Below are 72,089 nucleotides of genomic sequence, written 5' to 3'. Positions count from 1 at the left end.
AATATTGTTATCAAAAAATTCCATACCAAAAAAAAAAAAGTAATGGAAAGTTACTGTGCTAAATCTGAAGATTAAATCCAATAGCAATTAGCATATAAACCAGATATGAGTCTTCCTGTAAATGGAAAGCACAATGTCTCTAATTATAGGTCACGAATACAACTGGCTAAGGAATAAACATCTCACAATCATAAATTGAGGTTTCATAGAATCATAGAATCATAGAATATCCCGAGTTGGAAGGGACCCATAAGGATCATCAAGTCCAACTCCAGGCACCGCACAGGTCTGCCCAAAAGTTTAGACCATGTGACTAAGTGCACAGTCCAATCACTTCTTAAATTCAGACAGGCTCGGTGCAGTGACTACTTCACTGGGGAGCCTGTTCTAGTGCGCGACCACCCTTTCGGTGAAGAACCTCTTCCTGATGTCCAGCCTAAACTTCCCCTGCTTCAGCTTAACATAGTTCCCGTGGGTCCTGTCACTGGTGATAACGGGGAATAGGTCACCTGCCTCTCTACTCCCCCTCGCAAGGAAGTTGTAGACTACGAAGAGGTCCCCCCTCAGCCTCCTCTTCTCCAGGCTGAACAGGCCCAGTGACCTCAGCCGCTCCTCATATGTCTTCCCCTCCAGGCCCTTCACCATCTTCGTCACCCTCCTCTGGACACTCTCCAACAGTTTCACGTCCTTTTTGTACTGTGGTGCCCAGAAGGTTTCAATCTTTGCCTTAATTTTGATGAGTCTTGAAAATATATGCTATTATTTGTCTTTTTTTTTTTTTTTTCTAATAGAACGTGGCAGAAGAGAACTTCACCTACAGTAGTGATTAGGACAGGTAAGTGAGATATGAGATAAATCTTTGACCTAAAATAGGCAGAAAAGAAGTTTAAATCTTTTTCATCCCACCTGACATTTCAGTCCCAGCAGAGCTGAAACGGGTGAAATTTCTACCTAGAAAAGCTGAAAATAGAAAATTTTGATGACCTCCTTGCTAGAAAATCTTATCAAAACAGACACAATCCTGCAAACAAATTTGATTTAGTGAGTTGATTCTTTCTAATTGTCATAGAATCACAGTATGATTTGGATTGGAAAGGACTGCTAGAGGCCATCTGGTCCAACCCTTCTGCTCAAGCAGGACCACCTAGAACAGGTTGTCCCAGACCATGTCTTTTGAAGATCTCCTAGGAGATTGTGGCCCTTCATTAGAGTCTCTCCAGTAGTTCCATATCTATCTTGGGCTAGGGAGCCCCAAACTGGACACTGTTCCATGCTTGGCCTCACCAGTCCTGAGCAGAGGGGAGGGATCACTTCTGACCTGCTGGCAATGCTTTGTCTGATGCAGCCCAGGATACCATCAGCATTCTTTGCAGCAAAGGCACAATTCAGGTTTGTGTTCAAGTTGGCGCCCACCAGGAACCCCAGGTCTCCAATCACCACTAGTGTCTCCACAATATTTTCTTTGCTAACCAAAATAGAGTGGAACAGGGAGTTTTCTCTCATTTGTGTCAAAATCTTTCTGCTGCTGTTGGAAGATGAAGAGGTGTAAAATTATTACTTGAACCTCTAATTTAAAACCTACCCTCTTTTTGCTGCCAGAATAGTGCAAAGGGAACTTGGTGAAGATATGAGTACCATCCAATACATGAACTGCATGGTGATGATAAACCATTGCATGGACTTATTTATAGTAATTTTAAGAGACAGAGTGGTTTAAAAAGTTACCCTTGCTGAACTCTTTTCTTTTTGATCCCTTCCTGCAAGAACAGCAGCTGTTCTCAGTTGAATAGTTGTATTCTGCCACAACTCTGACCTTAGTTGTATTCTTTTCTGAGGGGGAATATTTCAATATTTTACCCTGTTCTAACTCATGCTGTTCAAAATTGCCTGTGCAGCCTATCACCTAGTGACACAGCAGTCCTGGAGGACCACTGAACATTTTGCTTTGTGTTCCCTGCAGGGAGTACTGAAGTTATGGCAGTCTTCACAGGTACTACTAATGAGACAAATGTACTTTTGATAGCATTTTTTCCCAAAACACTGACCCTACTAATTATTATGTGTTTTCACAACAGGTGAAAATTTCCATTGAAATGATTACAAGATGTCCCTGATAGTCCATATTCTCTTTATAGCATAGGTTTGAAGTCATTTAATAGGTAAAGTTTAGGGAGGTTAACCGTTGCTTTGCAGATGTTTGTTTTTTTTTTGGGCGGGGGGTGCAAGAATTATTCTTTCAAAGTCACAACAGGACACCAATGGAAACTGGGTCCCTAAATGTCTTTGTATTAAAGTGAAACTTCAAGTGAAAGGTAATGGGTTCCGTGCTTAAATATGAATGTCTTTGAAAATTTCCCTCACCACACATTTAATATAAATGTGTGAAGTGAATATTGAGGATGGTACATATTTAGAGTTCAGTAAAGCACTTGGCACTGTGTTTCATGAAGTCTTACTGCTAAATTAATTCAGATTGGCTTGGATAGCAGCATGCTCACGTGGGCTGAAAACTGCCTGACAAATTGTAAACATGTGGCAGCGATAAAGAGCCCTCCTTCTCCAGTGATAAAGGTGTGTGCCTAATGATATATACTTTAGTGATTGTGACTAATCAAATCTCATTATATTATATCATGCATATAAGCATATTCAATATTAGCTGAAAAGAGAGACTCAAATCTGCAAAGACTGAAGTATATGTAACTTTGCAGAAGTTTGTTTGTCTTTTTGAGAGATTAAAAATCCTAGAAATGGTAGAAACACAGGGTTGAGAGATTAAAAATAAAATTAATTAAAATAAATATAAACAAATTAATAATAAAAATGCATCAGGAAGCAAAAGATTGGAAAACTATTTACAATTATTCAGAAGTGTATTAGACAAAATTTTGCGATATGATAGAGGAACAAAATAATCTAGTGATTTCAGTATATATACAAAGCTGTGATGTAATGGAATAATTATGTTGTGATGTTAGCTATTAATCTTTCTGATCAGAATATTTTTTGCTACTTCCTTCTGCTTTTCTCATCTGTTGCTTGAAATCATCTTCTTTCTCCTATGGAACATAAAAAAATCAAATGACTCTTCTTTTTGTGTATTGGAACAGTCATTTGTATAGTGAAACTCTGAGCCATCTCTTGGCATTGCAGAAATACAATGAATAATATAAGCGCTTTTTGTCTATGACTCCAAGATGACTATTTCTTAAAGACTGTATACTTCATATTACCTGAAACACATCCAAGGGAATACAAAAAAATAAAACAAATGAACAAGCTGAATTGTGTTTGACTGTAAGGAAAAATTGAAACAGCCAAACCTACAGAAGTTGCTAAAAAATGAAAAGGTACTAGATGTTTTTCTCTTTGAAAATATTGAGAACTATTTTATTCCACAACCAGCTAACTGAAATAAATTGGAATACGTACAAGTAAAAATAAATTCTTAGGTAGGGCTCTATCATACTACTGAGATTTCCTTAGTATTCAAAATGTGTGCATACTTTGAAAGTACAAATATAATCCCTGATTTGAGGAGCATACAAATTAATAACATATTTCCATGTGTAGTTTTACCCTTATGATATTTTTTTTCATAGGACCTTCCCAAATACCAAATCTTCAGCCTGTAGAGTTCCTCTACTATGAAAGAGGATTTTTTTACTAATATACACATATATATAAACATGTAAAACTGATTATTAGTAACTCCATAGTGTGACAACATAATAAATTACACTTTGTATATTTGCCCTCCTGTTATCCGTATTTCAACATGTATAAAAACTTGCTGTTACACCCATATCTCAGGAATTTTGTAGTAGCTCCAAAAGATGCAGCCTATTGCTATCAAAAATGGGTTAAAAACTGTGCATGTACTTATAGGTGTTGTAACATAAGCTTTTACTAATAGATATGAGGGATGTTTCTGCTTCACGTTTTAAAAGAAGCTAGAAAATGTAAGTTTGATCTGTCAAAAGGTGAAGCCTTTCTGGTGAATGTTTTAATACACTCTACTTCCATTGACACAAAAAAAATGGACCAAAGTAATGAGAAACACCATAACTAATTGAATGTCTTGATTTATTATGGCCTTATTTGTTATCTTCTGACTGCTGCCCTATCCTGCACCCAGCTCTCCACCAGCTGGTTAAGAGAGAATAGCACTTACCACTCTGTATTTGGGTACAGTTTCATAACAAAAAGTCTCCAGTGTATTACTCTTGACAAAATGATAGTAAACCAGTTTTGAAACTGAAATTTAAATGAAGCAAAAAAAATTGTCTAGTTTTGTCCATTAATAATGGACATACATATATATAGCTACAGTGCTACTGCTACTCATTTTTGCAAGTATGTGGATGTTAAACATATACATTGGCCAAATAACCAATTTGCTTTTAGCCTGGACTGGCAAGGCAGAGTGGTTTTCTTGTTAATTATCATCCATTAATGCTTAGGCAGCTGAAAAGAACCTTGAATATGACACCCCTTGCTTTCCAGCACTAACGCTATAAATTGAGAATAATTAAATGCAATCAGTGAAGAGATAACTAGATGCTGGGATGTTGCAGTTTATTCTCAGTGTGGCCAAATATATACACTCCCAGAGGGGAAAAAAGACTTAAAATTCTTTCTTTATTTTCTTTGTTTCTTTGTTACTTATACCGTCCCAGGTGAGAGGACAAATCTGCAAAAAAAAAAAAAAAGTTTTAACCAGGTTGTAAAAAGATAAAATGTAAATAAGCAACTAAACAAACAAAAAAATAAATAAACAACAACAACAACAAAACAAATAACATTTACCTGGATCTCTTAGACATTATTTTTCTGAATGAACACATACTCCTCTTCCACAACAAGCACTTTGACTATAAATATACATTTTAAAATTTTATTTTCATGTTTTGTTACTGTTTTTATTTTTTTTTGGGGGGGGGGGGTGTTTTGTTTTGTTTTGTCTTTTGGTATGAGTTTTGCTACTTAAACCAAAGAAAAGCACTTTAAACTTTCAGTTTAACCAGAAATGATGGATTTTCCTTGTCTGTAGACCTGTTTGGATAAGTAGGGTACGTGCTTAGTCACTCTGTTTTAATCTTATTGAGTGCCTTTGGGAACCAGGAAACTGAGGCTTCAGCAGAGCTGCTGGCCTGAGCACTGCTGGAAAGCAGCACAGCCAGCTGCGACTGAGAGGAGAAAAGAGTATTGATATGAGCTGATCACATGCCTATTGGAGAGGAGAAAACACTACTCTCGGATCTGTATATTGTTTTGCTGTTAACTGAAATCATCAAGAATTTCATCAGATTAAAATATACAAAACATTTCTGTACCAAATTCAGGAAGAAATTGGAATAAAGCTTACATTTCAGGAGGCCTTCAGGGACCACTGACACTGTTTAAACAATGTTAGTCTCCTACAGCAGTACACATTGTTTTATGGGATTGCAACTTTTGTTTCTGTCGTAAGATTGCTCCCCATAGCCTGCAGAATCATCTTGCATGTTACTCATATTCCAGCACATCAGTTGGAGATTCTGAATCTCCAATTGGTCAGATTTCAATCTTTATTTCATAAAAATACGTACTTTTTTTTTCTTTTTTCTCAAGTAGTGAAGTAAGGCTGTCAGTTTTTATTTGTGAGCTAGTTACTATTATAAAAATCAATTTACATAAAAGGCAACCTTAAATTGAGAAAAAAACTCAAATGATTATATTTCTTAAGGAATACAACAGGGAATTGGTTCAGTCTCTGATATTTAATATTTTGGTCAGAGACTTAAGAGATAAGAAAAAATCACTGATAAAAGCTTCAGCTTAAAAAAAATGGAGAAAAATAAATGATAAAGAGGAGAGGTCTATAAACTGGAGGAGTTTGGATAACTCAGTTAAATAAAAAGTGATATACAGCATATGCTTTAAAGCAGCCACAGTAAAATCATAAATGTAGGGCCAGTTAAATTACGTAACCTATATTTATAAGAAGGAGTGCACTGAAATTGGAAAGAAAGTACTGTAACAAGGATTTTCAGGCAACTATTTGAAATCAGCTGTTTCTGATGCCAGTGTGATGATGCTTCATTTAAGCTCTCAGTATATAACAAGGTATTCTCCAGAGTCATCATGATAGGTATGAGTTGTTGAGAGAACATCTGGAAAGCTGTGCTTAAATGTGATTTCCACTCTTAAAGACACATGCTGAACTGGAAAACGCTCAGATTAAGCACTGGAAAATGGTGAACTTAATCTTTTAGTTTACAGTAGCAGAATTTAGTAACTGGTGAAGAAAAGTATTAGCAATGCACCAGCTGAAGCTCAGGCTGAATGCATTCATTTCAGAAATGAGCCATACCTTTCTCAACAATGAAAGCAGTCAGACCAGATAAATTTGGTAGAACCCCACCAATAGATTTCCTGCATAGGACTTTTTTGTCATCAAATTTTTATTTATGCTGCAGTCCAAACAAGATAATAGCATAGCCATTTTTGACAGAATGTCATAAGATATCCTCTGGACTCTCTCTAACAGGTCCACATCCTTCTCGTGCTGGGGGCCCAAACCTGGACACAGTACTCCAGGTGGGGCCTCACGAGGACAGAGCAGAAGGGGACAATCACCTCCATCAACCTGCTGCCCAGAATGCAGCTGGCCTAAAGAGCTGTACCTGGTGCATTTTTAATAGATACATCCTTTCATAAACAATGAGGAATGCATTAGTGTTCAGGTTACTGAGGCCAGCAATTGGTTAAAGCAATATATTGTCAGTCAGTGATTACTCTTCAGTGATTACCCCATATCCACCATGGCTCCTGGTTGAGGTCCATTCCTACCATCCATCCCATGCAGCACTCAGAGGCTGTACTCTGAGGTGCTGCAAGCCAGGTGCTACCTACTTGGCTCCCAGCAAAACCTTTCCCCACTGACCTGGCACGTAAGTTTCCTTCTTCACGTCACTGACCTTGAATGATCAGGCACGTGAGAAAAGACAATGTCTCATGCTCACAGAAAAATATTTTTAAGGAATTTACACATTTCAGATGTTGCTTGAATAGTAATAGCACTGTCACATCATAAGAAAGACATGGACCAGTTAGAGAGGGTTCAGTGGAGGGCCGCAAAGATGGTCAGAGGGCTGGAACATGTCTCCTACAAAGAAAGGCTGATGGAGTTGGGGTTGTTCAGCCTGGAAAAGAGAAGGCGTCAGGGAGACCTTATAGTGGCTTTCCAGTTCCTAAAGGGGGCCCACAGGAAAGCTGGAGAGGGACTCTTTATCAGGGAGTGTTGTGATAGGACAAGGTGGAATGGCTTTAAGCTAAAAAAAGGTAGATTTCGGTTGCATATTAAGAAGAAATTCTGTACTATGAGGGTGGTGAGGCACTGGCACAAGCTGCCCAGAGAAACTGTGGATGCCCCATCCCTAGAAGTGTTTAAGGCCAGGTTGGATGGGGTTTGGGCAACCTGGTCTGGTGGGAGGTTTCCCTGCCCATGGCATGGGGGATGGAATTAGATGATCTTTAAGGTCCCTTCCAACCCAAACCATTCCATGGTTCTATGACAAGTATCATTATCTGCTGTTTATATATCTGCTGATTATATAAGGACAATATATGGGGATTCTCCTTACAGGCAGAGACTGCCAGAAAGAGATTAAAAACCTACTGCTGCATATAGATTTGAAGATGCAAATATGAGATGGGGAGCAGCACATTGTGCAAGTAAGTGAGGAGTTCAAGTAAGGATGGATAACAAAATGCAGACTAAAAGGATACAGGCTGATGGTTGTTGATCAGGAATAGACAGAAAGCAATTTTGTGAGACAATTCAAGATGTTAAATTTGTTTCTCTTCAACATCAGAACAAAATGAAAGCTTTCTAAATGTTTCACTAAACAATAGAGAAGAAATAGCTTCCTTCTGCTACCCAGAAATTTAGTTACTGTCCTCTGTAGTTTGAATCCCCTGTTTGGGTTAAAACAGGGCAGAATTTTTACCCCAGATTAGTCAAGTAATCCAAGGTAATCCAAGATGCCAGAAACTTTTTTTTTTTTTTGAGAGGGGTGGGGGAGTGGGGGAGGATAAATGCATTATTATATCCTTTATTATATAATTTTTGTATTTATTTTTTTTTTAGTTGCTGTGTCAAATGTACCAACAGCTAGGCCTGTTTTGAAGTGGCAGAGAGAGCTCAAGGCAACTCTAGACACCAGTTGTCCAGAATGGCTTTGTTTATGACAACAGAACAGTGTATTTTTACTTGCTCAACTCATTTTATGAAGCTAGATGATGGGTACAAGCTCTGCTATCTGTTTCCAAGACTACTGATATGTTGATGGAAACAATTATCCAGGAAAGAGACAAAATCCTAAATGACCTTAAGAGGCACAAGAATGAACATAATTACCAGAAATAATAATTCAGAATTCAGAATAAATTCATAATTTATAATCTACCTCCAAAGAAATTGCAGAAGCTTCTTAGCTACAAAACTCAAGGGATCTCATCATCATAAGGTGGAAAAGAGTCATACTGAGAAGAGTTGCTTTGTACTGGACTTTAAAGTGAAGGTCACCTAGAACACAAGGATACTTCTGGTACTTCTGAGTACCAGAAGGCAGGCACAATGGAGAGTTTCAGCTGTACACAACCTCCCAGAGCCCTCCCAGAGAGAAGTAGCATGTGGCGTTTCTTCTTCTTCTACCCGTGAAAGACATACATGCCCATCATCCTCCCTGAGGAACAAGGTTTGAGGATGCAACATGAAAAAGCAATATCTGGCAAACAAGCAAGAGTCCAGTCCAGGGGTCACTCAACCTCTACTGCCATAGACATGGGATGGGTCAGGGCAAGGTTATACCAGTGTAATGTTTTGGGGCAGGGAGCCCTACTACGTAGGTGGGTGTAGAGCTGGATGAGGGCCACTGTTTCCAAGATGTACTTCGGTTCCCCTTTCCTGCGTAGTTATTAAGATATTTTGGACTTTGGCAACATTTCGCTTCTTCTGTGTTCTCCAGGTGAAACCCCATCAGAGGTAAGGCTGAGATTAAGACCCAGGGAAGGGACTGATATTCTTTACTTCTGTTCTTTTGATGGGAGACTGAGTCTCTCTTCCTGAATAACTGGAGGGGATGAATGATTTGGGGCTACATGTTATTATTGTTCCTAAGCAACATCACTTACTGTGGGAACCCCTGCTATGCCAGTGCACAGAGTTTGCATTACAGTGTCAATTTTGTCCTGGCAGTTCCTTGATTTTCTTTCTTTACCCTAATGAAAGGGGGTTTTTTAGTTGCATTTTTTTAATACAGTCAGTGAAACGTACAGTGTTAGGTGCATGATAATAGAGACTCTGAGATAGCTGTGCATGCACAATAACCTGTGTTCACATTTAAATGTCTTAGCCCCGGTGAGTGTTGTATTTATTTATTTATTTATTTTTTAATGAAAGCAGCATAGCACAGGCCTATTTATTACCTGCCAATTCCGTTTATTTGAGTGAAGTTGCTTCTGAGCCTTTTTTTTTTTTTTTTTCTGCAAGAACATGTTCCTGCGTATGGTTGTGGGGGTGGCTGGATGGGTGGGTAGGCAGGGGAAAGGGATGGGTGTGATGGGAGGACAGTACCTAGATATTACAGAATTTCTGTAAAAAAAATACCTTGCTATTTATTCCTCGAAGCAGATGGTGCCAGTTGATTACCTTCACCAATAGAAGCTGTACCTGTTAGCGGGGGTGTGAAGAAACTTCTCTGCAGTGATAGCTTAGGGGAAGGCAAATTACTGCTTAAGGCATTCAAGCAAGAAACTGCCACAGAAAGATTAGTGTGAAGGTTGAAGGGCAGGGGCAGGGGCACTTCTGTACAACACAGAGCGATGCTAGTATTGCACTGAGTGATGGGGACCGGTCTGCTGCATGTCCATGAGGGGATGGGTTACATGACACACCTGTCCTATAGGAGGGGCTTTGCAGAGCCAAGGGGCCCTGTGCCATAATACAGGAGTAATTTCCCCTGCTGTGCCTGCTTCGGGTACATTTTGGTTCAACCCAAGGTGTCTTGCCCATCCCGCATAACTCTCTCTGCTCCTTTGATTCAGAGTGCCTGTTTAAACTGTTCCTGAGCAAACAGCTTAGCAAACAGCTCTAGGTTGTGAGCATGCAATCCTTCCCGTTCAGCCATCCACAAAGCAGGTGTGCTTGGCGCATCCCTGTCCCTGTGCAGCTCAGCGGTGATCCCCATCAGACCAGCCCTTTGACTGCAGAAGGTAGGGTTAATGTTTTCTTGTTGTGTTTGCTGAGAGCACTCTGTACATTAAATAACTATTACCAAAATGGCATCTGTTGTAGAAGCTTCATACTCTTTCTACAATCTTAAATTTGTTTTCTTTCACTTACTCTGCCTTGGTTTTCCCATTGCCTTTAAGAGACTTGCCTTGGGTTTGCATTGACTCAAGGAAAGCAGATACAGACTTTCTCTGTGAGAAGAGTGGGGGATTTTGAGCACATAAGGCAGGAAAACGAGAATTTCTAGAGTACAGCAGAAGAACACATGCTGTATTTTTTCATATGTTGGCTCCTGGAACTTCACTCCAACAGTAAATAAATTGCCTCAGCAGTTTCTGAAAAATGCCATTTAATGTTTGCTGGCCCCTGGGAGTGCTAAACATTGTCACATTTGTGAAAATGCCAGCAAAAGACTCCTGGGAATTTCATCCACATGCCTGCAGCTTTGATAAGTTTTATAACAAGCTGGTATACTGTAGCACTACTAGTATGAAACACTGCTTTTGTGATGTACGGTGGAAAAATAGCAGGAAAAATGTGCTTTAATTTTAATTTCTATCAGATTAAAACTTATCTGTAAGCTAGATCCTTAGAAAATGTACAAAATAGATGAAAACAGGAGGTTAGTTCTCTCACTTTGGGATTCAATAGAAATTCATTGATAATTTTATGTTTTCTAAAAACCGCAGAATAAATGTACCTTTATAGAAATAAAAATTCTGATTAGGGCTCAAGTCATGAATATTCCATTAAATTGGGAGTGACCTTGTTTTAGAACTAGTCTGATGAGAGAATGGGCATAGCCTGGGTATTTTTGAAGAATTTGACACTGAGTTATGGAAGACAAAATTCAAGTTCCTGTGCAATTTTCTTGAGAGAACAGTATTCCTCCAACAGTGTTTCAGACCTGCATTATAGCCAAGAAGCTGTTGGGTATAAAAGCCAGTTAGTGTTTATTTACGCCCTGACCAGAACTTCACTGAAATCAATATATTTTTCTGCTCAGTCGAACAGCATATTTTTTTGTGTTCACATTTTTTCATTGTACTCTAGGAAAAAAAAAAAAATCAAGCCAGTTTTATTACAAAACTGAATATTGCAATCCAGAATTCTCATTTTACCTGCTGCCTTATATCGTGGAACAGAAAGACAAAACAAATTGGTGGGAGAAAGAGGAAATGTGGACACATACCCGCACATATCCATTTTTAGATTTATATCTCATCTGAAATTGATTTGAATTCCATGAATATTTTGCTGTTTTTCTTTCATCCTTCAGGGCCTGTGTACTTCCATTTCCATTATGAAACATCAAGAACTGGTTATTCTTGTGGTATTTTTATGTTTTTCTTCAAACCTTGACACCATCCTCAAAAATCAAATATTTTCTGCTTGAAGTGTTTTGAGATCAGTTTTTGTAGACTTTAGGAATATGTCTGGAAGGTTTCTGCAAGCATGTAGCTTTAATACAGCTGCAAGATTATCTGTTGAAGTGTGAGATTCCTCACTGTAATATTTAAGCAATTTTCAAGTAATTTCAGTCTGCAAAACTGCTTCATGGTTGAACCTCATATTTCTTTTGTTCTTCTCCCTTCCAAGGTAGTTATGATAAAAAAAGAAAACAAAAATATCATGCCTTTTTTTTTTTTTTTTCCTTTCTGAAATGTAGGTGTCTATAGGAGGAATGTGCAGATCTTTCAGTTTGCTTTTATTCCATATTAGGAAGATCCTTATGACAAAGTTATTCCACAGGTAGTAAATGTGCCTACTGGAATTCTGCCATGGGAACAGAGTAACAGAATTGTATTAGAATGATGAGTCAGGCTTTGCATCTTTTCTGAAGAGACTAACAGCATGTCAGTTATTATATTACTACTATCTGCTTTCTTGTTTGCCTTATTGTTCCATCGAAAATGAAAGCTGCGTTACTCTAGCAGATAATGATGCCCTCCCTGCTTGCTCAAAGACCCAATAGTTCAAATTGTAATAATGCAAGACTCTGAAAAGAAAGGAGGAATAAAAAAAAAAAAATGAAAAATAGAATAAGAAAGTAGAATATTAGTTTGCTGCTGAGTCTTGATAGACCAAAGGACGTTAGCTTCACTAAAACTTCACTAACTAAAATTAATGTGGCAACAATACCACAACTGCTACTATTGTGGTGATGAGAAGGTATTTCCCTGTGCTTATTGGGAGCTATGAATACCAAAACTGTTTACGGAACATACTGAAAAATCTCCTGGCTATTAACCAGTTTTGCTCACTTTTGAAATGGATCACTTTTTAGTGAGTGTCCTACAAGTGAAAAACCTTGATCTTCACATCAGTTCTGTGAGTCATTCCATTTCCCCTATATTCGTTAATATAATTTAATTTCCCTCTCTTCACCTGTCATAAGACAAGCTGGGGGAAAGAGTTGCTCTTCTCCGTACTTGCAAATTATTCAATGTAATTTTTTGAGATCTTCTTCTATCATGGTGTTTTCTTAAAATTAGAACCAAATTAAATGTGTTCCTAGCCATTGCAGAATACATTGATTAGAACTGAATTATGCTCAGTTGTGATCTGCATTGGAATTTGCATGACACATCTCTCCTGTAGTGAAACTGAAAGGGAATTTGAATCATCCCCCAACCCTTTCCAATGAATACAGTCCATTAACCATTAAATCCAATAAGTTGTGGTCGATATTTAGAACAGATAAATGTGTAGATTTAGTGAATGATGCAGCTATTAGAGTAAAAGTCTCAAGTACTCTACCTAATCTGTGCTAACTGAATAGACCATGTCTATTAAAGAATAATTAACTGCATACACTTTTTTTTTTCTTTTCTTATTTATATTATAGCAGTCTCCAGAGTCCTCAGTTTCAATCAAGACAGCTTCCTTGATTATGCAAGTAAATACTGTAAGATCGTGGCTGGGAGAATATGTGTGTTCACTTTGATCTACATGAGCATTTCCAGTGATTTAGGTTTACATATATCTGTTTATATGCATAGAGGTAGCATGGATATATGTGTTTTCAGGGGCTAAGGTGGCAGATACTTACTTTTGCAAACCCACAGTGGGTTTGCAAACCTTCTGGACTCACATGGCTGGCTATTTTCAGACTGAACATTAGACTGAAAGGAAGCTCATGTGGAGTGTTTTTGGTTACTTCCCCTAAATGCAAACACAGGCCCCACATCCCACAGGAAGTCATGCATGTTTAACTTTGCAGGTTGACAAAGGACCACTGGTAACAAAGGGGGAAATCTAACAATGTCATCTCCACTGGGTTATTTGAGCCCAGGATATTGTTAGAGGGGATTATACTACATGCTGCTTCACTGTACATACAATTTTATTTATTTATTTATTTGTTTTCCTGGTTTTCTGCTTCTTGGCACCATTTTTTTCATATTTTTGATGTATTCTTTTTTCCATTTGTTTTCAGAAACAATTAACTCTTTAACTGAACAGGATGCATTAGAGAAATTTTATGTGTTTGTATGTGTAGAAGGGAGAGAAAAAAAAAAAAAGAGAGAGAGAAGTTGCATTCTGTCTGGATCCAACAGGAAATAACTTCTCAAGTAGCTATCACAGTAAGAGAACAACACATCTAGGTTGGCTCTGTGATGATATAAAATAGCATCTACCCCACCTGACATCACTGCACAGGCAGCCTCTATTCCCGTATGGCTAACATAAAAGCTCCATAACCTTATGATAGTATTAAATGAAAGGGAGGTCAGAGATGGGTTCTTACTAGTGGGACCCTTAAGAATTGCTGATATGGGAGAGGGATCAATTGCAAAACCTCTGCATGGATATAGACAGCTTCTGCCATGATGGTTCAGTCCTTTCTGATCTTTTGTGTAGTGTTTGGCTCTGCAGTGTTGTTTCCCTGATGATAGAAATGAAACAGATGAACTCTGAGAGAACTATCATACTTTTATAGATTTTTTTCTGAAATGCTCACACAGATATATATTGGATTTTTGTTTGTCAAGCATAAGCACTCTCAATGTATCTGCTCTTTTGTAACTTTGGAAATGATGGCTTTCTGATCAGAGAAAACGTTCATTTTCTTTCCATCCCGAGGAATAATACAGTACTGGGTCTCTTCCAAATAACACATCTCATGTCTTGATGCTATGCTCTTTCATTAAGACATATAACTTACCATAGCAACCTTTTCAATTAGGGCCAGATCCAAAACTTATAACTGCTGTTGGAAAAAACATACTGCCTGCAGGCTTTTTCAAGCAGTTCTGTGTACAGTTATTCACACAGTGGTCACACTTGCGTGACAAGATTACATTGTAGGGACAATATACACAATACAGCATTTCCTTAGGATATTAACAGTCATTTTGGATAGTGAATGTGCTACCTTTTTCACGCCAGTTCTGGCAATCAACTGTAAAATATGACAGTGATTGGACATGGCAGCTTATTTCTGTACCGGTGTTTTGATGCAACAAAACATTTTTTTTTGCTTTCATTTGTAAGACAAAGACTTACAGTATCTGGGCATTAGCTATGATGCACCTTCCTGGCAGGTACAGAGGAAAAATTTCTAGAATCCTTCATGCCTCTCTTTTCAGCTTTTCCACAATCTGATAAAGCAGGTTTCTTACCATCTCACTGCCCTGCTAACATGTCGTTGTAAATGGAAAACGGTAAGAGAAACACGTTAGTTTTCCACAGGATGTGCCAGCACCACTCTAATGTGGGCACTTGTTCAGTCATTTGGGGCTTTAAGAGTGTGAGTCCGAGCTGCCAAAGCGAAGTCTTTAGCCAAGCAACTTCTTTCCCGGTGTTGCTGGCTGATGGGGAAAACGTGAATACCCGGAGGGTGATTGTGAATCCTTCAGGATCTATGAAATAAAGGGAAAAAGGGACAGGACAAGTAATCGGGTGGAAGGGGGATGTTCCAAGGGGCACAGACCCTAGCTTTTTTGCAGGTTCCCGAACTGCCGGATCCAGCCGGTGCATCAGGGTGTGCTCGGCACAGCGCAGCGCTTCAACTCCCACCAACCCCTCTCCAGTTCCGACCCTTCCTGAGCTGCGCACTAGCGGAAAGTTGGGCTTCCTACTGCTTTCTCCTGCGGCCCGCGAGTGGCTCAGCCCGACTCCGCGATCCCTGGCTGAGCGCTCCTCCTCTGCGCATGAGTCGCGGCGGGAGGCTCCGCGCCTGGGCTATTTCAGGGGCTGGGCACCGGGGGAAGATGCTCAGTGCCTGAAGGGGGCCGTGCCGTGCCCAGGGGGGCTGCGGCGGCGGCTGGAAGCCAGGAGCCGTCGGGGCAGAGGCGGCTGCAGCACCGCGGACAGCGCACAGCGAGCTCCGCTCCGAGCCTCCGACTCCGCCGCCCCGCCGCGCCCCGGCCCCGCTGCCCCGGCTCCGGCTCGACGCCGCCCCGGACCCCGGTGCCTCCGCTCCGGACCCCGGTGCCGCTGCCCCCGTGCCCCGGCCCCTTGCTAGCAGGGTCCCCCCGGTGCTCTCCCCCTCTCCTCCGTCCCCGCTCGCTCCCCGTTCCCCCCCGGCACCATGCGCGGACGGCTGCGGGCGGCGGCTTGCGAGGCTGCGGTGCCGGCTCGGATGCCCCCTTCCTCCTGCCCTCGCCCGCTCCAGGCGACCCGCTGAGAGATGGACTTGGCAGGCGTGCTGCTGGCGTTGCTCCTCGTGCTGGTGCTGGTCGTCTCCCTGCTCTCCAACCTCCTGGTGCTGCTATGCTTCGTCTACAGTACGGAGATCCGCAAGCAGGTCGCCGGGGTTTTCCTCGTGAACTTATCCTTTTGCAACCTGCTCCTCACCGTCCTGAACATGCCTTTCACCCTGCTGGGGATCCTGAGGAACCAGCAGCCCCTCGGGGGCTGCGTCTGCAAAGCGGTGGGTTTCCTGGAAACTTTCCTCACTTCCAACACGATGCTGAGCATGGCAGCGCTCAGCATCGACAAGTGGATTGCCGTGGTGTTCCCCTTGAGCTACACCAGCAAGATGCGGTATAAGGACGCTGTGATACTGATGGGCTACTCGTGGCTCCACTCCCTCACCTTCCCCTTGGTATCCTTATTTTACTCGTGGGTAGATTACAGCAGCGTTTATGCCTCTTGCACCTTGCACCTGAAGGAAGAGACGGAGCGGAGACGCTTTACGGTGTTCACCATCGTCTTTCACTCCACCAGCTTCATGCTGTCGCTGGTGATCTTGTGTTTCACCTATTTAAAGGTGTTGAAAGTTGCTCGGTTCCACTGCAAGCGGATAGACATTATTACCATGCAGACTCTGGTTTTGCTGGTGGACATCCATCCCAGGTAAGGGGCGCGTGTTCGCATTCACAGCCGCGGGGCTCTTGCGGTGGGTACCCCAGGGCAGAGGGGATGCTCTGCCTCCCCGGCACCCCTTCGTGCTCTCCTGCCTGCCCCGGCTGCCCGGCGAGCCCTCCCGCCTCTAGCTCCAGGCGCTGCTTACAGCGCCAGAAGTCGGTGCTTTGTGCCTTTGTAGCCTGCTTCCTTTAAATCCTAGTCCCAGCCTGCGGGTGGGCTCTCAGTGGCCCGCGGTCCCTGCACCAGGGATCCGCTTTTGGAGTGAGGGCTGCGCTCCTGTTCCCCGGGGGCTGCCCTCCTCCGGGGCTGGGGCCGGGGCTGCCCTGCCCTGCCCTGCCCTGCCCTGCCCGGGACAGCAGCTCCCGGCCGGGGGCGATTCCCTTCCCATCTCCGCTGGCTCCGGAGATCTCCACTCCTCGCCCCTTGCCTTAACCCATCGACCCTCTTTTTTCCCTTTGCAGTGTGAAGCAGCGCTGTCTCAACGAGCAGAAACGGAGGAGGCAGCGGGCTACCAAGAAAATCAGTATTTTTATAGGGTCGTTCGTGATCTGTTTTGGTCCTTACATTATCACCAGGTTAGTATCTCCTGCCTGCTGGGGTGGGCTGGGGGACATCCCGAGACACCCATGTGCCCTCTGATGTGAGGATGGTGGTGCCGCGGGAGGGGGGGAAGGGTACGACTAATTTGGGGCTTTCAGAGCCCGACGGAGACCTGGGGCCGGTAGTGAGAGCACACACTCGCACGCTCTCACATGCACGCGCACACAGGCGCGCGCACACGCACACACAGGCGCGCACACGCGCGCACGCCCAGCCCGCTGCGCTGGGAGCCCCGGCGGGCTCTGGTTCTCCTCTCCTCCTTGCTGCCAGCTCTGGAAGCCTCTGCCAAGAGCAAGAGGCTTTTAGGACAAGTACCAGGAATTAATTACACGCCAGTGGGAGATGAAAGCAGTTTAAAACACTCGCCACCCCTCCTTATTAGCACAACCCAAGCAACAGAGGGGAAAGCAGACCGCTTTTTCTGATTAGCTCCTTTTTTTTTTTTTTTTTTTTTTTTTTTTTTTTAAGGCATAAGGCCAAGCTTGCTGCTGTTGGAAGCTGAGGTGACATAATTTAAATTTATCCAGGCTGATAATTTGGCAGATAAGCTTTGTGTCTGGAAACATTAATGTCTGTGAATATATTGCTAATGGTGCAGCATGGACTTGTGATGAGGTGTGAGAGTTAGCTCCCAGCAAAACCAATAATTAGACTTTAAGAATGTATAACCACGCTTCTAAACTGTTCAGAATCATTTGCATCCACTCTGGTGGTCTGCACCTTTTAAAAGAGTCATATATCATTCTTATTCTGTACTTGTATAGTCCTTATACAATACATGGTTATCATTTTTAAAGCTTGAATAAATCATTGAGCTGGAAGCCAACATAACTATTGCGAATTGCAGCACTTCAGCCTTTTGTCTCTAAATTAAAATGGGCTACAACTTTCACAAGTGATTTTTTTATTTATTTTTTAATGGTCACCATTCAACAGTGCTTTCAAATGCCTTTGGAGAGAACCAGCTTCTGCTCAGGAAGGTGTACTAGTCTTTGCAAAACCACCCTGGTGAAGGCTTTCCCATTGGCTTCCAAGTTTGCCATGGTCTGCAGCCACACCAGCTTATCAAAACTGGCCAGCTTTAGCTCAATGAACTTACACAGTCATATACACATAGGTCATTTACAATCATCATTATTACCCTTTTCTTACATGGGTAGTGGGACAGATTGAGGACAGAGCACAAACATGACAGTGTTTTTTAACCTTTAGGATGACATTTCTTTCAGTTCCCATTTAGATGTTAAACGGGATTCCTGTCTGATTACCTGTATAACTGCACTTTTTTTTCTGCAGTTAAAAGGATTATTACAAATATTAACATTACAGCACAGAGTTAAAAGGTTAATTGATCAGTGTTCAGTACATTCTGAGTCATTTTCTATTCACTTTGGCCATAATCAGGGTATAATTGTATTGAACAAAGTGGATTTTGCCATCTTCTTTCCATTTGAATATTACCAGGCTCAGCAAATTCCAGCATCACTTTTTTTTTTTTTTTTTTTTTCAGTGTGGAGATATTTCTTACACACTTCTAAAATAATTCTTTATAAAGTTCTAAAATAAAAGTGACTTCCTTCTTCAGACCTTGCGTTTGGCAAAAGTGAGATGGTACATTTTCTATGTGTTACAAACGGGTACTGCATATGTCAACAGGGAGAAGGCAGCGGCTTGGTTTACATAAATGTGTATGGCAAGGTACAGCTTCTGCCTCAGTCACGAGGACCAAGAGGGTTCGGTGACTGCAAAATGAGAAGCATTTGGGGAGGACATCCTGGAGGCCCTTTGACTCAAAGGCAAGACAGTGTCCAGGCAGCACTAAATAGAAGGTGGTAGAAGCAGTAAGGTTGGAGGATTTGCTGTCTTTCCACTTCTCCATTCTTATTCCATTTTTAGTGCGGTTGTGTTGAACCAATCTCTACGGAGGCACTGGGAGAGATCTCATCCCCTGTTTTCTTGCTCTTTGGCCCGGTGACTCAGGTTGTATTGTGAGCTCAGTGTTTGCTCCTCATTTCAGAAATGTGAATGAGATTATGATCATTAACAATATATTCATCTGTTCACTAAAAGCCAACAGATGAATTTCATCTTTTCTGTAACATCACTGAAATCAAGAAAATTATACTAAGATGCATCCAGGTGGATATTTATAAGGCTGAACCCTTTTGTCCAGGCCTTTTATCTTGTTAAAATCTGAGTGACTTATTTTTTTCCCCCTGTTGGCTTCAATGCAATTACATTTGGACCCATAATACATTAAAGCGGACACATAGTAATACATCTATTTTCATAACTGAAAGATATCTTACTCTGCTTATTTGGTGTGTTTATAAAAATGTCAGTCATGTAAATATCAAGTGTATATTTCCTGTATTATGATGATCTGCAGGAACGGATAAACTAAGAAACCATGTAACAAATGTCATTTATTATACATTTATTTATTTCTTACGTTCTGTGTCTGAAATATTCATTTATTCCTCATGTTTCCTTCATGTGCTCTCTGTTTTGAAATCACTGGAATTTTCCAAGCAGCTTCCAGCAGGAGTCATCTGATTCTTAAATGTGCTTGCCATGGGAATTATTTTATTTTTATTAATTCAAATGAGAAATTTTCCTTATAAAGTTCAACATCTTGTTGCAAAGTTCAGTTCTAGCATTGGTAAGTCAGCTTTTCTATGCAGAGAGATTGGAACATCTTCAAAATTCAACACCCTGCAAGTTGGGAGCTCTGCACATTGGAAAGAGGCCAAAAGTTTCTTCAAGCCTTGAGAAAGCTTCAGAGCTCACATTTTCAAACTGTGATGTTTTAGGGTACAGAAAAGGGATATTTTATCTCATGGTGACTTTTTTTCCCCCTTCTGGAATTAATATAGCAAAATAGCATATTCTTGCATTTGCAAAAGGTTTCACGAAAGACGTAAAGACAACGAAAACTTCTTGCCCTGTTCCTTCCACCTTCCTGGAGAGTTTGTCCAATCTAGATAAGCTGTATGCCAGACACTTGCTGGAATAGTCTCAAGGTTTGCTCTCACTTCTGTGGAAAAAAAACGTTTAACCTAGTTGCAGTTTCTCCGCCCATGATTAATGGACCAATCTCAACTGAGGTGCTGAGACCACTAATCATCCGTGAAGCACAGGCCAGGAGACACAGGTCTGGAGACAGCTGGCTGGTCATATAATGATGACAAAAGTGTTGTCTCCTTGTTTTCTTTGGCCAAAATATCAGCCAGACAAATACACACAGAAACTTCCACAGGTAAGTCAATGCTGTAGTAGATGCTACTTATCCAAAACCTCTACACAGGCTGGCAGATACGACAGTATGTAAGGGAGACCCACAGCTTCCAGAAGCAGCAAACTTGTTCCACGGGTGTTATGCCCAAATGTTTCAAATGTCATTAGGCAGCTGCATTTAGGCAACAGAGATGAGTGAGTCCAGATCCCCCAAGCTGCCTCAAGCTTGCTGAGGGAGAGGGGTAATGGATTATTTTGACCACTGTCACTTACCAGCACAACTCTATATATTCAGAAAATGTGGCAATAAACTGCAGTACTTTCTTTTCTCTAATGTATGGGAGCATTAACGTTGAAAACACACTTTTTCCTTCTTTCTATAGAGGTATTTATTATTGTTTCCCAGTGGCCTTGTTACAACAGTTCCCTTTATTGAACTCAAGGTGGGCCCTTCTTCTGCAGGGACCGTGTACTATACGAAAATAAGTGTTACTTTAATGTTTCATGAAGCAAGAGTTGAGCACTGGACTCAGTGTGAATATGACACTCAAGTGTTTCCATCTCTCTTTAATGTTTAACAGGTTGATAGAGCTCCTTCCTTTTGTTACCATAAACTACTACTGGGGAATTATAAGCAAGTGCCTCACCTACAGTAAGGCTGCATCAGATCCATTTGTTTACTCACTTTTACGTCAACAGTATAAAAAAGTTCTGATCAACATCGTCAATAGGATACTTAAGAGGGATCTGTATCCATCATCAGGGTACAACAGCTCTCTCGACACTGAAAATGATTACTGCTTGCACAGAACAAACTAACAACATGGTAAGCGTTCCCCTTCGAATGAGACAGGCCTTTGACACGGCTGGAAAGCTGCCTTTTCCCTCTCATGCTGACAGTGATGACAGTGTCTGCAGGGTGTGGAAGCTGCATTAAAAAATGCAACGTCTTTGTGGACTTTCCTGAAAGGCTCTTCCCTCATCTGCAGCTAGTGCGATGTAAGGCAAGGCCTTGCCCCTGAGTGAATGGAGTAAGCTTGAGGGGTTTAAAAGAGCTTTTGAAGGCTTTAGAGAAGCTTCGAGGGAGCTTTTAATATTTCGAGTCTGAAGACTTGGTATTTCTCGGAGCATCCTGCATCAGATGTAATAACCTACCGTCTTCTGGGACCACAGGAATCCCCAGCTTGGGAGAAGAGGTCCAGAGTCCTCCGTGCTGTGCATGTCCCTTGGCAGCCATGGATCTGTCCTGTTAGTTTTGAACATTAAAATTAAATCTTTTAATTGATTGATTAATTGTATTGGTGCCTCAAGTGAGTGATATGGGTCAGCACTTTGAATCTGAGATTGTTATTATTATTATTCTTTATTACTAGGCATTATGATTGTAACATAGCCTTTAGGAAGTGGTACATATATTTGATATGCCAGTATTCTATCAAGCATAACCAAAGTCCACATATCTGAGTTACTACTATTTAGCACTTCAGTGGTATGTGATTACAATAATTGCAGCAACAGTAACAAAGGCATATATGGAGTTTAGTTAAATAGTATTGTAGTTCCATCACTGAGCTAGTCCTATTCAAACAAGCTTTTACTGAGGGAAAAAAAAAAAAAAAAAGACCAGTTAGACAGTAGAAGTGACAGACAGATACCACTGTGTTTAAGATATATTACTTCAGAAGCTATCTGGTTTCAAAACAGGCTAAAATATATTAATTCTTTTTAAGGAATATACAATGTGCAAAATATTTCATGCATTGGCTATATTTGGTGGATTGTAATAATATTGTGTTCTTTTATATTGATCAATTAATCTGATGATTTTAACAGATACCAAGATTTGTCTGAGAGATATTATAATAAACCTGCTGCCAAATGCCCAGAAACACAAAGCTGCTTTATTATTATATGTATTTTTCTCTTTTATTTATTTTTAAATTTAAACAGGCTTTGGGGGAAAAAAAAAAAAAAAGTAGGAATTATTTTTGAACAATGTTCTTTTGATTATATAAAACATGATTCAAAATATTCTATGGCATTCAATAAGCTACTATTTTCTAATCTAGTACATAAAGGGAAAATTAAAGTAATTCTAAGATATATTTAAGAAAAGAGAAGACATTAAAGAACATTTATTTTTTATGTAACAATGAATTTGACCCTATTAAGCACTGAGAAGACTCTTTCTGGTCAAACTAAGTATATAAGCATGTGATTAGGTACAAATATAATTTCCTTTGAAGTTAATTGTTCTGTTCCCATGCTGGAAATTAAGTAGATGCTTAACTGTTTTGTAAAATCAGTGTTTCAGTAGTCAGCACATGGAGAGAGGGTTGTTCCCACTATCCTCAACATGGAAAAAAGAGAGCACCTTATTTCATTCCCATTGAAGTCAAGGAAAGGTGACGACGTGTAACAAATACAATGTTCTCTTATCTCCTGCTTTTAATCTCCGAGGCCTTTCTGAAGCTATTTATTTTTTATTTATTATTTTGCCATGTGAGTACCTTAGGCCTCTGTGCTTTGCATCTATAATTCTGCCTGTGTTTAAACTGAATGTATTATAATGGTTTTGTCTTCTTAGTAAAGTATTTGTACTCTCTCCAATTTTGTGTAAATACAGTATTTCAGAAAAAAAAAAAATTGTATATGGAATCTTTCCAGTTCTACTATCTTCCTGTCTGCCTCCACATGCCTCCCCATTCTGTCTTGCTGCAAGAAGAGCCTCATGCTCCTGTCTTTCACGTTAGCTTCAGCATAAGGACCAAACATCTCTGCAGGGGGCAAGGGGAATGCTAATTTTTCAGTGAGAGTCAACTTTGATAGTCTACAGCACAGTGTGGAAGCATGAGTTTGATGATACCCACAATTTTTATCTGATCTTTAGTTTCCTAAAGAAAATGTTGCTCACTTTAAGAAAAGAATGTTACATATAGTTAAATATATTAAACTATCACTTCCAACACACACAAATGAAACAAAAAAAAATCTTTTTCAGTATCAACAAAATAGTAGATGAGAGAAAATATAATGATAATCTTCTAAATCTATTACATCAATAAACCTCTAAAGCATAAACCAAAGCCACATTTTAAAGGTATAAACCAGAACATAGTTAAACTGTAACATCTGCTGTTAAGTTAATTAATGAAGCTGATTCATGCCAGTTGAGGGTGTTGCCATGCACACACTTCACAATACAACTCAATCTTGCATTGAACATTTCTGGAGGTGCTTAGGTCTAGACGAAAAAAAAATCTCGAGCTTGCTGCATGTTACAGAACGTCTTTTAGATTTAATTTCCATGAAAAATTAGGAAGCTGAAGTCTACAGTATGCTTCAAAAGAAGAGTAAAGACACCAGAAACTGAGGGAGGGTGAGGAGAGCTGTAATTCTTCTTTTTCTAATTTCCCCTCTCAATCTTGATTTGCAATGAAGTTTAAGCGCATTGTTTAGCCGTAACAGAACGTATCTTCCTCTGCTAAAATGCAGAGCTAGCTCTGTAGATAAATTTTTCTTTCTCCCTTGCTCTCACCATCCCCTCCTCACCCCATACCAGAGAAGTGCTTGTTTTACATTTCTTACTGAGTAGGAAGTGTTCAGTCATGGTTTCATTAGCCCAGTTTTCCGATGAAGGAAAAAATCCTATTAGCTTGGTTCCTCATTCATTATGTCCTGAGTTATTCTGGGGTAGAAGGCAGTAGAGGGAAAATACACTCTGCCATCATCTTTTGAAATGCTGCAAAAAAAGATCAGAGGATTTACTGCTCTACCAGAGCTGAGAACATGCATCTTATGCTGTGGGAGCATTTACCAGAGGGGTCAGTATTGTGGATTCTCTTACCAATATTTGAGCTAAAATAATCATTGGATACACAATCCTGACAGTTGGATTTAGTATGGATCAGAGGATTTTCCAGAAAACCTGAACTGTGATATCTAAAATGGCATCTTGCCACTGACACACTAGCTAACATGAAGGTAATGCTCCAGGAAAGTGCATCTGGATTTCTCACCCAACAGCCTGGAGTGGGTTTTGCTATAGAAGACAGGAGACTGGCAAATACCTGGCAGGTCTGCTGTTGAGTTGAGATCATGATACTCGGTTCTGTAGTAGAGCTGTCATGCTGGCACTGACATCCTTGGTGTGAAGGAGCTGTGACCCAACAATGGTTTATTGTTAAAGAGTATGCAAGAGAAATATTGTTTCCTCACAGTAAGAGTAGGGCCCAAATAGTAGGGCCCAAAAAGTTTCTAGGCTGTGATTATTCAGCTTCTGATTGCAATCTATGTCAGCAAAAAAAAAGTCCTCTTCCTTACTTCAAACTTTCATTTTGGCTGTAGAGACTGGAATTCAGAACTGTACCCCTGAGTGACATCCTCATCCTAATGCAGTCAGAATAAAAACTCTACAGAACAATTTAATTAGTCTATGTAACTGAAGAGGCATTCAACTTCAATTTGCTTTACTTAACACACCTTCACCAAAATATTTCCAAACCTGATGATTTGGAATTTTTCTGACAAGATTCAGGATGGAGTTTTGAATCTGCCATTATAGAAGAAGGAAGCCTTTTTACCTCATTTTCTAAGTGAGTGCTCCAACATTTATCAAAAAGAGTGGCCTCTCCAAAAGAAAATAGGATTTGTTTTTATTATTATTATCATTGCTTAGCACCTATAACTGCAGGTAAACTCTGAGACTGTCAACCAGGCTGTTTCTGAGGCAAAAAAGGTGAGGCAGTACTTAGACTATGAATCCCAAAAGGTTTAAGTATGACCTGTATCCCAGCCTGCTCAGTCCTTGCAAGATGGAAGTACTTGAGTTCAAGTGCAAAATCAAAACTAGTACTCTTGGTTTGTGTGATACTAAAAACTTACATGTCTCTCAGCTTAGATGGCAATAAAGACCTCAGGTCTTCATTTTCACTCCACAAATTCCTTATCCTCATTGCAGAGCAGACGTGTCCTTCATCTGGATAAATTTACACCTAATAAACATTTGCAAATAATCTACACAGCTCAATAATTACTGAATACATGTTTACCCTATTTTAACACTAGTAACGGTGGTACTGAACTTAAATTTCAGAGCTATTTGCAATGTTAGGCTTATTAGGTCATTAAGCATGTGGGAAGCAGAGCTTTTTAACACAACTCCTAAAGGACCAGCGAGTGATTTCATTTTATTTATTTTTCTTACAAGTTTGGATTAGAATTCAAACTCTGAGAAATTTAGCTCTATTGAAAATTGTTGATGTTCAAACTCATCTAGATAAAGTGCTTAAAAATACTGAAAAGAACAGTTCTACATGAGCTGGAACGCTTGACTAGATCACATGGAAAACGTACTTTATGTTGTATTTTATTTTATTTTATTTTATTTTCATTTAATTTTATTTTATTTTATTTTATTCCCCAGAAGTAATTATGTGCAGTTGTGCATGCAGAATTGAACAAGTAACTGTGTGTCTGTCTCAAAAGCACATAGCATATTTCAGGATTGTGAATTGCAAATGGCTTTTTTGGTCTGGTTCAGGAGGACACCTGGTTCGTAGGCGGTGTTAATTACACAAGTAAATTAGAGATTCTGCTTTTTATTTTTGGAAAGCAGGTCCAATTAATATTTAATGGCTCAGTTGGAGACACAGCAGAGCTGACCTTAAGAAAGGTTGTAAATATATGAATACCTTTTGGTGCCAGAAGCTTTGAAGAGCAAAATGTCACCTGGCACAATGTATGCAAACAGCTCCTGCTTGGAGCTGGAGCTGCTTTTCCCTGTGGTTTACTGATGTCATGCAGGCCAAATAACTGGTCCCATTTCTGTGTATCCTTGTTTCTTTTCCCTCTACAAGCAAGTTTGCCTTGCCAGGACATGTAGGTGCATGAAAGGTCTCTAAGGATGCATTATGGAAACGAGGTGCTTTCTGCTCTTTTCTATGAGTGAGCAATGAATGAAACATGAGTCGCTCCCAGCCAGGTTTCTCGTACACTCTTTATGCAAATGAAACATATTGCAAAGCATGTATGTTAAATGTCACAGGGCCCATATGGTAAAGGGTATTTCTGAGTGATAAGAACTATGGATCATTCCAGTCCATTCACTCAATGACATTTTTTTTTTTTTTTAACCAGGTGCCTTCAGAAATACTATGAAGAATATCTGAAGTATCTTCTTCACCTCTGAGTCCAATCTACTATCACATATTGCAAGCTGCTGAGCAGTCCACTATGGACAGTAAAAACTCTCCAAACAAAAAACAAAGTACCCTTTGGGACATAACCTAAGGTTTTTGTTGTGAACTCTTCATCAGTTTCACTGTATCATGTGACATTTGCATGTAACATAAATAGATTTGTATCGAGCAAGTTTGGAGCAAACTGTTCAGCACGTTTAAGTTTCCAATTTTCCTTCCTAAACCAAATAGATTGAAATCTCGAAGCACTTCCCAAGACCTCTGCTCCTCATGCCTAACCCTTTAGTAGCTTCATTTAACACACCCTCAAATTTCATTTTTTTTCAACTCAAGGCTTAACACTCTAATTGTATTCCAGCAAAGCCTGACCTTAAGTGGCAGATTCATTACTATCTTCTTTTCACTTTCATAATTCCTGTCTTTACATATCCAACCACTCTGTTCTCCTTGCTTGCAGCTGTCAGCCCTGAGGCACATTTTCAGAGTATTTTACAGAAACCCAATAAATTGCTCAGTGCCCTTGCTCCATGGCATGGGACTAGAGATTGGGTTTCTGTGTTATGTTCACAAGAATGTTTGAATGTGTTTTAGGTCTCCTGTTTCATATTTGTCCTTATTCCCAGTAAAGCAAAATATTGATTTACAATACATGACCTTTGTTTTATGAATAGTTGCTGATCCTTCCTTTTAGGTCCATTGCTCAGAAAGACTTTCAGCTCTAAGTCTTGTTTTTCAGGTAATCAAACTTTTTTTGTTGTTGCTGATGAAGCCTGTGTTAGGCATTTAAAATAGCTCTTTGGGCTCCCCACAGTAGTCCAAATACTCCATTGTCTTTTTATTCTTACTACCTTGTTGAAAACCATAGAAGTACTAGAACTATATTTCTTAGGAGATTTGAAGCACAGACAGATGAAAGACCAAGCAGCCAAGAAGTGCCTTGGATTGAAGTGCCTGAGTCACATTTTAGAAGATACCTGTGAATGTAAGACAAACACTTTCATCCTGAATATTTTTGCTGGTATATCAGAGTTGGAATCAGAGTTTCTCAGGCATTTAAAAACATGTTTCTCATTATGGGCAGGGACACCTCAGTGCTGATAATAGAGATGAATTCACAAACACTATTTAGAGTACAGGAAGAAGACGAGCCCCCTCCCTTCCTGAGGAGCTTGATCCACCAACACCATGAAAAAATGGAGTGACAGACAAACCTTTGTTGTAATACACAGCTGTAAGTGTTTAAGCCACCACTACCTTTTCTACTTTTCTAGATGAAGCTTCAAGAGTCTTCTTTAGGTGTGAGGGCTCATGCTGAGATTTCTCATCTCCTTGGAGAACATCCGCTGGGCCAGGACGAAGGACGGTTAGAAAGGGGTTCTGAACTTCCTTTCTTGTGGAAGTGTTTTCAGTGTACAAACAAGAATTTGAGATGATGTCTGTGAGACATAGACTCTGTGTTTGATGCTGAAATTAAGTGGGTGGGGTCTTTGATAGAAAGGGGGTGATGATGTTCCTGCTCCTCTGGGGGCTGCTTAAATCCAATCTGTGTACTACATCCAATGTATTTTCTTGGTGGGCAGGGGCATGATGGAAAACATGTTAAGGGTAAGATCCTGGTTTCACTAACTTCATAGAGATGTAAACCAAAATTTTACTTGAAGTCCAAGTTTGAATTTGCAGAAATCTTTGCAAAAGACCATATAAGACCATGTCAGTAAAGATTAATTCAGTGAATAGACTCCTTAATTTAAAAATAAAAATATACATTAAACAAATCCTTTGATTCTTGCATATCCTAACAAAATACATTAATGGCACTGAATAGAAATACAATCTGTGAGGTATAGGTTTCCTTCAAATGATAAAATATAGATATTAAGCAGGCTGAAAATGCAGATAGTGTCGCTGTAGGGCAAGCAGCACTCCATGACTCTGACAGTTGCATGCACCTCTCTGGCCTTTTTTCTTAAGCTTTCTCATAGCTCCCTGGGTATCCAGTCTGATGGATACCTGGGCTTGTTGAGAAGCCACAGTCACTCCAGCCAACTGAACTTGACTCTCATAAGCTCCTAGTTTTTTCTTTTCTAAGAACCAGAAGAGTACTGTGACAGTGGTGCTAAAAAGGGATTCAAACTCAGAAGCTTCTTTCCTTCCTTCTTAAAAATCTTGTTTATTTCTTGAAAGATATTTATTACAAAGAACAAGGAATAAACACTCTAACTGCACACTTTGCTCATAAGTGTTTGTAAGTATTTATAAATTCCCTTCTGCTTAGTTACTTTCATCTCTGGGTTTAAAGAGATCTGAACAGACACGAGAACAGCAGCATTTTCTCTTTGTATCTCTGCTGGCCTGTGTTCCCTTTGCAAATGCTGAATGCTAGCTCGATCCCCACACTTCCTCCCCCTTTAACACATTTTAAAGCCTCTCTCTTCCCTCTGTTTTCTCATGACACCTGAAATGCAGACCATTTCTTTCCTTGATGCATTCTCATAAACTATTATGTTGTTATTCTCACTTCTTTTTTCTTTCTTTCTTTTTTTTTTTTTTTTTCCTTTTCTTTTCCCTGTGGTTTTAGTTTTCTGTGATCTTTGGTGTTTTTTTAATTAGTTTTCCACTCACAGCTTTTTTTGTTTTAATTTTGTCCGTCTGAGCAGGATTGTAACATGCAAATTGATTAAACTAGAAAGAAAGCTGTGGGGGAAAAAAAAAGGCAATCAAAGAAATCATACCAAGAGTCTTACCAAATCTATTTTGTCCTTTGTGTTTAAAGTCTACAAATTGCTGCAGTCAGTAGCACACAACTGCTGTCATATCTAGCTGCATTTCCATTTTCACATAAAGTTACCAGATATCCATTTATGTCTGATTCAAGAAGGAAAAGGTGTTCAGCATGAATTCCTCAGAGAAATAATTTTATTTTTGGAGCTTCAAGAAAACTTTGAACTTACTGTCCCAATAAACCTTGTGAAGGGAAGGTTGGATTGAAATGCAACCTACCCAATGTGAGGACACACACTGGTTTCCTCTGGGCTTGTTCTGCAATGGCTAACTATCCGTTATTACACTGGCAGATTGATAGCCTCACTTCTAATGCTGATGCTCTCAGGTTCAGCCCTTAGAGTGTCAGTCACCTTTTGGCTTTCAATTGTACAAGATATGAACCTGCAAAAAAACAGAGAAATGGATCCCAGAACCTTTTGCCTTGTAATTTCACATGTTGTTGTTGCATTGTTTTGATGAATCTTGAGGGTAGCTGTTGCTTGGCAACTTGAAACTAAACAGGTCCAACTTAAGTAGAGTATGTAAATGGCTTGCTCTTAGCTAGCAAGGTTTCTTGACATCCTGACATCTTGCTTATAGGGAAAAGCTGGAATTCGGACTTGCCTCCTGGTGCAAAATAGTTTCTTTCAAGGAGGCAGAAGTAGCTACTGAGAGCTGTGCTTAGCACAATAATTTGTAGAAAAATTGAAAAACTTACTTCCTTCAGGTATTTATCTGGATATCTGTACTCCAAAAGTGTCCTGTTTATCAGTGATTTAAAGGAAGGCCCAACTAATCAAAATTTTGATTAGTAAAATTAACTTTTTTGATGAGTCAGTGGATCTCTTTTGTTCCCTTATCACAGTAAAACACTACAGGATAACTTATTGAAATTAAAAATTGAGGTAAATCGGAAAAATATAGATTCTCAGCTGTCATAGGGATCTCACTGTCACAGTAGGTCAGGGAGCTAAGAGTATGTCTAGGACCACTGATGATGGCTTTTGAGCTGATAATGGTCATGTCCTGAATCCTTGTAGGCTGAAAGAAAGGACAATGAACCTCTCCCATGGTGTTTAGTGTTCAGCCTGCAGAAGATAAGGCTCTGGGGAGACTTTATAGTGGCCTTCCAGTACCTAAAGGGAGCCTACAGGAAAGCTGGGGAGGGACTCTGTCAGGGAGTGTAGAGACAGGACAAGGGGGAATGGTTTAAAACTAAAAAAAAGTCAATCTAGATTAAATATAAAGAAGTTTTTTACACTGAGGGTGGTGAGGCCCTGGTACAGGCTGCCCAGAGAGAATCATAGAGTCACAGAATTGTAGGGATTGGAAGGGACCTCGAGAGACCATCGAGTCCAACCCCAACTTGCGAGTGACTTGAGAGCTCGTGGATGCCCCATCCCTGGAGGTGTTCAGTGCCAGGTTGGATGGGGCTTTGGGCAACCTGGTCTAGTGGGAGGTGTCCCTGCCCATGGCAAGGGGGTTGGAACTGGATGGTCTTTAAGGTCCCTTCCAACCCAAACCGTTCTATGATTCTATATGTAGATGAAACAGCATTTCTCATATCTATATAAATCTTAGCAGTTGCAGATCGTGTCTTTAACCAGAGCAGCATCATGATATCAGTATCACTAGGTGAAATTACACTGACAGAGGTTTTAATCCAAAATATTAGCCTTTTTGAAAGGCAGGAAGGAGGATTTCACTAACTGATGGTGCCATTCCCAGAATATAGACTATAACTGGTATTGTTCCCAGAGTGTAGCCCGCTGGCTGGTGCTGCCCACGCTATAGACTTTATTCTACTCTTGACTGTCCTGCTCTTGTTCTCTTGATCCTTCATAACTATGGCTTGGCCTGTCCTATACAACTTATTTTTCAGAAGTGTTTTACATACTTGAAATACTCGTAGATGACTCCTGAATATCCAATTAGTAATTTTTTTTGGCCAAGACAAACCTATGTTCATATTTCTCATGATGAGTCAGTGCTTAAGACCTCATCCTATTTGTTACCTCTCTCCAAATTGCTTCCAATTTGTTAATGTTTTTAATGTCATTGGATGCACAATAATGTGACATAAGGGTGATAGAAAGCAGTGATGTGCTGGAGTCTATCTGAATCCTGGAATGAGTCACATGAGGCAGACCTGAGCCAGTGAACCCCAGAGATACAGTTACAGACTACATCAGAAATAGATATCCATTTCCAGGAACCAAAGAGTTTCTTACAAAAACCTTAGGGAACTAAGTTGCTGCATATAGGTCTGGCTAAAAGCTTGTGGTTTAAGCCCCATAGACATTGATGAACAGATGGGAGAACAGCTTTGAGGTCTGTTTGTTTTCTGTGAGCAGGCAGGCTGTTTGGGATTTATCTGTGGGGCTGAGTGGTGTGATACTGAATGTGTTGGCTGCATGAGGTGCTGCATGATCCCAGGAATGGTCTCCAGCCTGGTTGCTCCACCTATTTTGCTATTTCTATCCAGCACCTTTAGTCTGAAGATGTGCTGAGTCACCCACAAAGGGCTATATGAACATGGCAAGTGGAGGTTAGAGGCAATGTCCTCTAAAGTTTGCCTGGGAAAAGCAGAACTTACAATGGCAACTTGTTTTGTATTTCCCAGCAGCTTTTTGTAGTTTCCACTAATGATTTGTTATTTCTTAAAAGTGGAAAATCAAAACTGGACTAAAGTTGTGTATCTGTTAAAAAGACTCTGTAATTAGGGGAAATTTTTCCTTTTTACTTTGGGGGGGGGGGGGGTTGTTTTTGTTTGTTTGCTTTTTATTTATTTGTTTTTAATTTTTATTTGACTCAGGAGCTTATTTCCAAATGTGAAGTTGAAATCCTCAAAATTTTCAGGCCAGATCTGAAGTGGCTACTGGTCCCTGCTGCTTAACACCCGTTTTCCCAAAGAATGTCAGCCTTGGAGGCTGATATTTCTTTGGAAAGTGTTGAGGACCTGTCTTCAAGGAAACAGGGTCTGTTAAGTGTTTCTCCTGTTGGGTATCTGCAAAGAGAGGTAAGTATTCAAAGTCACTTTTTCAAAATGCTTCCCAGCACCTCTGAAAATGTGCAAAGCAAACCCTAGAGGACTTTTTTTTGAATATTTTGGCATTAATGTTCTGTGAGACAGGGAAGAGAGACAAAGTGATATGAGTCTCAAAATAGGACTGTCAAGTTCTTTTCTGGTAGAGCTGATATTAATTTTTAATACTCCATCTGCGATCAGAAGAAAAGAAAGACCTTTAGTTCTCAGCACAGATCTTTTTTGAGCACATTTATTTTTTTCTTGTAGACATTATATATTCAGTTATGCGATTCATTGACTTATTTTTATTATTTTTCTTGCTTTATGAGAGTCAGAGTCACCTCTGAGCTTCATCTTGAACTAAGACCACAAAAAGCAACCCTTTAACAGTAATTCTTCTTTGCTACTTTGCATGTGGGAGTAATAAGAGGGAGCCTTTGAGAGGATAACAAGATCCTCATGTTAGTTCTATCTTTTTAATGACTATGTTTAAACAATGTTGTGCCCTGATGATTGGTGATTGGTGCATGCTATTTTGCACATGATTTCCTGCATATAGGATCATATTTGTTACTTTAGTTCCTTTGTGGTCTTGTTCTACCATCTGGTGCCAGGTTTCCTTCCAGTTTTTGTATCACTTGCACCTTTGATCATGGCTGAGTTTTAACTAGACATCATTTTTACCTGTCATCAAAACAAACAAACAAACAAACAAACAAACAAAAATTTCCTTAGTGGTTCCATTTCTTACTGATTAGCCCAAGCAAGCACAAAGATCACATGAATGGTGTACTAAAAGACAGGCACATATCCAGATGAATCTTTCTAAAATGGCAAGGCCTTCTCCTGCTTTAATTACATTCCTCTGCTTTAAGATAGGATCAGTTCTGTGGGTCACCTGGAAGAGGTACAAAGAACAAATTTTGTGGGTTACTGACTTAGTCAATCTGTGACAAGTCAGACAGAAGATGAAAACAAGCTTTAATTATTACTGGCTGTACTTGTATTGAATTTAAACAAGTTGCATTTTTCTCAAGAGCGGTATTTTATTTTTCCTTTTACAATTATTATACTTAACTGGGAAGTAAAGTAATATCTGTAGCCTTGATATTAATAGGGCAAAACTCACCCAGTCAATGCTTACTTTGTTTTCCAGCATATAAGAAAATCTGGGGGAAAGCAATTGGCAAAATATGTTAAAATAACAGAAATAGAAAGAAAAGAAAGAAAGAAAAGAAAAGAAAGTTCAATTTAAGAGCCATTAAAGGAAATTTAGCAGTTGGATCATGGCTAGGCTGGCTCACTCTGGGGTGGTCTACCAGAGTTCTACTCCTTCCCTAGTGTGCTGGTACAACTGTGGACGTGGTTGATAATGATCAAAAATAACTGCTGGAGGCTACAGGGAATTTGTGGAATATTTGAGACATGGAGAAAGTTTCAGTCCATGAACCATTCTTGGTTAAACTCTTAGGGTTGCAATGTAGGAAAACAAGAAAATTCTTGTGTGGTCTTTTTCTCCACTCTCTACTTTTAGTCTCTCCATCAAATTTCTGGCTCTGGATGTTTGTGTGGTAGTTTCTAAAGCTGGTTTAATCTTGTGGGTCATAAGGGGAACAAATTGAAAGTTGAGATGAAAGGCACGGCTGAAAAAATTCTGTGAGAAAGTTAAAAGCTCCCCAAGTACAATGTAGATGGTCCCAGAAGACACAAAGAAAACCCCAAAATATATACTCTGCTTAATGAATGCAGAGCAGAATATCCTATACATCCTTAGAGTAAAATAGCCATTTCTCTTAGCTAAAAGTTAACTCGCATCTGTGTAAAATATGTTTAAAGAACAAACGTTATTCCTTTTTTTAACTTAGCTCTAGAAGCTGAAATAGAAGTCCTGGTGGATCTTTCTCAGGTCTCTGCTAGAGCATGAAGCACACAGGACATAGGGGGATAAGGTCTGAGCAGAAAACAGGTAGTCCCCAATAAGATCTGGTAAAAGTATTTAACTTAACACTTAATGATATTGTAGTGATTCAAATACAAACGATTAAACCCAGATGATGCTGTTACATCTGCCTGTAACTCTGGGATTTCTTTGTTCATTATTATTATTATTTTTATTATTTGTAAGATTGTTTTAGAATCAGGATAAATATATCATAAGCCACAACTCAATGTCAGCTCCCTGGAAAGCCTACAAGGTTGATAAAACACAGAAGTGATATGATGGAGATGGGTAAGTACATTCCCATATTCCCAACCATCTTTTCCCTACCTGTTTTTAATATTTTTAGGTTTCAACTGTGTACCTATTCTATACCTGTTAGTAGTGCCATTTGATATACTCAGTGTTGACACAAAACAAACATATGAGAAGGACAAGTGTTGTATATAGAGCGCTAATTAAAGGGTTTAATTAGTGTTTTTTCATTAATGGGGCTGAAAAATAATGAAACAAGGTAGAAATTCTGACTGTCTGGAAATATTGAATGGATAGGGGGAGCAGAAGCTGAACTACCATCCACCTCAGAAAGATGCAGGTCTAAAGGATGACCCAGAGGATGTGACTGTGCCCAGCGGAATGGAAAAAACTTCACAGCCACTATAAAGCTTGGGATCAAATCCCTTGAAAAGGAGGAAAAGAACAGATAATGTTGTAGGGGGTAAACAAAATAACACTTTTTGGTTTTCTGTTCTCTGTACTTTATTTACTGTATTCAAACATGGGAAAAAAAATTGATAACGTTGACAAACTGATAAATTTACCTGTGTTGCTAATTACCTTAATGTCATGCTTAGGCCCCATCTACCCTGCTTAATGCCATATTTTTTTATCTTGCTACCAAATGGAATTACTGTTTTAATGTAAAAGGTCCGTGAAAGCTGCAAAACAAAGAAATTCAAAACTTTTTGATGTCAGCAGCTGAGGGTTTTGTTTAGTTGGTGCAGTGGAGTTTGTTCAGGATGTGATGCACCAGGATGTGGGTGCCAGGCCCAGGTTATTGGGAGACATGGGTGTTCTTGTTACCCAGCTGCATTCTGATGTCCAGGGGTCTCTCTGTGCCAGGCTCATGACTGCTGCTGCTGTTCCCAATTACAGGCTCAGCCAGCAGCAAAGCTGAGCACATCTCCAACAGTGGCTTGCACACACACATGCATGCTGCCAGACAAAGCCCCGCAGAAACAGCGCTCAGAAATTTAAATGCAGAGAGCCCAGTCCTCTTCCCCCTCTGGTTCACTAGTGAAAACACAGGTGCTTGCATCCTCTGGCTTGCCACCAACATTCACAGATCCCTCACTTACCAGCACAAGCTCTCAGTCCATGCCCCGGGTCACTCACTCAGCCACTGATTCAGATCTTGAGTCTTTCCAGATGTGGGTCTTCTCCTTCTTGCCTGCTAATCCAGACTGACATTTGCTAACAAACTATTCATACACGTACATGGATGGATGTTTATATTCACTTGGGAAATATAAACACATACAGGTCTTTCCAGTTGCTGATGCCCAGACCTTGCAGACTATAACTTGGTCTCTCTGTTTCCAGGCACTTTGACCTTTCAGCACTCATGTCTAGGATAGAGAGGGAGATTGCACAAGAAAAAGAGTAGCTAAGGCAGGATTTAATATGATAGTAGACAAGACTGCAGTGACAAGGTACAGAGCTCAGTCACATAAGTGCACAGGCTGGTAGCCTCCTTTCATGAAGCTGCCCCATTTATTTCCTTCCTCTCTGTCTTGTTGTGCTGATCCACTCTGGTTCTTCCCTTTCACTGCCTTTGACCCTTCACCTAGGCATGCCATGATAAGTTTTGCATGGCCTCTGAAGTCCCTTCTGTCATCCCATAATACTAATGACAGCCCAGGTGCACAACAAGGGCTCACATGCATCCTGAGCATGTCAAGCATGAACGTGGCAGATTGGTATTCCAAGCAGCTTGACTGCAGGGTGCTGGGGAGCTGGGCAGGAGGTGGATCACATCCTGCCCTTGGAGACCCTTCAGGACTGTGCTGGTGACAGCCCAGGTGCACTGCTGTATGGTCAGGGTTGCCAAATTCTATTCTCCTCCTTAGAAGTTGGTTCTTCGAGCCTTGATGGGCTTTGGTGCTGTTTGCTCCCAGGGCAGGCTCTGCAGTCTCCAGATGCAGTAGGAAATACTGGAGGTAAGAAAAGTCACCCTCCCTTGCAGAACTCATCAGCAGAGGACTTCCTTTACCGCTGAGCTCCCAAATCCTTCTTTTAGCATAACCCCCCTAACATGATGAGGCATCAATTACTTTTAGAGGCATACAGTGTTCTCCTGCCCTGTCAGCCTGTTTTGTGTCTTCCCCTGCAGGGTGGTTCATTTGATTACATTATCATACAGCACCGTAACTCCCTACCGATCCCTCTGATAGTGGTCAGCGGGAGTCGGTGTGCTCTAACTGCAAGGCGAGGCTCTCTGCTTTTATGTGTAAGCAGGTATCCTTCCTCAGGGGAACATTCACTGCCTGGAAAGACAGGGTACTTTAGTCTATTGTAGTCCAGATTTTTGAAGAAAAAATCCTTTTCCTGTGATACACATGGAAAAAAAAGATTTTTTTCATGTGTAGGTAAAAAAAAAAAAAAAAAGGAAGGAATTCACATCCTACCTAAGGCACGCTTTGCCATTATACCTGTTTTATACATTTGTCTGTTTAAAAAAATAAATAGCAAAAAATAATTAATCCATTTTAAATACATTTAGTATAGAACAGCTATCCAGTTAAAGCACATATTGTTTATTTTTTATATTCCCTAGATTTTTGTGGATTAGATTTTTGTGGATTTTTTTCTTTCATTTTATTTTAATAGGAATAGAAAAGATTTATAACCCTCCAAGTTTACTCATGTAAACTGGATCTTATCTTAAGCAACTGGCAAGCCCAGGAGGAACTTGTGGAGGAGGATCCCACTTAGTGGGTTCCCAATCTTGCTGTGCTGGAGGAGATGCAGCTTGGATTCCCTACGTTGTCATGCTGCGTTTTAAACTCACAGTTTAAGCTGCTTATGAAACACCGTTCTTTGGGAAGAAAGTTGCTTTTGTTTGTCTCCTTTTCTCTCTCTCTCTGCCTCTTTTCCCTGTTTTCTTCAGGCAGTCGCTCTTGGCTGCAGTGTTACAGGCTTTAATGCAGCTCCCCTCTCCCTTAGGAGAACCACTGCCCAAAGACCAGCGTGTGGGACCCCGAGCCGAAGCAGCGCATCCCCGCGGGGACCCCCCTTCACTCACACTGCTAATGAAATTACAAACCAGGCTGCAACAGGGAGGCTGTGGGGAGGCAGAGGGGAGGGAGAGCTCATTCCTCCTCCCTCTCTGCCTCAAAGCCTTTTGCTTTCCAAGCTCAAATGCTAGCTGAAATCTGACGCCTGGACTGCATATGCTGTGAGACGTGGGCATGCCCTCGCGGTGCACTGATTTCCTCCGCGGCTTGGAGAGCCAGAGCCGTGCTGAGGCTCCAAGTGGAGGAGCCACTCCATCAGGCAGCGAGTGCCACATCACTGTGCTGCCTGCACAAGGGGCTCCAGCATGGTTCTGAGGGTCCTGCTCCTCCTCACCGGGCTGCTTAGGGCCACAGAGCCGGCGCCCCGCTGCGAAACCGGCCAGGAGACCCTAGGTAAGGATAACCACCCCAAAAGCCCCCTTTCCCCTCTCTTTCCTTCTACTGCAGATGCGCAGAGAAAAAGGCTCAGACTTCAAGACAAGAGAGGCAGTTATCACCCCTACCTAGAGATGGGGGTTCAGCTCCTTGGGAATCTGCAGCACCCCTGTGATGAAAATGGGGTTGTGCTTAGGAAGCATGGATGGGAAAGCAGGCAGCAGTGTGGCTCTGAAACAGAAAAGCAAGCCCGTAAAGTAAGGGAATGTAAAGTTTTCCCATCACTCTCTTTTAAGGCCATGTGCAGATATGTCTTTCTGTCAAATTACAGAGTCCCCTGTCAGTAGGGTCCCCCTTTGTGTCTGGGGAATGCCGTGGGTTCTCCCCATCTCTGGCCTTGCCTTCTAAGAATGTGGCAGTCAGATTGCAGGAAGGTGAACTTTCGACCTTGTGTATGTTTTTCTGCTTAATAAAATCTGCTTACGTTCAGCTTTAGGTCACTTATATTATTTTTTTTTTCAAGTCCAAAATATGAGAAGATTTATTAGGATGTGACAGCTGGAGGGTGTGTTGTAGGTTGCTATAAGCAACGTGGAATTTGTATGAATCGATTGGCTGGAAGGACAGATTTGCCCATTAGAGTAGAGGTGAGATAGGAACATACTGCTAAATGAGTTGAAAGCTCTTGGTTCAGTAACCAGTTGACTAATAAAGAAGAATATTGAATAACTTTTAAAAATATGTGGTGGTTTTTTTTACCAAGTGGGCTTAATTCAGATTTCTTTTATGTGGAGACAGTGGGGAAGTGAGTGTGGAGTAATTCCAGTGTAGTGACAAGGTCAGTTCCAGGAAAACTATTTTCAGAGGGTTCAAATTCAAAATGATTCAGAAAAAGAGTTTACAGGAATACAGGAAAGTCAGTGCAAGTGACCTTTTTGTTACCCAAGGAAGTTCAGCTATGCTTCAGTTCTTAAATATAAGCCATAGACTGTCACTGACACTGAACTGCTACACAACGCAACCCATGTGCCATGTATTGCGTATAATTTGAGAGTGCTGTTCCCACGAACATCAAAGTGAGGTCTACCACAGCCTGAAGGGATTTTATTTCTGGATAAAGCTGCACAAAGAGAAGCGCTGTCGACTATTTACGGCCAATTACAGGAAGAGGCTGTGTGGTTTGCAGCATGCCCTTTCTCAGAGAGCTCTGATTCTGCTCCAGCTGATCAAAGTTATGCTCTGGGGTATTATTAATCCCGGTGGCTGCAAAAACAGGGAGCATCAAGGGTTAACTCTGTGGCAGGTTGTTTTCTGTGTTTGCAACTGTGATCTCTGTAGGGAAGGATGTGAGTAGAGGCAGGTGATGGAAACACAGCTTGCACATGGAAGGGCTGGACTGCTGAATATGGTTCTAGAGGATGGCTGATGGCAGGGAAAGTGAGCTGACAGCATCATTATAGGGTGTGCAGTATGAGAATGGGGAACACTTCAGATTAAGGGTTGTTGGACCAGGAATGAAGTAGCAACCTGGACATGCAGAGACCTGCCAACTTTCCTCTTCCTTTTCCAAAGGGGAGGTAATGTCATGTACAGCGACATGAAAACAGAGGGGACTGAAATGCTGAACCTGTTCATGTCCAATACCCAGCAGCAGTAGGTTATGCCTTCAGCTGCAGTGCTGGGAGTGTCTCCCTTTTGGCAAGTGCAGATCTTGGTGGATCTCAGTTCCCAAGAGCCACAGCGCCCTGCAGCAGGAGAGCATCCCCGAGCTGCTCATGCAGGAGAGGGGGCAGAGGGAAGCAGTGCCCCTGACTGGCTCACAGCAAGCCTGAAGCTGCTTTTGCAGGCTTCTCAGTGATATTTGCTCTGCTGTGACTTTTTTTTATTATTATTATTTAATAAGAAATCAATCCCAAACTAGGCTAACAATACCAAGGTCCTCTCAAAATGCTTTGTGCCCTCCTGCTTAGTAAAATAACAAGATGGTTGTTGTCATCCAGCCCTACAACAGGACACTCACTAACACGGGACACTAACTAATGTGTGGCAAAGGCATCACTATCATATGGCACAGGCATCGTACAGCATGTGGAGAGCATTTTGAGTAGCAGCTGGGGACCACAGCACTAAGAGAGGAGAGATCCCATCTCAGGTGTGTGCTGTGTCCCCGGGGGTCAGAACTTCCAGACCCCGATGAGTTTTACTGGCCTTTTAGCCTGTAGTTTGGGTAAGAAAAGCACAGCTTGGCATGTTGCCTTAAAGGAAGCCAGCCTTTGGCGGGGGGAACTAACTGCACAGGTTCCTGCTGTATCTGAGCGTCACGCACCTCTCTGAATACTGATGCATTCCGGCTGGGATGAGTTAAACGCAGCAGGGAGAGCAAAAATCAAAACAAAGCAGAAGCGGGCTGAGGTCACATGCCTCGAAACCCTAAAGGCAGCTGATTTATCTCGGCAGGGCGGTGGGAACACCCGCGAGCTGGCCCTGGGGTGCCACCGTGTGGGCTTTGGGCAGGCACGGCGGCTCTGGAGGCAAACGGGATGCCTGAGCAGCTGCCTTGCGGTGAAATCCATCCCCTGCTCCATAATTCAAGTTTTTCTGGGGTTAGGTGGGACAGCTCATTAGAAGTCACTTGTGAGGCTGTCACCGAAGCTGCTGAGGTGGGAGAGCAGCTTGGCACCAGCGTGCCACCTCCTCTCCCAGTCCCTTGGTGTTTCCCCCCGGCTCTGCTCCTGGTCCCCTCCTGAGGGTCTCTGAGATTAACTGCTGGGGATGGGAAGGAGCTCCCTAAGCTACAGCAGTGAGTAAGATCTTCTGGAAAGCCAGACTGACTGAAAAAGCAGCTTCATATGCAGGCACTATGCTTTTCTCCTCCCCAGCGTTCCAATCTCCATAGTATGCCCTGCTTCATTGCAAAGTGACAAAGGGAAATGTCATTGCCTTCCACAAGTTTCAGGCTGGCCCCAGCTTCGTGGGACCTGAACATTTTAGTTCAGCTGCTGCACACATTTTTTTTTTTTTTTTTTCCTGCTGAAACCATGCCCTTGTCCTCACACAGACAGAGCTTCTCCAGCTGCTTGTGTGCTGCTCCTTGACCCCAGGGCTAGTGGTGCCACCTGGGTCCCTTACACCACTGTACCTGGCATGGGCAGAAATGGTTCAGAAGTGTGGCCACGACACCCGTGTGGGAAAGCCCAAGCTGTAGGAGCCTTGCCTGCTTGGACACATTGAGATGGATGTGTCCAAGTCTTGTCAAAACAAAAAAATGCAGAACTACATCATGCATGCTCACAAGACAAGAAATTCCAGCTCTCGTAAACCCGGATTTTATCATCAAGTCATGTGAGCTGTTTGGATTTCCACCAGTGGCTCCAGTATTTTTTACACTAATATTTCAGCAACACTGATCTTTGGCTACATTTAACACAGGAAATGGGATCAGAAACCACTGCTTACATGGGAAAAGTAAGCTTATATCGAAAAATAAGCTGTGGATCTATCTTTTTACTGCTGAAATAGTTTATGCATGATTTTAATCTGAAGATGAAGTTTTCTTCAGAATACTTTCTTAGATGTTTCTAAAGTATGGGTGTGTAAACACACAAAGCAAAACCTGCGAAAAAAAAAAAAATCTATTGCTGTGAGACACATCTAGGCTGCTAGAAAGACTCCATAGCACTAATCATTAATCCCCTTTAGCATTTCTTGACATCACCTTTCCTGTCATATAGCCAGTTTGGGGTTGTTCAGGGCTAACAGCTACTATGTTCCCATTTGGGCTGCCCAGGCCGTGTGAGAACCCTTCCCTCCTCAAACCAGACTGAATATTGCATAAATGTTGTGGGTGTCATAGTGTGAGGAGGTGCTGAGCATGCAGATGTGTCAGGAAGTCAGCTTTTTGTGAATATCGTATGTGGGGCTGGTGGGCTTTGTCCTTATCTGTCTATAGGGCTCCTGCCCCTTCTCGTGACTGCTAAATCTCGTTTGGACAGTGACCATCTCACTTGGATGCAGCAGTCACATGTCAATGGAGCTTAATGATTTAGGGTTGGTCTGTCCATTGCAATTTCAATCCCTCACATTTCAATCCCTTTGTTTATCTTGTTGTAACTCCATTGATTTAGTTGGCACTATTTCAGTTTTACAGGGTTATCAGAGGACACAACAATTTGGGAGACAATATGAAGTTAAGCCATGGCTTTAAAATTCAAGTGTTATTAAGATTTTAGTTGCCTGTTGAAGTAACTAGCAATCTTTTGTAACATTAAAAATACCACATTCAACCAAAACTCAACTACTTGCAGCAGAACCAGGCATGATGTTAATTACAATCTCACACATCTAAACTACTGAAAAGATAAGGCTATGCTAGGGAGCTGTATAGACTGCTTAAAGAGGGCAGAATGATATTTCAGTAAATGTTTTGGAAAGATTGTGGAATCCAAGATAAAAACCTCAGTTTGGATGCAGGCCTATGGCATTGAATTTACTCAAAGTCTCTGAGGTAAGCTTTTGGTCAAAGCACTTAGAGAGTGGGAACTGAACTGTAGACTACATATGATCACAAAGTAAAGCTATAAAAGTATCACAGCTCCCCATTACCAGCCTCATAGGTGGTTTCATCTTTCTCCAGTCACCCTGCCAAAAGCTTGATCCTTTAGAAGAGACTTGTAGAGACCTCCTGACTTCTTCGGCCTTCTCACTGTAACAATAGTTTTAACACCAACATCCCCCATATCTGAGATGATTTCTTCTACTTTTACTAGTCAGACACTGAGAGATGGTTCCTATACATGGCCAGCTCATCTTGGTTCAGAACAAATGCATGTTCAAGGGCAGTCCCAGCACATGTGCAGCCCAGCAAGGCTTCAGCCAATTTGGCAGCTGCTGGGTGTTTTTGCTGTTGTTTTCTTCTCGTGTTTTGGTTTCTCAACTGGTAGGTTTTCCCTCAGAACTGGGAAAACATCTCAGCTGAGGCCAAAAAGTAATAAGAGGAAAAAAAAAAAAAAGGCATTTAGTGGGTTTTATCTGGGGGGGGGGGGGGGGTGGGGGTGGGGGGTTATCCCTGGAGCAGCACTTACCATACAGACACAGCTGAGGTGGCACAGGAAATCCCATTGCTAAAGGCACCAAGACAGTCTTCTAGACAGGCAGCTGTGCTCTTCCTCAGTTTGTTTAAGGTCCCTATAACTGCAGCTCTATTTGAGTTTCATCTGGATAACCAGAAACAACAGAGAATTACAGGCCACTGTTGAGGTTGGCTTAGAGCTGTTGCTAAGTGGCAGATCTCTGAGCAGCTTCACGATTTGGGGTTGAGGTCCGCAGATTGCATGAGCTCCTATTGTCTGAGGGGAAACCTTCAGCCACAGCCCTGTGATAGAGGCAAGCCTGGAAGAGCTGGCTGCAGCATCATCAAGGTGGGAACACCTTCACCTCAATAAAAAGGGGTGCTTAACTGAATGCCAAGGTGCAGGTGGATTAGAAAGAAGGGTGATTAATAACGAACATCGGCTTGTCTCTTCCTGCTGTGATTTTGCTCTGCAAAGTGAAGGCAGATTAGGCATTAATCTCTTTCAGGTGCTTTCAGGCTTCTTCGTGTGAGGGAACAGGGTTGAAAAGAGGTTTGTATTACCACCCACATGTTGGGATCTTGCAAACCACTTACTGCCCATTTGCAGAAGCATCACTCTCCTGGGGCAGTTATAGTAATTGCCAGAGTAGAAGATTAATATCAGGAATATAGTCCTCTTCTCACAAAGGCTCTGATGTATCCAGAAAAATAATTTAATCACGTGGGCTGCTTTATTCTTCTATCTCCTCCAATTTTCCTGGAAATCCTTTTTTTTTTTTTTTTTTTTTTTTGTGGCTAGAGATCTTGTGCACTTCTGCCCCTGCACATGTGCCTTAGATATATAGCTGCCTTCTCTCCTCTGCTTTCTGGTTGACTATTTTCACCTGGGACATGTTACTCAGCTGCTTCATTTCTCTGCCATTAGTCCCTTTAGTTCTCCAGTCCTCCTCCACCCTCTGATACCTTACCATGTTTCCTGCTCTTGTTTTCATGCTGTAGCCAGGAGTAAACTCTGGAGACCAGCTGTGGTTTGCTGTTTGCAGGTGCTGTTGCAATGTTTTGCAAAATGATACAGCCCCACAGTGTTTACACCTTGTGGCTGGTAGTAAGTTTGGCCCTTTCAGTGTTACAACATATATGGACTCCATGAATTATGTAGAACTGCAGAGACAGCAATACTAACATGATCAGAAATTGAAATGCTTTGTTTGGAAAAGCAGAGGCTTTGACTATAAACAGGCTAAAATGAATACATATGTCTTCCACTTTAAAATAATGTTGTAAGAAAACCAGAAATGTGGTAGGGGGTTACTGGTTTGTACAAGATAAATCATCTAATCTTGTTCAATCTGTCAGTCATAACAATGCAATTGTCTAAGCCTTACTGAATGATTTAGATATTTTGAATTTAAGATTGACCCTTGGGCTTATTCCATATCCTTAAGCACATGAGTCTCCTGTTGGCATTGCTCTTGAAAAGGCAACCAGCCAAGATATGGCACTGGAAGTAGCAGTTGAGCTCTATTGTCTGGGTTAGGGTTAATCACAGCAGCTTTCTGCTTTCAGTGCTGAATCATCAAGGGGAAAAAATGTAAGCTTGGCAGTAAAATATGTATGTGCTGCATTGTAGATTTTCAGGCTTGCTTTTGCAAATTAAAACCAGAAGCGTATATTATAGAGAAGGCTCAGAAAGCTTGAAATGGCTTTTCTCCTCTTCAGTAAGTGACTTTATCCATAATCTTAAATAGAAACTGTGCTACTGAAAGGGCTTTTGTACCTCTGGTGGAAAAGCTAAAGTAGAAAAGTAAACATAAAAAATTGAAAAGGCTGTTCTAGGTCAGGAAGAAAAAGGTCTCTCTGTAGCAACCTGCCCACAAATGGGACTATGAGAGGAGGCAGCACTGTCTTCCTCTGAGCCCAGGAAAGCCTCTACTCAAAAAATGGAAGAGCTTTAGGCTCTTTCAAGCACGCAAGAAGCAGCAACTGAAGCCTGCCAAGTTAATCTGGAGGCCTGAGAAATTCTCTCTATATCATTGCTTGTTCTTTTTCTGAAAAAGAGAAAGGGGGAGGCTGAACTCTCCTAGCTGGCTTTGCTGAAGCACGTTGTGACAAGTAGGGATGGGGATTTGTCATTTCTGTGCACAGGGACCCAGAGCCCATGGATGCAGAGCTTCAGGAGGAGAGCGTGCAGCTGCAGCTCTGGGGCTGGCCTCTGAGAGACACGCAGGGAGGCTCTGACCCAGCTACGTGCATCCACACTTATTTATATAAGTACAGGCGCTGGAGAATTATCTTTGGCCCTCACAGAGCCGCACCCTCCCAAACATATGCAAGCATTGGCATTAGGAAACATAGGAAATGTCCAAACACCACATCAGCACACATACGCATTTAAAGCTTGCTTTGTGCCAGACCTTTTCTCTCTTGCTTATATTTGTATTAACTCTTGATAACCTGGAAGCTCAAGCTGCTTCACTTGTGGGTGTTTACATGACAGAGACGTGGCTGATGTTTAGATTATATAGCAGCCTCTATGGGGTTGTGGTGGAGAGAAGTGCCACAGGATGGGCAGAGCTGGCCTCTGAGATGGCAGAAGCTGCATAGACGTCTCTGGCAGAGGCAGACAGGGAGAAAATGGCATGGTATGCTGAAAATATGTGGGGCTTAACCTAAGTTTAAGACCTAGGAGTCAGTTTTGCTGCTAGTCAGTCAGTGAGACTCAGTAGCTCCAAGTTTGTGAGAAACATCCCAGGCCAAAAAGTAGCTGAAAACGTAGAATCTAAACATAGATTTATCCTAAAAATCTTTATCCTTTATTGAAAAGTTACCCCTGCTTATCACATCCTGAGATGAACAACTTCAGTTGCTACAGGAAAAGTATCTGTTTATGTGGATTTGTGTTTCTCACCTGCAAAATAAATCTATCATCTTAAAGCAATGTCTGCTAATGGGTAATAGCCATATTGCTTTACAGATTGCCTCTCCTAATAAATATGATAAAAACTACGAAGTGTAGAAACTAGGCGGCAGAAAATCTGGAACAAGAGCTGTCTGTCTCTCCTGTATTAACTTCTTTTCCTGCTCACAAAGTGATCCAGACCTCTTGTGAACCCAGCTACAGGATATGACTTAGCAAAGTTTCATGTCTCTTCCATCAGCTATCCATTGCTTCCCAGCACTTTTCCTTCTGGCCAGCTGGGCAGAAAGAAGCATCTGCTAAAAGCAGTCTGCTGCTGGAGAGCCAGAGCAGGGGGAAGCAGCAACACCATGCCCGGACCCTGCCTGCTGCATTTTCCCTTTGTTTCACTCTGCTTGTTCCAGCTTGTTGCCAGAATACCTTTCTGCTCCAGCTGAATAAGCAGAATACTGGGACACCATTGAAAATAGGTTTGTGCCACGTGTCAAGCTAACTGATGGGTATAGCACTCCTGCACAACAAGTGGTATGGAAAACTGTGTATGCCTCAGTTTCATTATTTGATCATTGTATGTCAGTGAGACAAACAAAAAGGACATTTGTAGTGGGTCACAGAGATGGCAAAGGGGAAATGGCTCTTATCTGTGAGAAAACATGAGGGCATGTAGAAAGACCATTCATACTCCCCAAATGAACCCATGAAGAACTGCACTCACAGCACACAACCTTCCAGTCTAACATAAGGGTAGCTACAATACAGTCTTTTCTAAGCTACCCTTCAATGTAATGAAGGCTGCTAACTGCTAATGACTCTGGCTATAACCAGAGATAGCATCACTCTGCTTACTGGGACCTGGCTGAACTCCAGCTGATCCCATCCACACACCAGATTTTCACCTCTGTGGAACATTTGGCTGACTCCAGACTTGTGTCCAAGGCCCCACGAGTAGCTTCAGGTGTGATGGCATTAGGATATAAACTAACCAGATTCCAGGAGGAAGTGACATCCAATTTTATAAGCAGGGATGATAGCTGGAGCTCACACTAAGAAGAGATCGCTCCTTTCTCCTTCCCAACTAACACTGCACAAAATTATCTCCTTTGATTATTCCCAGGTGTAAGACTACATAGAGGATCTGGATGAGCTGAGGCTGTTGTACAAATGCCTTGACCTTAGTAGGTAACTCACTGAAGGATCATTCCAAAGTAAGGGAAACATACTCAAATCCTATGACAGAAGGCACTTGTAAAGAACCAGGTATTGTTTATTGATATTAGCATAATGAAACAGTCCAGGAAAGGAGTTTTTATAGCTATATATATACCTATATATATATATTTATTTTTTTTTCAGCTTGCTGATTACAGAACTTGCTGGTGTTGGAGATAGGTTGTTTCTGCTAGGTCTGATCCTTCATTTCTTTTATGAGATAATGTGTATCAATGACAATTCATAATATAGAACCAGACTCATTTCCAATTAAATGTCTGCCTCCAAGATAAAATTCCAGGCTTAATTTTGTTCTCATTATAATGGTTTTATTTTGGCTAAAGAACGATCAGCTGAATAGCAACACATATGCAGATTATTACATTTAAACAAATATGCTGGGAGGAGAAGTTTAAACTCTCCTTAGTAGGAAAATAGAAAATATTTTTTTTAAATGGTCTTGTGAGGACAAATGTTCAATTCACTGAGCAAAGAGCTAGATGCCTGTATTCTCAGTGAGAGTTAGAAGAAAGAGCAACATAGCTAGATTCCCCAATATATCACAAGGCCCTTCAATGTTTAAAAAGCTTAAACATAATGGCTTAGCTGCTATGAGGCACTGATGAAAACAACTTTAGTAACAGTATTTTCTTTTGTTGCCAGAATCAGAGAAGGGTAATATAGAATTGTTGGCTACAGGAGCAAAAGAAGACTCTCCTGGGTCATCAAATCAAGTTCCTTAAAATCAGATGAGCTTGGTTTATGTGACCTAGTAAACAGAAGGCTAAGGGGATCTGACTGCACTCCATAAACACGTGGAGATGGCATGCACCAGGGATTGCAGAGTGCTATTTAGGCTGAAGGACAATGCTGGCACAACAACACATGGATATAAACTGGCCATGAATACTTTTAGGCAGGAAATTAAAAGGCAATTTCTAGCCATTAGATGAGTGAGCTTTTGGAAAAGCTTTCCTGAGAGAGTAGTTGGGAAGACAAATAATTAGTTTCAAGATGTTATTAAATGGATTATAAAATGCAGTTGCTAGAGAGAGGATGAAGTAGTATGGAGAAGAAATATGTCCCCTCACATCCAACAGAGGCTTTATTTCTTTATGAGAAATTTCCACACACAACATTATGTGGGACCAATGGATTTTTTAGGTGAAAATATGTAAAGCATCTTGATACGTACAAGTGGACTCCTGTGGTCTTTTGGACTAAACTATGTTCCTGAATTTCCATGAGTGAAATTTCCTAGGCACATGACTTATAGTTTTTAAATATGTCTAGAAATGTCAGGGTTGCACAGCACAATGCCTATTTCAAACATAGGCCACATTTCTTATACAACTACACCTTATATATATATTATCAAGTCCTCCTTTTTAAAATTGAGCCGAAGACCAGCTGGTCAGTGAGCTTGTGTGGCCGTGCTCTGTGCCTGATCACTGCAGTATGTCCTGTCTTCTTATTAAACTACATTTCCAAGTCTTTGCCTGGATGAGAGTCTCTCTTTTCTGCATGGTTGTGGGTGAATGGGGCTCCTCTTGCCAGCAGCAGGCCTGGGACCACAGGTCAGAGTGCCTACTGCGCCTGGTGTGCAGCAACTGGAGGGACCAGAGTGTGTGCGTATTTTGTGTGTATGTCAGTGTGTATAATTACTAGTAAACATCAAGCTGGATTAGCAGGACAACAGGACAAGAGGTATGTGAGTAACTGTGATCCTGGAATGGATACTGGGGACACTGGAGGGTCTCAAAGTTCGTAACTGAGGGACCAAGATGTCCAAGCGAGCTAGAGAGGAGATCATGGAACCTGGGTCTTGGCTAGCAGTGAGGCCCTAGGTCTGGACCAGCTACCAGAGAGACCAGTGTGAGTGTCAATGTTTGAGCCAACCGGTTCACCAGTGGATCCAGGGGCCAGCTACTGGGTAGACTGAGCCTAGCTACTGGGGGATCATGTGTGTGTTTGTATGTGTGTGTGTACATGGAGCTGCAGCAGCCCCAGTGGGACTGGGCAACTCCTAACATGAGGTACCATGGATGCTGCTGTCCCATAATGCTATTTTTTTTTTCTTTATTTGCAGGTCAATGCCAAACTGTACAGAAAGGTATGATGTGACTTTTCTTGTTCTCCTTGAAAATCTCAAAACCTTAATATTTTTTCATTATTTTCTGACAAGATTTCTGATGTTGATGATGTAGTAGGTCTAGTTCCGAGAGAGATGATCTCTCTCACACTGGAGAGAATTTTGTTGTTATGACAGTGGTATCATTTGTTACAAGCCGGAGAAATTAGCAAGAGAAGGAAGCTGAAACACAGGCCCACTACTGTGATATCTAGTAATTTTATGAGACATCTGTTACTTCCTTTTTACCCCTGAGGCTATAAATATAAAGAGCATTTTTGCTTCCTAACACCCCTTAACTCGATTTCTTAAAGTATATTAGATTTATGAGAATATAAATGTAAACACTTTTATGGGCCTGCATGTCTGAGTCAATACCCAGAATGACTTTTGAATGCTTTGGGCAATGTCAATCAAACTTCACAGAGGGGCTGAAGTTTCAGAGATATTCAACTCACAGATTTTATGTGGCCAAGCAGAGAAGAGAGATATCTTACTAATGCCTTCACCACTAAAGAAAAAGTCTATGTGATCTCACAAGTTAATAGTGAATCCATACTCAAAGGTAAGAACAGGGGAGAGACCGATATCATAAATACACTTCTTCTTTTTTTTTTTTTTTTGTTTTGGATTAGGATGAGAAGAGCAAGAAATCTGAGTTTTCATCAAATTGGACTCCAGGGATTTTTTTCTTTTATGGATTCTCGGATATTTTATAAACTCATTATGTACTCTTAATTTAAATATGATAATATTTAATTGAGTATAAGATAACCTTTCATTTGGAAACCAGGCTTTGTTAATTTTTCTGTTTTCCCATCTACTTGTTAAATTAAATCCCATGTGGGCCAGGTACTCCAGTGTTTTCTGGCCAAGGATTTGCCCTTTCATTGGTGATTAGGTATTGAATTATCAAAATAAATCTTATCTTAAGAGCTGTGGTTATTGATCAGACAACCCTGATGCCCCAGCAAATTATCAGATGCCATTTGAATTCTGAATGACATCTACTTGCATCAAATTGTTCACAATCAATCTCCGGACTAAGCATATTTTCCATCATTTTTTTCTACAAGTGGTGTTAAACGTCAGATTCATTTGAGTGAATTGCAAACTGCCTCCAGTCTACCTGTGAATAATAATGATTTTAAAAGCTCATTAAATGTGTTGTTACTTTGTCAGTGAACTATTCAGTGTTGATGAAGCAAGTCATTTTTCATATGTTTACCTCTTTTTCATAGCAAAATGTGTGGACATCTCTTTAAGTTCTTGTACTGATGTTGCCTATACTCAAACGATGTATCCTAATTTCCTGGATCAGAAGTCTCGAGAAGTGATTGAGTACAGCTCTGAGTACATTCTCATAAGTGTGCTGCACAACTTGCTGCAGGGAGAATGCAATCCAGATCTGAGGCTCCTGGGGTGCTCGGTGCTGGCCCCGCAGTGCGAAAAGGACAAAGTTATAAAGCCCTGCAGGCATGTCTGTGAAAACCTGAAAAAAAATTGCCTCCCTGCTTTTGATGCAATAGACATGGCTTGGCCCTACTTCTTAGACTGTGATCGCTTTTTTGCTGGCGAAGAAGAAGGATGTTTTGACCCACTGGCAAAGCTGCGAGGTAAGGAAGGAGGAAAGCTCTGATGACAGATCTTACATCATCTCACTGAGGTTGACATGTCTACAGCACAAAACCTCTGAGGTTGTCATCTTTATAAACACCGGTAAGGTGTGATTCATTTTGTCCCACTTATTTTAAACAGTTAAGTAAATTGTGCTCAAGAAGCTTCAATTTCTCTCTTTTATATACAAAGATCAAGATTGACAGCTCAGCACTAGATGTCTGGACGCTGCTTTGCATTTAGATAAACCCTGCCCTCTGTGACAGCAGTTTTGACAGCTGTCTATATATTTGAAATACTTTGTTTAAAAACTGAAAATTTAATGCACTCATAAATTCATGACTACTTGACAAGCTCGTTAAAATTATCTCATTGGTGATTGTCACAGATTTTTGTTTAGAAGAAGAAGATCCAAATAAGTCAAGACATTTTGAATCACATCAGAAATGAATTTGATCCACCAGATTCAAAGGAAAAAATCTGTAAATTTGTCACTAAAATGTGCTAAGCATGCCAAAGAGCAAATTATAACTGGAGATTGTGCAAAATATGTGTCAGTGTACATATGCATTAGAATGTTTTTTTTGCAAGCAAAATATGCCAAAATAAACAGCGTAGGATGTACTACATAGATATAAGATTTTGACTGCAGATGTATTTTCTAAAATTCTACTGCTGAAAAAGACATTTTGTGGAAAAGTATAGGCATTCATAAAACCCTCTGTTTTTAAACACTGATTTACAATTTCTCTTTGCAGGAGAAGTAGAAGTTGAAGAAGATTTGCCTTCAGACTTGCCAGCAACTTTTATTCAGTTTAAACACCATTCATATGCCCAAATGGTGAGCACATTGAAGAAGACTGCTTCTAGATGTTCCCACATTGCAACAACTTACAGCATAGGTCGCAGTTTTGAAGGAAAGGACCTTTTTGTGATTGAGTTTTCAACCAAGCCTGGACATCATGAACTACGTGAGTTATATCAGTGTTGATTGCATTGCTTGACGGAAATCCAGGAGATTATCCATCTGAGTGAAAACAGGTTCTTTGAACAGGATATCACTTAAACTGTAAAAGGGGTTGACTCAAAAACATTTGTCATCCCTTGTGTTCCTGAGTTACGGTGATGGCTGATGAATCATTGCAGCAACTACTGCACAGTTGCAATGTCATAACTTTATGAACTAACTTTATGACTAGGGTTGACATTCCTTCTTCCTAGATGTGTGATCATACGTGCCGGTGCAGTGGTATGACTATTATTTATTTGTGCCCAGCTTATGAAGAAGCTTGGAGAGCTCTTGGCTGCTGACCTGCCCTCTCCATAATTTACCACTTCCCCAGTCACCTTTTGGTCATTCCATCAAACCCTACATACTTCCTGAAACTCATGCCTGTTTCTAGTCTAAATGTAATCCTTCACATCCTAAAAAAAAAAAAAAAAAAAAAAAGAACATGCAAGAAGGCCTCAGGTACAATAGGAAGTTGAAATCAAAAAAAAAAAAAAAAAAGGCAATTCAGCACAAAAAACAATCCTCTGGACACAGAGCTTCTGGTCAGTGTTATACCTGTCAGTATAGAGATGAACAATATCAGGAATTTATGTTATTTATCACAGCACCTGAGCACCTTTACAATATGATTCCTTGCAACTTTTCTGCAAAGAGGAATAATCTCATTCTCATCCTCTGATTTTGTAGATTCATCACTGAGACAGCAGAGATCAGACTTTAAAATGTATGAAATCCTTCAAAAATTTAGATCATTTTCTTAGGGGGTATTAGGTGTTATTTTCCAGTTACCAGATCCCAGCTCAAATACAGAATCTGATTAAATCTGGGTGGACTGCTGCGGCAACTGCTATATAGCAAGAGCCTCTGGCTTCTTCTCATCAAACTAGCTCCAGAATCAAAGTAGCCTCAGCAGTGTAGCAGAACGGAACTACATCTGACTTAATATATTTTAAGCTTATTACCTGAGGTAAAGCTTCTGTGTCCTCTGTACGCTATGCCACTGGGGAGGCAGAGAGGGCAGCTGAGCCTGGTGTTAGCTTTCTTTACTCTCTCCCATGCTGACTTACATAGTGTAGATATATTCTGAGGTGCCTTTGAACCTGACCAAGGTCCCAGATGTCTTTAACAGAGCAAAGATCTAAACTCCTATCTCCTGGCCTATTGTCCTTCCTCTCTTGTGTAAAGAATGGAAGTTTCATGTGTCTTTTCTAGTTGATACTCCATTTGCCAGGATAACACAAAGCCTGTGAATCAGGCTTTTAAATTAAAACTGTGATATGGCATGATAAAAGATGGTAGTTTAACACATTACCTAACATTTCCTTCTAAATTTATTGCTTCATGCTGCTCAGGACAGTTGAGATTTTGCAAGACTGAGTTAGCTGGCATAATAGCTTTGTGCCAGCCCCCCTCCTGGGTCTAGTGCGGGAGGGTGGCCAGAATCAGAGATGAAGGGCTACACAAGAAAGGGTGTCTCCAAAGGGCATCTATTTTCCACTTTCCATTAGTCTCTAAGGAAGGATGGAAACTGAGAGAATAACTGCAGGGAATCATGAGGCTATGTTTCTAATAGTCTTATTCCAAGTCTATTTAGCCTAAAAGCCACTTTTTATGCACGACCTAATTTCTGTTCCAAATACATGGGTAATATATTACACATCTGCAGGTCATTTCTAGGATGTGTGACAACACAAGGCATTGAAGCTGCCCAAGGTAAGTGAGAGTGCCAGGGGTGTATTTTGTTCCTTCCCAACCAGCTTGACATTTCTGTTTGCAGCATTTTCTCTTCACAATTAACGAGTCCAGCAAAAGCTTAGAGCAATGATTACCACTTAAGGTTTGGGATCCTGAAGGTATGGATTTTTTTTTTGTTTGTTTGTTTGTTTTTCACACATCCAGAAAGCTATTCAAATTGTTGCTGGACTGACTTGTAATGGTGTGAAATTCATCTGGAATTGGTGTACTCTTTACAGCAGCGTATGCATTAAATTAGTGTAAATAAAACTTTCATCAGTAATCTGTCTGTGTTACTCTGCTTTTGGAAGCCATCCAGGCATAATCAAATTAAAGCATCTCATTACTTTATATTCCACAGTCAAGCCAGAATTTAAGTACATTGGCAATATGCATGGAAATGAAGTTGTGGGGAAAGAGCTGCTGATATACCTTGCACAGTATCTATGTTCGGAATATCTTCTTGGGAATCCTCGCATCCAGACCTTGATTAATAACACCAGAATTCATCTCCTGCCTTCACTCAATCCGGATGGATATGAACTGGCTGCAGAAGAGGTAAAAGACTTTTTATAAAGAAAAAGTCCAGTGTTTCCTGTTTCTAAAATTCCTCTTTGGAAAAGACAAACTGGGAGTGAAGCGTCATGTATGGCAGGGAGTGTTAATAACCAGCAGCTAGGCTCCCAGGCTGCTTTGGCGGTAGGTTGCTTTCTGAAGACAACGTGAACAGACCTAGAAATCAACCAGAGCTATGTTTGTCATTTTCTGCTCCCTGCATGCATTGACGTGGGAATGACTGTGCTACTTTTTCACACATTTAGCAGTCTCTGCTATCAGCTCTAGAACAGAATGCCCACTGACTCACTTTAATGACTTTTAAATTAATTTGCAAGGAAATGTAATTTAATACTGTGGAATAGATATTCTTTCTCTTGTAGAAAAGCTGGTGTAATAAAATGCGAATATTTTCTGTACTATCTAGCTTTCATAAGGATGGCAGTTTTTAGAGATCAGCTGGTGTCTGAAGGAGACATACAAAAACAGCACTTTTATTATATGTTATCTGCCATTCTTCTTTTCTCCTCACTTGTATCATTAACATCATTAACATGAAAATAGGACCTTTTTCTGAGCTTCTTGTGCAGTGAGCTCTATCTGTTAGAATGATATTTGGGGTTTTATATTCTGCCTGATCTTTTATTGGAGTGAGAGGTGTAATTTTTTATTTTTTTTCATTTTCTTCTCCTCTAACCCACTCTGCATGCTGCTCTGAGTTGAGTAAGAAACTGCTGTGCTCCTCTCATGAGTCAAATCGCTGGTGAGTGAAATGATTCCTGTATGTTAGTAAGTGTGATCATGGGGATAAAAAATGATTAATAAGTATGGTTTTTTTTTGTTATTTTTTGTTTGTGTTTTAACTGTATAGACATTTCTAACTTGTCTCTTATGTCTTTTAAAAATTGCTGATTATAAAATGACATTTTAAACACTTCCTTTTTCCACAAAGTGACATTTTGAGACAAGAAGTTATACTGAACTTGTTTCTATATTCCAAATTAGGGAGCTGGTTACAATGGATGGGTCATTGGTCGACAGACAGCTCAGAACTTGGACCTAAACAGAAATTTCCCTGATCTGACGTCAGAGGCTTACAGAAGAGCCGGAATTCGTGGGGCACGCCTGGACCACATCCCCATTCCACAATCCTATTGGTGGGGTAAGGTATGAATTACAAATTTTATAAATCACATTTACTACAGAACAGTTCGGAAATTAAGATCTTGAGATTTTTCAGTCTGAAGTTATTCTCTGGTAATAAAATTTTATATGTAGGACTAAACTGGACAGACTAAGAATTGACATGAAAAAACCTGGTATACGTCTGGCCAAAGAGCCAAGTGTCACAAATCACTGGGAAAATTTGTTGATAATTTGGATTCTGCTATTTTAAATTAAGAATAATAACAGGAGGGGTCAGAATTGTGTAATGATTCAATGTTAATGATTTAAACTTCAGCAGTATGTTGAAAGGCCTCTTTTTGTGGACTTGGATCTCATTCCATTAAGTTCTGCACAGGTTTGATGCAATAGTGGTTTCTGCCTTGGAAACCATAAAAAGGCTTCATGTGAAGTCATGTGGCATGAGATTTCCACAAAAACAATGGTTACAAATGACAATAAACAGCTGGGGCAATGGAAGAATCTAGATGGGCTGCAATGGTGTTGGAAGGAAGAGTCATTGCCACCTCCAATCTCAGGGAGCAGGATGGAGGCAGCACTGCAGGACCTCATTCTTATCATCACTAAGCTTTACATTGCATGATGTCCAGGGTTCCTATAGGGAACAACTCTTTCAGTAGCTGTATTCAGTATTAGCAGATTTGAGAGACCATACTGCAACTTTCTAGTGTGCTGCAGGTGATCTCACATAAGGGCTGTTCCAAACCCCATATTATATTGGCGGTAGGGGGATGATTGGACCAGATGATCTTGGAGGTCTTTTCCAACCTTAAGGATTCTGTGATTCTACAGTTCTATGTACTTGCTGACACTAATTTCAGTTCTTGTCAATATTTGTGTGGCTCAGCCATCAAGTACTACCTTTATGCCTGTGCATAAAGATATAGATGATGAGTTAAATTGTGTCTGTAACATCTTACCAGACTAAGTCCCTTCTTTGAATGGCCCTTTGCAGATTCAGTAATGAGTGCCAGTCTCCTGAGAGCTCTTTCATGGGCTGTACTCTCCCCTCAGGCATGTGCAGACAGGATACAGAAGTGCCTAGCACACCTGAAAAATTAATTGAAAATGCATTTGCTTTTCCATAGAGGTGTCCAAGAAGTCTGCTTTTGCCCTTTAAGTTTGGATGTAGTGGCTGGGCAGCAGACTTTGAGGTATGAAGGAAGGGATGGAGATCTCCCTCCAGCCATAGGCTTTCTCACTGCAACCAGCATTGCAGGGTTGAAGGCCAAGAACTACCAAGGAAAGATAAAGGTGTCCTTTACCCCTCTTTGTGCCAGTGTCCGGTGCAAGCTGTGACCTTGTCCCATTTTGTGCAGCCCAGAGTCCCCATAACTCTCTGGATTTTATAGCTCCGACGTCCCTCTTTACTCTGAGTTCTTCACTCAGAGGGTGGTGAGGCACTGACACAGGCTGCCCAGAGAGGTTGTGGATGCCCCGTCCCTGGATGTGTTCAGGACCATGTTGGATGAGGAACATAAGAAGCTCTCCCTTAAGAAGCTTCAGTTTCAGGCAGACAAACTCATGTCTCTTACAGAAGTTGTCTTTGTGCATACAAAAGCATTAGATTGTGCATTTCAACACCAGGCTCTCAGCTTTCATTTACTTAATAGTGTTTATTACCTGCCTTATTAAAGTAATTATCTGTATGTTGCAAGGCATTGTATAAAGATCAGAAAATGGAGAGTGAGGTCCCAGACAATCCCATAAAGTCAAGAGAGGTCTGACCTCCCCATAATCCTTGTTATACAGTGGGTTTTGTTCCCTCCTATTATGAATTATTGTAATAACTGGACGGAGAGCTAGGACTGGGAGACTTCAGGCTTCATCTGAAATGAGTTCAGTTAAATTGGCTTGACTCAGGATTTGGAGGTTTATGCCAGTGGAGGCTGGAATAGTGTTTAGAAAAATGAGTCTGGTTGTTTATAAAAGGGAGAAAATAAATCTTTGAAAGCCATGGAGACAGTAACTAATTGCACTATAATAGGCATAAATGAGATTCAGGTTTAAAAAGGGTAGTGACCATTCACTGTACTCATGCCCAAATAATTTAGCTGTTTTCTAATTGTGTTCCAAATTGTTCTTGTGAGATGAATACCTTAAGACTGATCTCCTCTGACTGAGAAGCAAGAACCCCGGTTGAAAATAAAATGGAAAAAACAAACAAACAAACAAACAAACATAGAAACCACAATAAAATAAAAGTTTATGAATTGAATTGTCAAAGGCCAGAGTGACACAGATAGTATCTGACATCATCTGATGGATCTGAACCAAGATAAAAAAGGATGTGCATGTTTCAAAGCCTTAATCACGGTACACAAAGTCACTGAAATGCTATTAGGATAAAAATAGTGGCATTGAGATTACTGCTTTTCCACAACATTTGCTTCAACAAGACATTGGCTCTGTGACACAGCAGTGTCTCGCAGCTTACGCAGGTACCTAGCAAGCAAGTTGGCTAGTCAGGGGGAGGAACTGAATGTTGGAACTCTTTGAGTCAAACTTTTTATTTCGCCCTTGCCCATTGAGTTGCAGAAACAGCTTAAAAAATCTAACTGAGACCTGAGAGCACTGAAAGCAGGGCTGTTTCTGGCTTCAGGCATGACCTCTCTGGCCAGGTTGCTGCAGGTGGATCAGGGAGCTACTGAGATTTTGGGGCAGCATCCTCTGGAAGATCCTTGGTGCTGTGGGGCTGGGAGAACATGGGCACAGAGCCAGCTCTCAGTCACCCCACAAGCCCCCATGCAGAACCCACAGGGAAGGCAGCGCAGCTTGCAACCCCTCAAAAGCCAGCTAGGGTCTTCTGCTCTTCAGAAGAGATGAACTCAAAGCATGAGCACAGTGCTTTCAGGATTCAGGTGAGAGTGGCTGGTTCAGTTCTATATTCCCTCACGATGAAGATCATTACTGGACTATCTCAAGGCACTGTACAATACTTTGAACTCAGCAGGTAGCATTTTTGAGACACTGCCAAGTTCATTGTCATGAAGCCTGGTGGGCTGTGGCCTTCTCCTGCCTCTGAGTGTTCAGGTAGGTGTGCAGGACTTCAAAAAGTGCAGAGGATTATCATTTCCTTTTGGAGTGCCTTTTACCTGACTTTTGAAAATGTTTTTTAGGTTATGCCCTTCCTGGAAACTCTGTGTCTAATCTTCACAATTATACAAAATGCCTTAGTTTTAGGGTTCTGATATGCAAAGTGTAGTTGTTATGAGCCCAACCAAATTCTCTGTGTTGCTCAGTTGGTTGTTACATCTCATCTCAAGTTTAAGTTGCCTCTTTATAGTACCGAGGTTGAAAGGGTTGTGACACACAGATTCAGAGGCTGCCATGAGGTTGATAGATAAAATGGATCTGGTCTGATTTGCCTGAGGACAAGTGGTACAACCTGGCTTGTGTACATATGCTGACCACAAGCTACACATTTCTCAATGTTTCACCTTGAGCAGTGTACCTCAGGTTCCTATTACTTCCAATACAAGGTACAGCCTTGTCAAATAGAATCACAGAACCATCTAGGTTGGAAGAGACCTCCAAGACCATCTAGTCCAACCTCTGATCCAACACCAACAAGCCCTCCACTAAACTATATCACTAAGTTCTACATCTAAATGTCTTTTAAAGACCTCCAGGGATGGTGGCGCAACCACTTCCCTGGGCAGCCCATTCCAATGCCTAACAACCCTTTCAGTAAAGAAGTTCTTCCTAATATCCAACCTAAACCTCCCCTGGCACAATTTTAACCCATTCCCCCTCATCCTGTCACCAGGCACGTGGGAGAATAGACCAACCCCCACCTCTCTACAGCCTCCTTTAAGGTACCTGTAGAGTGTCACCCCGAGCCTCCTCTTCTCCAGGCTGAACAATTCCAGCTCCTTCTGCCGCTCCTCATAAAACTTGTTCTCCAGCCCCTCACCAGCTTCGTTGCCCTTCTCTGGACTTGCTCAAGCACCTTGATGTCCTTCCTGTAGCGAGGGGCCCAAAACTGAACACAGTACTCGAGGTGCGGCCTCACCAAAGCCGAGTACAGGGGGACAATCACTTCCCTAGCCCTGCTGGCCACACTGCTTCTTATGCAAGCAAGGATGCTGTTGGCCTTCTTGGCTAATGCACCCGAATCATGTGAAGATGAACATGGAGCTATGAGTGGCTGAATAAAGTAAATGGCTATAGAAAGGTGTGATTTCCTACTGTGGCTATAATTACACCGATATATGTAAAACTGTATCTAGATATGGCTTTTTCCTGAGATCCTTTGCTTTCTCACTCATACGGGGAGCTGTAATACATCTGCAGTGAACCATTGCTTCACAGTGGTGTTTCTGCTCTTCTCCCAAGTTTGTGTTACCCATTGCATTCCCAAAACTGTGATCTGCCTGTGGAGCAGAAGAGGGACTGATCCAAAGAACACAGGAATTGCTGCTGTTGTAGCCCTAATCTTCAGCTCTTTAGGTTTTGTTTGCTTGCTTTTCAAGGCCTGTTGGTTTTTGGAGTATATGGCACAAGCTTTAGAGGGACTTGCTTCACTGGCTCTAGTTATTAGCCACGCTAGGATGCTGGCTGACAGATTTCCTAATGAAATCTGGAATGAAAGCAAAGGGTGAAGTACATTGCTAGCAGCCCTATAGAAACGCTGAAGTAAATCCACCATAACAAACCTTGCTCGTTTATTTATTTAGTTATTTAAACCTGCCTGTCAGCACTTGTGCAAAGCAGAGTCTGGATTGGCAACGCTCTTTTTCCCCGTTATCTTCCCAAGTAGCAAAGAAAAGAGCCTCACCTCCGCCAAGGGCACTGGCCTGCGGGCTTGCAGGGGCCGGCCACCAGATGACACTGTTACCCCTAAGAAGGATCTGACTCCGGAGCAGGTCCGGGAAATCCCTCCTAGGAGCCAGGCAGGATGGGCAAGTGGGAGCCCCGGTGCCTCCGGGGTCCCGTCCCCACTCCATGGCAGCTGTGACTGAGCATGGGCTGCCAGAAAGACAAATTTTGTGACCTATTTGCAGCAGTTCCCTGCGAGTAAACTGCAATTGTTGCTGTGCTTGATATCCATTAGTTTTCATTTATTTGTTGATGAACCTGGACCAAAGGATGGTAAATGAGACAATGTTTTTCCAACAAGTGCTGAGCATTACAAATTGATCTCCATATCCCGTTTTATCCATCCAATGTCAATCCTGCTGATTCAGAAACAAAATTAGAAAGGGGGTCTGGCTTGTAAATAATGGTACACCACCAGGAATTTTCAGGTCTAACATAAGTCTGTCATCACTTTGAATTGCTGAAAATGTCACTGTAATAAAAAAAAAAAAAAAAAAAAAAAAAAAAAAAAGTTATTCTTCCATCAAAATTTCTGTCTTTTCTCAGCTTTTCCACAGTGATTGCCTCTGGTTTATGGGGAGGTAGGAACAGTATGTCTCGTCTGTTCCCTGGAGCAAACTGCTGCTCTTCCTCCATTAACTTTTGGGATGGAAGAGCTGAACAGCCACATCTTTCTCCTTCCTAATACACTCCCTTCTCCACTGGGCTTCATCCTGCCCAGGACCAACTTCCTTCAGAGCTGAATGATCAGTCACACTTTTTTTTTTTTTTTTTTTTTTTCCTCCTGGATTTCAGGTAGCACCTGAGACTAAAGCAGTCATGAAGTGGTTGAGGTCTATCCCCTTCGTGCTCTCTGCCAGCCTCCATGGGGGTGAGCTGGTTGTTACCTATCCTTATGACTATTCAAGGCATCCTCTGGAAGAAAAAGAGTTTTCCCCTACACCTGATGAGAAGGTAAGATTGTTTTGTAGGGTAGGTATATGATATAGTTTTCATATGTGGAACTGTAGGAATATTTTCTTCTAACAAGTAACAAACTTAGCTTTGATTTATTTAGATTTTATACATATGTATATAGTTATGTATGTATTAAATATACAATAAAACATATGTATATATATTTATATGCGTGTATATATACATATGTATAATATGATTTATACAGTTACTTCATTAGCTTTAAAATATATGTTACCAGCTTGATTGGTAAAGATTTACCCATTTTTTGTGAGGCCAAACATGATTTCACAAGGCACAGGTTAGGAAAAGTCAGGATTTTTCTATTTAAAGTGTGAAGGTTCGGCTATTTTTACCACTGATTCCAGGAGAGAAGAAACAAACCTCATCAGAATTCATATTTTCTGATGAAATCTGTAGAAATAAAAAGGCTGGCTGCCATATGGTGGCAGCCTTGTAACATTTATTCCAGGTCAGATGAACGGCAATGGTTTTCCTCTCTCAGGTTCCTCAGTTGGGATTCACTGTAAATCTTCTGTGAAATTTTTTGCCACCTTTCCTGTTTCCCTTTGATTTCCTCAATCTAGTATTCATTGCTGACATGCCCACTAGGAGAACAGCCGGCTTTTTAGCTTTCTAGTGTATGTTAAAATTGTCCCTGACCTCTTAAGGGAAAGTGGTTACTTACATAGTGAAAAGCAGTTGAAAATCATCAGAACTTGATCTTTGACTTGAAGTATCCATTTCTTTCAGCACATCTCTGGGTTGAAGCTCTCCTAAAGCAACAGTCCTCACCAGCATTTATTCAATATTTAAATATTTGTCACAATTAAACATTTTCTATATCAATTCATTTCTTCTCAGCTGTACAATATCTACTGATTAGTGAGTAGCTGAAAAGCCTAGAAAGCAGCTACAAATTTTGAGGTTTAAAACATACAGGAGAGGGCTGGGGGTGTCCTCAATTAAAACCAACTTTTCAAGTGAGTCAGCATAGGAACCTTAACAACACTACCAGTATCACTTTAACATTTGTCCAGAAAGTTATAAAATGTGTACCTGTGAAATGACCTGTATTTAAGTAATGTCATCTACTGCTGGGGAACTGGCATCCTGAAATACTGCAGTTTGTTTTAACTGCCATACATTAGCTGTAACCCTTGTTCTGTGTGCTGATCTGCCAAATTCACCATGCAAGGGGAAAAAAAGAAAGTTTGTACCCTTGGCTGCAGCCCAGGGTGAAATGCTGAAGTGCAGATAATGGCCAGAAATTCAAAAGTCAAATTCTGCAAAGTACATTCAAACCAGATTGTCCAGCTTGCAAAGGCTCCTGGATGCTGTCACTTCCCTGTGGTGGTCTCTCTTGATGAATGTGTGGTATCGTGGGGATCCTCTTGGCAGCAGCAGATTTCAAGCCTCTTTAACCTTTATCACAGCCTGGTATGGTAACTGCTGGGACCACGGAGTCTCAAAACTGTTCCATGTCCTTCCTCTCACATTCTTGCATCTGGTTCATCTCCTAATCCAGAACTTTCAACTCTTTTGGCTTTTGTGAAGATGGAATTTTCTAGCAGGCTTTTGTTGCTTTGTTTTACACAAGAAGTTACATTGATGCTTGTGTTCACAGGGGCAGAAAGGTACACACCAAGTCAAGCTCACTACCCTTGGCAAATGGAAACACTCCCTTCCCTCTGCCCCCAAAAAAACAAATTGTGAGAGTCAGTGGGGTCAGAGTGCTAGCCATTTAGCTAGTATGTACCCATTTTATCAAATGAACATCACACTTTCAAAGTCGCAAGGATACCTCTGTATTCTCCTTTGTGTTCATCTATGTAATGCCTAAACATTTGAGTTTTTTGAAGTCACAACTTGTCTGTTCATCAGGAGAAAGTAAAAAAAAAAAAAAAAAAAAAAAGGGTAAACTGTCTTTACACTTACTTACTTTACACTATTACCACCTTTCCTTGGTTAGCTACCTGATCCCATAATTGGTCCAACTTTGTGATTATTGAATCATTCCTCAATATTACACCAAAATTATATGTATGGTCATTTTGGTCTCCATACAGCTTCAAGCATAAAATCTTAGGCCACTTGCAAAAATAGGATTTTAGCCACCCAACAGCTTGCACGTGTTGTCTTAAGAAATGTGCAACGAAACCTATGATGCTGAACTGATCTAGTAGCATCTTACAATTGCTGTCATTTTAATGTTGAAATCTGGAGTTATAGGTTTTGTAGATGAGATTTGATTAAAATAAAAAAGGTGGGTATTTCTGTTCAAATTTGTAATAAAAATTGGAGAAAATGGCACAAAACAGATTCAAAGATATGGTTTCCTCATATCACTGCTGTTTCTTCTGTCTTCACTTCATGTACCCATCACTTTTCCTTTCTGGGTCGTGACTCATCTGCTCTTCATCATTATTAACACTCTTAGGAAATCAGTGGTGACATCCTCCATCACCACATCCTATCCTTCACTTTTTTTGGGTTGGCTTCAGCCCCACAAAGAAGCGACTGTCATTGAGATCAAACTGGCAGGTTGTCCTGCGAGAGAGATAAGTGCAAAACAAATCAACGCTGTCTATTTTAAACACCAGCAGCTGATGCAAAGATCTGGTGGGGCTGAGGCTGGTGTAGGTGTTCCTGAAAGGGTAAAAACCCAACAGCTAGGACATAATGGGGAGAGCTAATTTTGGCTTTTAAACCCATGACTTTAAGTACAACAAAACAAGCCCGCTACTTCTGCCCCAGATATGTTGAAGCCAAGTATCACAAAATCAAGAAGTATTCAGTGTTATTTCTGGCTAAATACATTGGATTGCAAAGAAGCACCTTGGAAAATAAGGCATGTGAAAGCTTCCTGGTGGAATATCCTCGCACAGAGGTTCTCCCCCTCCATCAGCCTCGGGGACACAGGATGGCTCATTGTCTGGGCTCACAACAGCAAGACTTACTTTACTAGCAGCAACATCAATGACTGAAGGCTAACATATTTACTGTTTGCAAAACCAAATGTATTTCAAACTCTTCTGTTACAGATGTTTAAAATGCTGGCAAAAGCCTATGCAGATGCACATCCAGTCATCTCAGACCGATCAGAACTTCGCTGTGGTGGAAATTTTGTAAAACGCGGAGGTATTATAAATGGTGCTGAGTGGTACAGCTTCACTGGAGGTAAAACCACTTTACCATCATATCAAGTGAGGTAAAACCTCTACATGACCTTTCTGAGACACAAGGGTTTGGCAGGATAATTTTATTCATATCAATTTATTTTAGGTCAGATACTTGCAAAAAGTAACCTGTTAGGGATTTAAGCAGCAAAATGTATGTCGGTAGTTGTTATATCCAGATACCAAGGGACATATTCAACCCTGATAAGATCTGAGAGAAGTTAAGCTATACAAGGGTCAAATACATTATTGCATATATAAGATTCTTCTAGTTTTAAAGTCAGAAAATTTTAAATAAATACTTAATGCTAATTAATACTTAAATTGCTATCATTCATTAGCAGCATGAGTTTGATTCCATCTTTCAGACTTGCATTCTGCTTCATTCAAGTTCTGTTTGTTTTTTTTTCAAGATGTTTAAATATATATTTTTTTTATTATATATTTTTTTAAGTATAAAAAACATCAAAGTTTAACATCCCATTAATTTGTGCTTAAGTTGCTAATTTGATTTCCTCAATAGTAGTATTTGGTTTTCTTCAGGATATCATGGATGAACTACTAATGTTCATAAAAATTTCAAAAGTGTTTCAATCATATTTTCCAATTAGACTCAAGCAGCTCCCCAAATTATTCTGTTGAAACTGGGCATTTAGGAAGCTTTGGGGAATGAGGGACAATCAGGCTTAAATAACTTAGGCTTACATTCTTCTGAAAATTATATCCAATGTCTTTTGTGTAAAAACAGTTTTCAACGTACTAGTGGCAAAAGGTCATCTCTCTGCTGGTGACCTTTGGCAACCACCTCTGATACAGCTGATTATCCAATTACTGTGATTAGCCAATCCTTATCTTTCTATTGCTGTTTCTTGGTCAGGTGAATAATAACTTAAAATGACGCTTTTTCACCTGAAAGAAGCGTCACGGTCATTTGTTAATTCACATTGAAAGAAGTAATATACTGAATTTGTAGAATAATTTATATGCATTGGCCATTGCATTGAACTAACTGCAACAGCAGAATTCCAGTTAGGGTTTAAATGGGTTTTCCATGATCTCTTTCTTTTTAAACCTGTAGGTATGGCAGATTTTAATTACCTTCATACAAATTGCTTTGAAATTACTGTGGAGGTAGGATGCGAAAAGTTTCCTTTGGAAGAAGAACTGTTTACAATCTGGCACGAAAACAGAGACGCCCTTCTGAACTATATGGAGATGGTATGGCTCTGCTTTTGCAGACCTTAGTGGTTATGGATTTTCTTCCTTTTTTTTTTTTTTTTCCTTCTGCTGATATTCCTTTCTTTGCTGTTTCACCAGTTAGTCATCACTGAGACAGCACTGAGTCAGTCATCACATTTCACCTGCAGCTCTGGGGCCTCTGCTTGTCTGACAGGACACACAGATAATATTTTCGTTGTCTTGCAGGAATGATCGAGCTTAGGGACTGTAAAGGACTTAGAAACAATTCAAAAGGAAATTGTTTGTAAATACTTTGTGCAATATTACAAATCAACTGTCTGAAATTTAATGCTAAGAAAAAAAACCACATAATCAGAAAATTACAAATCATCCTTTCTCTTGAAGAATAAACCAAGAGATACTTTCCAGAAACCTTCTGGGAACTTTTCCATTTTCATATTCCATGTTCCTGGCCTTAAACCCACTGTACAAGAGCACGAGATGAAGATTTGGTTGCAATGGGGAGGTTATAGTTATCTTAATAGAAAGGCTGTTTACTCACTTTCCAGCTCAATTTCTTGATATTTAAAATGATCGGAGGTCTCATCTTCTAAAGAGACAACTGTATGCCTGTAAGCATTAAACCAACCCATTTTAAAGTAATATTATTTTAATAATAAGTTTGAGCTCAGCAAAAACAAATACCTCACTGACAATAAGTAAGTGAACACAGAAGCAGAAGTTGCTCATCTTTCTCTCAGCCATTAGTAGATTAGCTTTCTGCCATGCCTTATTTTGATAGAGTATGCAGTAATTTAAAATTGTTAGGAGTGTTTTTATGGCCTTTCTAAGCAACCTCTTGCTACTTGTGGTAAGTATCATCATTCAATAAAGTCTACAGTACAGACCACCAAACTCATTTCATTTTACAGCTGTCTGATGAAAATGAGTTTTAGTGAATCCAAATGGAGCTGGGTTAAATCCATATATATTGCAGTTGAAGTCTTCAAGATGTAAAGATTTTTATAGTGTGAGATACTGGAGAAGTCTGTGCTGGAAAAGCTTTTTGAGTAAATGCAGGACAGTAAGCAAAACAACTTTGTAGATAAGGATGACTGAATTACTCCCGATAAGGATTAAGTCTGCCATAACCAATTCAAACTTTTCTTATTCTGATATATACCAGGCTGCTTGGTGTGTGTACAAATCTACTTGGCTTAACACGCAGAAGTAGTATTCATTTTCATAAACGCTGATCTCTTCTCCCCATTGCTAGTGGTACCAAAACACTCTCCCAAACTTATGTGTCACAGGTTTGAGACAAAAACAAAAATAGTGTATTTAAAGCAAAACAAATCAACAACATTAAAGAAATTTCAATTTTGTCATTTTTATCCCCTCATGTTGTAATTGTGAAATTATTATTGAAGTTGGATGAGGTCATACTACTTTGAGTATGTCTACACCGTAAATTAAATTTGTCTCTGAGATGACTCTTCTGACCAGATATACCCACTATCCATATGATAAATCCTCAAGTGCAATGCTGAAAAGCAAATTGCAGTGCTTCATCATAATAGTTCTTAAGGGACAGTTTTGAAGTCCTTAGACTGAGTTGTTCCTAAATCCTCCAATGAATAGCTCCACTCAATACAGAATAGCTATTTAACAAGAGCAATGACAACACAGTCTCACCTTGAATAAAAACCTGATGTTATTGGACCATACTGAATAATTTTCAAGCTTTATATTAAGAATTACTGTAAAGTTAGATATTTTACTGCTTATTTTTAAACATCTGTATTTTCCACCATTTTTTTTCCATTGTTTTCGTACTTTGTTCATCTTTTCCATTCTTCTGTGACAAAGGAAATGGAGAAGGGAAAATAAGAGGAAGAGAAAAAAATCTCAAGTAAAGAACAGCTCAAGTACATCATAGTAGTTCATGGGAAAAACTGAAATGGAATTACTTTTCTTTTAAAAAGTTCACATAAAACTTCCAATATAAAATATTTTCATTTTGGAAAGCTGAAAAAAAAATATCTTTAAGTATTCTAACGTTTTGTTTTGTTTTGTTTTCCTGGTTTTATTTTCTAGAACTTCAAATAGAATGAGCCGTTTGTGCACCTCTTTGACAGAATTCACATTGCTCTTTAGTTTGTCACCAAACACATTTCTCATCAGCTCAAACAACTGGGTTCTGTGCTTGTAGAAAAGAGAAAAAGGATATTATACACACTGCTATTGTGACATTCTGACATGTAGTGATGTGTAGGCAACATGGAGTTGATGAGTAGCTGAAGATTTCCCTGAACTATCCTTATTCACTGATATTAAATAAGAATATTAACAGATTCATAACTATATTGTTATATATCTATTTGCATTCATAAATGTTTATTGAAAGTGATTTTAAATATGGCATTAAGGATTGTATATTTAACAATGCTAATACAGTAGCATTACAGTACAGAATTACAGTACATTATTACAGTCACATTTATTATTCTTCTAGAATGCAGGTTATTCTGTTCATATGTTTTTTTTCTCTACTTTAGTAAAAGCATGTCTATCACAAGACAGTTGTTCAATTTTGATTCTTTATCTCTAAGTCCTTTGGGATCCTACTAATACTAAAGAACTGGTTTCTTTGTAAAACCCGCATTAATTGATTCTACTGCCAGCATGGTAGTATATTGTTTGATGAGTAGTATTGTCTGAAAGCTAATAATTATGCATGATTTTGATTTATTTCATACAAGTTTTAATGCTGCACTTTGAGTAAATGGTCATTTACTCAAAAATGGCCATTTACTTCTTGTTGATTTGACTCTGCTCACAGCACCAATGACACCTTTTCACTGTGTGCATCAGATTGTTTTTTACACCCTTAACTTTTCATTTCTTTCTGGTTCTGGATCTATGGCAGGCAATTAGAAACAGTCTTCAGGTACTGTGTTTGGAGCATGAAATGCTACTGATTTGTGCAAAGGGACCCTCAGTGCAATGCACGACCACATACCTAGCCCAGGAAAGCACTCATTCAATTAGCTCTTTTCCTCAGCTCCCTCCGAGATGTTGTTATTAAGAAGCGCCCAAAATAGAGAATGTGATCTGAAGGGATGTTAGTACCCAAGAACCTCTGTAATGCACCAAATCTCTTGAAAGTTGTTTCTTCTCTACATGGTTTTCTTGTAGAATATTAGGAGGTAGTAATATAACAAATGACTCCCATCTAACTTTGCTTTGCTTTGCCTTGCCAGGTTCATCAGGGAATAAAAGGAATTGTGTCTGATAAATTTGGAAATCCAATTAAAAATGCTCGCATTTCAGTCAGGGGCATCCAGCATGATGTCACCACAGGTAATATTTTTTGTTCCTGCTTTTTCCTGCTGCAGAGTGAAAGTGTTGAGAAGTGAACCCACAAAGTCTTGTCATATCTGATGGAAATGTCACCTTAATGGAGAATTCAAGGCTCATCTGTGGGTTTGTTTCTAGAAAAGCAGGAGAGAAGACATCAAACTGGTTGTTAAGTGTGTGATGTCTCTGGGATGACTCAGTCCTTGCAGTTAATAAAATCACCTGAAGCTGTCAGCCAGCCATCAAAGACCACACGTATTAGAGAAATTCAGAAATCCACCTTGACATACATATTTCATGTTTGGGGGAATAGATCAATAGCCCTGCTGGGGGGCAAAGTCTACTCTGTCCATCTTGTACTCACAGAGCAGATAAAATTACTTAGTTGAAATATTGTGAAATTGAGGTGTAGAATATGGTCCACACTGATTTTAATAACTGGAATGACTGCAGTGATTGAAGGGCAAGCAACCTCTTTTGTTCATGAAAACAAACAAACAAACAAACACAAAAATCCCTATAAATATATGCAATTTGTGGACAATAATTATATCAAAACCAAAAACCAACCAACCAAAAAGCCAACTAGAATGCTGAATTATGGTCACTGTCACCAGCTGAAAAACATGTATTGAGGCATGTGCAGCTGCAAGTTCTGAGCTTTTAAGCTCTTACTGGAACCAATGCTCTCATTTTATTACTGACTTTAGTGAGAATAGGGTAGGCCGTAGGAGCACAAAACAGAAGACGTGAATGGTAACATTTTACTCTAATGGTAGTTGTTGAATCAATTTGGAAAGCCAGAATAACTTATAATGTAGTGGATGCTTTCCAGCTTTTTTTTTTCCTTTTTTTTTTTTTTTTTTAACTTAACATTAGAGGGGATACAATAGTGGAGATTATGCAGATTCTTGAGGCTGATGGGAGACTCTGGCATGAATTAGGGTCTTTTTCAAATTTCTTCCCAGACAATGGCTTTCCATTGGCAATGGACATTTAAAGAATTAAGAATTAAATAAAAAATGTGTTTACACTGAAGGAAAAAGGAGAATTTGTTCTTGTGTTAGGTGGGGTTAAGAATGTCATATGATTAAAATGTCTTTTAACTTCAGTGTCAAAAAAAGACAGAAGTTCAATGATGAAAAAAAAAACACATTAATGCAACATTAACTAAGTTAAGAAACTTACTATTCAAAATAAAGGAAATATAAAATGGAGAATAAATATTGTGTTTTAAAACTCCTTGCTTTTTGCCTGCAGACTCTAACCTTCAGCTGGAGGAAATTTACACCCGTTTTACACTAATGGAAATTTATACCAGCTGCAGCTTTGACTCCACAGTTTTATGTGCTATAGTGTCTGCAAAGTAATAGAATGTAATATAATAAAAAAAGGGATTTCTTAGCTCTTCAGACATGCTATATATGTATATATATATATATTGCAGCTTGGATTCTGCTTTCACTTTCTTAAGTTTCACGTAGTTTTTCATTCATTTGATTTCTTTGGAGTTATTCCTTGTGCCCTTGGGAAAGCAGTAAGAAGGAAAGCTTCACTTCCTTTTTATACAGGCAGAGCAGTTGCTGAAATTTTGCATGTGAGTTTTACTCCTTTAGCTCCAGTGGTCAGATTTTCACAGGTTGAGTCTCTTTTTGTTATTCAAGTATTTGTGTCTGAACCTTTTTCAAAATTTGAGTTGACCTGATTCTAAGATTCTTTTAAAAACCTGTTCCCTAAATGTTTGTGTTGTCTGTGGATGCATGTACACATGAGTATGTATCTATACAGAAGGAAAGACCAACTAAATTCTGTCTTGTGAATTTGCCTTTCCAAAGCTGCCGATGGTGACTACTGGCGACTCTTGCCTCCAGGAACATACATAATCAGTGCCCAAGCTGCAGGATACAGCAGGGTGATGAAGAGGGTCACCCTTCCCACCAAGATGAAACGGGCTGGGCGAGTTGACTTTGTCTTGCGACCTGTTGAGGTTTGGCCTAACAAGCTTCTCCGCCGTTCCATGGAGGACATGCACGACCAATATGACCCACTGGAACTGTTCGATCCTCATGCCCAGCATGCACAGCCTGGGGCTCGGGGAGGGTCACCACAGCCCAGGGAGAAGCCCTGGTGGTGGTCCTATTTCAGCTCTCTAGACCTGCACAAACCTCTCTGGCTGCTTAAACAGCACTGAACGGTGCCATTGTGCTCTGCTCACCTTGTTCTGCTGCCCTTCCACCTGGTTCCAGGCACCCTGATTGTTCTTGGCAATATTTAAATCTGTTTCATGTGAAAATACAATGTTAATTCAAGCCCTCTTACTTCTTTTGTTTTCTCTTCACATACAACTGAGTCTGTTCAAGTGTTTTTATATATTAAAAACAATGGTGCACACCCATCCAAAGGCCGGATTGTATGTAGTCTTTTTCATAGTAATGTGCTGTACTTCTGCCCATGTAGTTAATCATCGCATTCATTATTTATTAGGTTCTACGTACCTGCAGGAAAATATTCCTGATCCTTTAATGCATTTTTGTACATGCCTTAATACATTAATGACTGTATACTAAAAACAACTTTCAGAAGCATTCAGAAAACTCTTCTCTTTTTATGTTATTTTAGCACATTAAATTCAGTTCATTAACTCTTCTAATAGAGCTCACAATAATTTCTTAAGTCCATCATGTGATATTAATGCTGATTTTGGGCAGAAAAATAAATCATTAGGAGTATGGAAATAAATCTTTGTCCGAATAAGCAACATGTTCAGTAGCATGGGGTGCTCACAGACAGGTAAGAAACAATGAAAGATCATTAAATAATATCATATTTTCCCAAGTACTGTTTTAGAAATTATACTTTGAAGACATTAGTAATAAAAGTGATAAATATTCAGTATTCTTCTTTTGAACTCTTTTGCATCACTAGGCAAAATCAAGAAAAATGTTTGTAAAGTAGATTCTGTTCCAAGCAGTGTGAATATCCAATCTTTATGAAACATAAATGTTATTATAATTTGAAGGTTTTTAAGTTCTCAAACAAAGCAAAATACTAACATATACATTTACTGCTGGAAATGTGCACAACTTATGACGTAGAAAAATACATGAGATAATATGAGAGCAATTTAGGT

General features: G+C 40.4%; 2 protein-coding genes and 1 long non-coding RNA gene across 3 annotated transcripts; 2 read left to right on the top strand and 1 right to left on the bottom strand.

Annotated features, from left to right (window-relative positions):
• Positions 1 to 15,914: 15,914 nt before the first annotated feature.
• Positions 15,915 to 22,932, top strand: GPR78 (G protein-coupled receptor 78). Its single transcript, XM_013179163.3, has 3 exons — positions 15,915 to 16,582; positions 17,056 to 17,169; positions 21,013 to 22,932. The coding sequence occupies exons 1-3, from the start codon at positions 15,915 to 15,917 to the stop codon at positions 21,248 to 21,250; spliced, it is 1,020 nt and encodes a 339-aa protein (XP_013034617.1). The 3' UTR covers positions 21,251 to 22,932.
• Positions 19,871 to 25,043, bottom strand: LOC136790633 (uncharacterized). The gene is made up of 3 exons (XR_010830950.1): positions 24,502 to 25,043; positions 21,587 to 21,677; positions 19,871 to 20,231 (listed from the first exon to the last, which is right to left on the bottom strand). It is a non-coding gene; the product is annotated as an uncharacterized lncRNA (long non-coding RNA).
• A 12,729-nt stretch (positions 25,044 to 37,772) lies between these two features.
• On the top strand, positions 37,773 to 71,360 carry CPZ (carboxypeptidase Z). Its single transcript, XM_013179149.3, has 11 exons — positions 37,773 to 38,050; positions 49,319 to 49,342; positions 50,602 to 50,976; positions 51,736 to 51,948; positions 54,085 to 54,281; positions 55,284 to 55,445; positions 61,080 to 61,238; positions 64,286 to 64,421; positions 65,499 to 65,638; positions 68,863 to 68,962; positions 70,795 to 71,360. The coding sequence occupies exons 1-11, from the start codon at positions 37,963 to 37,965 to the stop codon at positions 71,148 to 71,150; spliced, it is 1,950 nt and encodes a 649-aa protein (XP_013034603.2). The 5' UTR covers positions 37,773 to 37,962; the 3' UTR covers positions 71,151 to 71,360.
• Positions 71,361 to 72,089: the final 729 nt, after the last annotated feature.

This window comes from Anser cygnoides, chromosome 4 (genome assembly GCF_040182565.1).
Source record: "Anser cygnoides isolate HZ-2024a breed goose chromosome 4, Taihu_goose_T2T_genome, whole genome shotgun sequence".
Lineage (NCBI taxonomy): Eukaryota > Metazoa > Chordata > Aves > Anseriformes > Anatidae > Anser > Anser cygnoides.
Note: the sequence above shows the minus strand (reverse complement) of the source record. Positions and strands in the feature narration are given on the sequence as shown.

Coding starts and splice junctions, on each gene's coding strand:
- GPR78 (XM_013179163.3), top strand. CDS start 15,915: ATGGACTTGGCAGGCGTGCTGCTGGCGTTGCTCCTCGTGCTGGTGCTG. Junction 16,583..17,055: donor CTGGTGGACATCCATCCCAG/GTAAGGGGCGCG, acceptor TTCCCTTTGCAG/TGTGAAGCAGCGCTGTCTCA. Junction 17,170..21,012: donor GGTCCTTACATTATCACCAG/GTTAGTATCTCC, acceptor AATGTTTAACAG/GTTGATAGAGCTCCTTCCTT.
- CPZ (XM_013179149.3), top strand. CDS start 37,963: ATGGTTCTGAGGGTCCTGCTCCTCCTCACCGGGCTGCTTAGGGCCACA. Junction 49,343..50,601: donor ATGCCAAACTGTACAGAAAG/GTATGATGTGAC, acceptor TCTTTTTCATAG/CAAAATGTGTGGACATCTCT. Junction 64,422..65,498: donor GTGGTACAGCTTCACTGGAG/GTAAAACCACTT, acceptor TTAAACCTGTAG/GTATGGCAGATTTTAATTAC.